The sequence below is a fragment of the Cibotium barometz genome, chromosome 3 (assembly GCF_041138505.1).
Source record: "Cibotium barometz isolate CiBa-2024 chromosome 3, ASM4113850v1, whole genome shotgun sequence".
In the NCBI taxonomy this organism is placed as follows: domain Eukaryota; kingdom Viridiplantae; phylum Streptophyta; class Polypodiopsida; order Cyatheales; family Cibotiaceae; genus Cibotium; species Cibotium barometz.
The window spans coordinates 12,360,348-12,432,436 of NC_141048.1; the positions used below are offsets into that span (position 1 = coordinate 12,360,348).

Genomic DNA, 72,089 nt, shown 5'->3' on the forward strand with positions numbered 1-72,089 from the left:
TAATGGTTGGTAGCTCATTCTTCGCTTTGTTGAATGCTTCCTGGCTCTTGGTCTTTGACAGGTCCTTTGATGCAGTCTAGATGCACCTTTTCCTTTGATGCAGTCTAGATGCACCTTTTCCTTTTATGGTTTGCACACATACGCTCGCATACTTATTTGGTTGTAGCGTTTTTACAAGGAATTTACTCTTCATTTTCACACTCACTCTAGCGTGCTCATATTGTCCTCTTTCATAATCTTTTTCACACTTGAGAGAATTGTGCCTGCTCATATTGGCGGCATGAACAATGGTTGCAATTTTTTGTGAATATTTCTGAATCGAGGATGATTTTGTTGTGAGTTTGGATGAAGACCTTGTTGAGATGACAATACAGTCGATGAAGATATAGTTACTGGTGAAGCCCAAGCGAATATTATCTTAGTGTAATGGCCCCCGGTGAAGCCCAAGCGAATATTATCTTAGTGTAATGGCCCCCATAAATAAACGCATGTGAACACCTCTTGTAGGAGGATAAGGTTTTTTTTTAATCTTAAGGTTCTTTTTCTTTCTTTTTTAATTATTTTTTTTTTTTTTGCATGTGAGCCAGGAAGACTTTCTTTGAGCGTGGTGCAGTCTGTCTTACTGCAACCAATAATAGTGCCTTGCTTGGCTTCTGGACGTCTCTCTGCCAGACAGCTGACTCCTGCCACCACCGCCTTGTCAACCCAAGCCATAGCTACCTCTCTCAATGCTTTGCTTGGCTCCTACCGGAGTGTTGTGATGACGGTCGCCCTTGCTGAGCCTCGACGGAGCTGCCAGTTCCCCATCTCATGGACAAGGGCACTGGCTGAGCAGCACTTAATGCCTGTGCTCTGAAGCTTCCTACTTCTCTTGATGGTTGCACGCTGCAATGCTTGTGATGGTAGCTTCCTCCATTAAGTGTAGAGCTTTTGCTTTCTCCCTCTTTTCTATGTGCACCGACTAGCACCTTGCTCCTCACACAAATCTACTTGAAGACTCTCTTCTCTTAACCTTGGAGACCTCTCTCTCTCTCTCTCTCTCTCATCTCAAAGACGGTAAAGAGAGGAAGCTACAATAAAAAGAGACGAGGACCCTAATTCGAAAAACTCTAATCACACTAAGAAATCTTAATGACAAAGATTAGTGCTAATAATGTGCATAAATGCTAAACTAAGCTAGGAGAGAGAAACCAAGGTCTGATACCATATTAAGAATTATGGATCAAGCTCTCCTAATGACAAGACATCTACCTAATCAAAAACTAATTCTACACTAATGACAATATTATTAACAGAATAATCCAAGATGGGTGATACCTAAGTGAACATATGATGATAAGTGTGTGCTAATTAAATTGTACTCAAGTTAATTAAACGTCAAGATGGATTAACTTGGATACAGAGAAACTTGAGATAAGTGCAAATGATATGATTCATTGCTTAAAATGGCCCCCTTTTATATGAGGAGGTACGTCCTTGGGCTTGTACATCAATGTGGAATAATTCCCTTTGCTCATGTGGCTTCATGCTAGACTTTTCTCTTGTTTGGCTTACTCAACTCACTCCCTATCTCTTCCTTGTGCTCTTTAACACCACATTTCTCAACAATTATTGGTGAAGCAATTAGTGTGGTAACTATGATAAAGTGCACGTGGGTTCTCTTCATACCTGGGCTAATAGGACCCACAAAGTCTAAGCCCCACTTGCTGTTTTAAAATTATGGAGCTTAGGGATATATGATCCTTCTCTTGGACCATGGCCAACCTTTGGCATTCACTGTCGTAGGGTTAGCTCCCACACATCCACTAGTAAGCATCAATATACAATTGGGGGATCTCAAGATGAGTGTGCCTGATACCTTCTTTAGCTTTTTGCATACCCATTAGCATTCATTTGTCCCATTCAAAGGATATAAACAACTTATATAAGGGTCTCACATAAATGACATATAAGAAGATGAATCTTCTATAATACCCTACGTGTTTCGCATATGTGGCATATAAGAAGATGAATCTATGCATCGCCTTGTAGTTGACGTGTGGTGGTAGCTCCAAGATTATATAGAATCTGATCTTGTTCTTATCTATGGAGATACCATTCTTGGAGACAATGTGTCTAAGAATGGCACCATGTTAACCAAGAATTAGCATTTGAGTGGGTTCAATGAGATGCAATAGAGACTGTACCTCTCAAAGAATAGTCTAAGACGAGGAAGATGCTCCTTCCACTTTGAGTGCACACAAAGGTTATCTTTGAGAGACTATATCTCTCAAATACTAGTCTAAGATGAACAAGATACTCCTTCCACTTTAAGTGCACACAAAGGCTATCTATGAATATCTCCAGGATCTTCCAAAGAGATCCTTAAAGGCTGTACACATCGAACATTGGAGAGTATAAGAAAAGGTTGTAAACTCCATAGCAAATGTTAGTCTTGTATTGACAAGCTGGATTGATTATCACACAAATGCACAATGCATTACACACCTCAACAAAATGGTGTTGGCGGAGAGGAAGAATAGATCTCTCATGGAAACATTGACCTTCTTCAGGTTCACGCATACATGGATCTTACCATTCCCCTTTGGTACACAATGACCACTAGTGACACCTAATCTATGGGCTCCATCTCATATATAAAACCTATAGGCATAAGTATATCAACTATTTTCTTAATAGTTCTAGAATAGGTTTCATTGTGGCCTCTGTTTGACTAGTCTTGCACTGTCCACAAGTGGAATTGTATGATGGCCTTCTCTCTAAGAAAACACATCTATTTGACTAGCCTTGCACCATCCACTACAAAAGGAATTGTATGTTAGCACAATTTTGGAGGGAATCCCTTCTCTCCAAGCAAACACATCTATGTATTCCTTGAGTAACTTTGTTAACTCGATTTCCACCTCAAGGGTCGAGTCTATAGAGATCCAAACCTTTTTAGGCTCTTCCCCATGTTGTGCCAGGCCAATTTGTTTGGCGTCCTCACGTCCACACATGGTTCCTTTGGCTCTCTCTTTTTGGTCTTAGTTCATATACCTTTTTGTTTTCAATCTTGTAGTTCTCTTCTTGGTCACTACCCTTAGAACTAACCTTTTGGGATTCTTCTTTGATTCGTTCCTCACGTATAGCTTTCTTTTATCTTCTCCATCCAGACTTGAATGTCTTTTTGGAGTAAACTTGGCTGAACCATGGGACTATCATCTACTAAGGTTTTATTAATCTTAGGATCTATTTTCAAGGCATCAAAGCTTGGCTTCTTCATGCAATCCTTCCAACTAGAATGGAACTCCTCTATGTCTCTCAAGGTATCGATGTATTACAAATAGTGCTCTTCATCTCATTGTCAAGGCTAGGTGGTTCTCTTGTCCTGATTTGGATTGGTGTTTTGGCTTTTTTAGAAGAGCTTCTCTTCTTTCAAGGAATTCTCTGAGGAGTGCCTAGTGTTCTACTAGCACTTCCTCATCCCTTATCATCATTGTCTACTTGGTCTAGAGTTATAGCTAGGCTTGAAGCTTGCACTAAAGCCTCTAAGTCGCATGCCTATTTCCTCCCCAAAAGACATTTCTTCTCCCTTCATATGTATCATCACTCCATGGTTTTTAGGTGATGTAATCCCCTAAGGTTCTGAGATTATGGTGGAAGATATGGCTCCCTTGCTCCCCTGTTTAGGGTCGCAATTATAATCACACCATCCAATTTGATTAGAATGATGGCATTCATGTCATCATCTTCAAAATATTTACCCCCACCGCATTAACATGTATGTCTTTGTATAACTTCAATGGGTTTTCCTCATTGTCCTGGTGGTCAATCTCATCTATGTACCCTAATGACGGATTGATTTCTCATCCATTGATAGACTTCTTTCTAGGCTTTTGGATTTCATGTTTAGTACTTTAGCCATGGTGATAAATCAAAGGGGCTGAGAAGATTTCTCTCAAAGCTCCCATTTCTTCCTTAATCTTTGGCCTTATCTAGGATTCTAGTTTTTGTGTTAAGTATTTACTAGCCATCGTGATAATCACACAAGGGCTAAGAGGATTTCTCAGCCCTATCTAGGATTCTAGTTTTTGTGTTAAGTATTTACTAGCCATCGTGATAATCACACAAGGGCTGAGAGTATTTACTAGCCATCGTGATAATCACACAAGGGCTGAGGATTTCCCTCAAAGCTCCTAATCTTTGGCCTTATCTAGGATTCTAGTTTTTGTGTTAAGTATTTACTAGCCATCGTGATAATCACACAAGGGCTGAGAGTATTTACTAGCCATCGTGATAATCACACAAGGGCTGAGGATTTCCCTCAAAGCTCCTATTTCTTCCTTAAGCTCGTCAAAGTCTATGGAGTCACACTAACTCATCGTCTAAGTTGATGTACGAAGGCATGGTCTGTAATGAGTTCTATTTTAAGTTTTGTGTTATGAGACTGACATGAAACACTAAGAGGTAAGACTAGAAAAGTTTATTTATATGTAAATGTTTTGTATATAAATAAGGTTCAGGGGATTTTAAGTTAGAAATACCTAAAGCAATGGTTAATACACATTAAGGTCAATGTAAAAGGAATGTAGATGGTGCATAAGGCAAGCCCAAAGGCCATAGAAGTAGGCACCCCCTTCTAGGGGGATTTGAGGAGGCATTGGATAGTGAAAGGGCCATGCCTAGCCATTGAAAGGTCAAGGGGTTGAAGTTGGAAGGTCATGCATCACGTAGGCCTATATAACCATGTATTTAGGGTCCATTTGGGATATGGTTGGGTGGAGAATCAAAGTTCTAGTCTTACAAGTCCTTGATCTATTGATGCAAGGATAATTACATTGGTATCAGAGCTAAGTTCTTTATTTATGTTTCCATTAAGCTACTCATTTGCTAACTCTAATCTCTAACAAGAACTTACTAGGAATGGTAATGATAAGCCTAAAAGGAATGCACACTTGAATTATTTTCATTGGGGAAAACACTTTTGAGAAGCTGTTTGCATAATACACTAACATTTGAGCATAAAGAAAAAATTATTACATTGCACAAGGAGAGCACAATGTATTGTTTTCTCCTTTGATATGTAATATTGAGCTCCGAAAGCTTCATCAAGATAATGGAATAGAACAAATGTTTTTCTGTTATGCACTATCTCAGTTTAAAAACGATTGTGAAAATTTGATTCAAGTATTTGTGAAGTAGTTAATTCTTCTTTAAATAATTTATTAGAAGAATTTAAAGATTTTTTTCCAAAAACACTACCAAAAGGTTTACCTTTGGATAGAGGAATAGATCATCCCATAGAAGTTTTAAAGAATTCAAAGCCAATTAGTAAGTCATCTTATAGAATAAGTTTGATAAAAACACAAGAAGTTGAAAAGAAGTTGGCTGAATATTTAGAACAAGGCTTTATTAGGCCAAGTAAGTCTCCCTAGACTTCACCAATATTATTGGTGAAGAAAAAATATGCATATATATGTGCTTGTGTATATATTATTGTGGATTAAATTCAATCACAATAAAAAATAAATTTTCTATTTATAGGATAGATGAGTTATTTGATCAATTTAAAGATGCTAAATATTTTAGTAAGATAGATTTAAAGTCTGGATATCATCAAGTAAAAGTTAGAATTGAACATGTGCCAAAAACAGCATTTAGGAAATTTTTTGGGCACTTTGAGTTTTTAGTTATGCCTTTTGGTCTAGCTAATGCTCTCGCTACTTCTATATTTAAGAAATTCTATGGTGGTTTTCATTAATGATATATTAGTCTTTAGTTAAAATGAACAAGAACATGTTGAGCACCTTAGAAAAGTATTTCAATTATAGAGAAAAAATAAATTATTTGTTAAAAAATCTAAATTATTTAAAAGTAAAAGTTGAACAAAGCTCAAATTAATTATTCAACTTATGAAAAAGAACTATTTGCAATTGTGCATGCTTTTTTAAAGTAGCATCATTATTTGTATAGTGCCAATTTGAAAGTATTGTCTGACCATGGAAGTCTTAAATGGTTAAGTACTCAAAAGGAGTTAAAAGGTAGGAAGGCTAGATGGGCTGAAATCCTACAAAGAGTTTGATTTTCAATTCAAATATAGAAAAAGAAAATCTAAGGTCGTGGGATAGATGCTCTAAGTCGAGCACCCATGATAAATGAGTCGAGTTTTATTCAACTAGAAAGTGAGTTACTCTCTCACTTAAAAGAAAAATGTGCTAATAATGACCCTAGCTATATCAAGTAGTTTGGAATTACTTGATTAAAAGAGATAACTCTCAAATAGGAAAAGGCAGCTGCTAGTAATAAAAGGGTATCAGCTAAAAAGATAGTAGGTTCAACGGAATCACTTAAGGGTCAAAAGTGGAAAAGATTGTTAATGCCTAGTAAAGATAGTTAATGCCTAGTAAAGATAGTTAATGCTTGCCTGGTAAAACCAGCATGTCTATCTATAAATAAGAGTCTAAATCCTTGGAAAAGAAGAAAGACTATAAATTCTCATGGTGGTGATATAATAAAGTGATGTTTGTTTTGGCCACATCGTAAAGTATGAGTATGTGATTGTAAAAGAAAGTAATGGCATGTACTCATTTGTGAAAAGAAAAGTTGACCGTATTAAAGAGAGGCATTATTACGAGTGGTTATGAATTCCATAATAGTAGTAGACATGGTACAAGGAACCTTATAATCATTTCTATATATGTATAAAACGTTATCAAACACAAATAAGTTGCTTGAAAAAGGTCTACCAATAAAAAGAAATGTCTATGTGGACATTGTTTTACTTATTAAAGTGTAACGAAAAAGTGGTTATTACCTAGATCCAAATTCAAGGACGTCCAAACTTTTAAAAAGGCAGGGTCTAGCGTTAATGACTAGTTACTCAAGGTACTTGGGAGCAACTAGGTGGAATGGGACACGTAGTGATGTATCTTCAACGAGGATTCCATCTTGATTTTTATAGGTGATTATCTGCCGGGTACTATGAGCTAGGAACTATAGAAAAGGCCCCTGAGTGAACAAGTGGTGAGCGTTCTGGTTGCCAATGATGCCATAGATACTCCGATGAAGGAATGATTGGAAATTAAGATTCAACCAGATACTTGGAAGTTTATGATCAGTAACACTATGATTTCATTAAATGACTGAATTAAATACATTTGAATCTAGGAAAAAGGCAATTTCATATTGGGTGTGTAAGTGGTGTGACTGGAGTTAAATTTGCTTGAAAATCCGACTAGGGGGCCTGGGAACTCTTTTCCCTGGTACCTGGGACAAAACCTAACCAAATTCCTAATTGGATCCCATCACTACAGTGGTTGGGCGGTTGGCTAACCCATGGGACTAGATGGGGTTAGGCTGGACTGGCCAGGGCATTCGTAAGACCAAACGGCATAACCAAAAACTCATAAAGTCCAAATGACATGCTGAATGCCGTTTTGCAATGCCACACGTACTTGGTGATACCCACTGTAAAGATCAATGCGGCTGAAACATGCAAACCCATCAAGTTTATCAAGGATGTCATCTATGCGCGGGATTGGAAACCGGTTCTTGATAGTAAGCTTATTTAAAGCCTGGTAATCCACACACATATAGAAGGAACCATCCTTCTTCTGCAAATGCAAAGACCGGTGAGCAATATGGCAAAGAGCTTGGCTGAACCAAACCTCGGTCCAAAAGCTCTGTCACCTATTTCATAATCTCCTCTTGTTGTGTTCCACTTATCCTATATGCAGGTCTATTTGGTGGGGAGCTTACCTAGCACCAAATTAATGCGATAATCCTCGGATATCTCAGGAGGTAGCTCTCCTGGTAATGCATCTACAAAGCAACATTTAAAAATTTCAGCCTTTCACTTGTGAGAGTATTTACACATACATCAATATATTCAACCTTATCTCACGAACAAAGACCAAGTAGGCGGAATCACTCTTTCTCATTGCCTTATTAATATGAACATGAGATACAACTGGGATGGAGTCTTCCTCTTGGCCAGCATCAATAACATGCATGCGGCCTCTATGCATAAAAGTAATCCAGTTGGTCTTGAACTCCTTGTGTGGCTCAATGTGGTGATACCACGGCTTTCCTAGCAATACATCACATCCCTCCAATGGTGCAACCAAGAAATTCTCATGATCATCAAAACTGCATTGCACAATGAAAGCCTAATCATCATGTGCATCGTTTGCAGATTCGTTGTTTTCTGAATTAGATGCTCACATATTAGCTATAGCCATACATGAGTCTATCTTTTTCTCCTTCTCTAGCCACTTCCTGCACTCATTAATGTAGTGACTACGTTTCCTGTAATATTTACATTTGCCCTTTTTCTTTGTCTTGTCGTCTTCCTTGTCTGCAGGCTTGCCCAATGACTCTGATTTCGACTTGTAACCACCTTGAGGAAAGGATTTACCTTTGTCCCTTTGTGGACTAATAACAAAAGCCTGATCTCCTGTACACACGACAAATCTATTTTTCTTGGATTGCTCTTCTTGCAAGAGCACAGAAACCAACTCCTCAAACTTCAAGGCATTTGGATTGCCTTTCGTCATCGTGAGTCTGATGGTAGAAGCAAAACTTTGATACGAGTCCGACAACACATTCAAGACAGTAGGCACCAATGAACTATCAGGATATACTTCATCAACACTGGCCAACTGCTCCTTAAAATCCTTGATTTTTGTAAGGAAATTGTCCATGCAATCTCCCTCATTCATATGACTCTAATTGCTTGCGTGGATAAGCAACACATGCTTCATTACCTACCTAGTACAATGATGCAAGTGCATCCCAAGCATGTTTAGCGGTCCTGCATAACCGAATGTGAGGAATGATACTCCTCTTGATTAACAAAGCAAGCAACGCATGTGCCTACACATCTCTTCCATCCCACTTTGTTTGTTCCTGTATAGGAGGTATACTATCCTATGGTAACGTACCATATGAAACTGAGTCCGTGTCTACAAATGTGCCGTCTGCAACATGTTCGTAAGAGACACCAAGATATTTCTCACAACATTCGATAGCCCTTTCACTACCAATACATGCCACATCATATAGGACCATAATGAGTAGTTGGTCTATCAAGCTTATCCTCAGCGAGATAACATTCAAAATACATCACTATCTGTTATTTCTGATAATAGCCAATCAAGTAATTACACAACTTGTGAGTGCTAAGTAATCCTATGATGCAACCAAGATGGTTGCTTATTATAAGGCCACTAACAATGGAAACCTGCAAGGTGTATGAAAGAAATGCAGAGTAAAGTGAGTAAAAATTTTACTCCTAAGATGTAGAGATCGATGTCGACAACATCCGATGTGGTGAGTGTTTGATGACGCTTTCACATGTATCTACACACCCATCTGTAGTAGATCTGACAATACTACTCCATAACCTAATGAAGAACAATGCAAGTCTGGTCCCCGAAATTGTCTGCAAAAAAACCAAAAACTACACGAACAGCCCCTAAAACACGCGCTTGGACTCCACACTACAAGGTCCTCTTTCTTTTCCCAGAAGGGCTCCTTGATCCGATTCAAGAAGACACGCGACTTGGAGTGAAGGGTAGGCAGTAACAAGCAGGGACGAGGAGCGTATGCACTGATACCAAATGTTGCAAACAACATTGCAAGAATGTGCGCACGCACACAATGGAGAAGCTCAAAGGAGCACACAATGAGATGATAGATATATAGATAATGAATGTGTGTTGTACAATAATGATAAGTATAACCCAAGATAGGTGTATACTAGCACGGAGAAAAAAACCTCCTAAAAAGGGAAAAAGTGCTCCGCTTGGCCCTAGTGTGTTCACAAACATCACTACCAAATATAACTACAAATAGCCCAATTTGCAAAAGGAAAACACAACGTGCACTAGTATAGGACTCAAGGCATCCAAGCCTCACAAAGTCGCCAAAGCGACTTGTCAGCAAATACCTTGTGCACACCCCACCAAGGTGACATTCTACCACTGGGTTCCCTACCTCACTATTCCTCCATCAAATCATTCAACAATAAGGGGTCCACAAAACCTGTTAGCCTCAGTGAGGCTTTTCCATCCCATAGACCAATTTGCACTATTACAAAGTGCTTATCAAGACTACGAAGTGCAGTTAAAGCCCAACTTGCTCAAACTCTTAACCCAAGGTATCCAAGCCGAATCAAATAGGTAGTGTGGACACCTATGGCTTGAAAGTGTGCATGATCTTCTAAGGTTTAAAGCCATTTAGGGCTTGCACAAACTCACCTAGCCATTAAAAAAAGCCATCGTATTTTTGTCATCCCCAAGGCTAACCTCAAAAACACCTTACCAAGACACCAAAGAGACACCACATCATCATCAATGGGGTCCTTGCTGAGTCAATAACTCCTAACCTTCCTCCACCTTGCTTAGTCATCAAACTCATGGTAATAATCACCTATGGCCCTGCTACAAATGATGGGTAATAAAGGTTGCCAACAAGGTAAACGTTGGCAAACTAAAAACACAGTTTCATAGACAGAGCACACATGTAGCATATTCTCAAAACAAAATGTACTCGTCTATTCTCAACCTCAAACAGCACCCTTTTAAAGCACCCTTTTTAGGTATAAACCAAATCACCTATGCCCCTGCTACAAATGATGAGTAATAAAGGTTGCCAACAAGGCAAACGTTGGCACACTAAAAACACAGTTTCATAACCGCCAAAGCTACAGAGCGCACACATCTGGCATAAACAAAATGCACTCACCTATTCTCGACCTCAAACAACACCCTTTTAAAGCACCCTTGTTAGGTATAAACCACTAACTAGGGATAAGCATCCAGATAACCCCTCTACAGATAACCCAGATAACCCCTCTACAGGTGTTAGAAGATGTCACATACAAAACCATGAACCAAAAACATCCAGATAACCCCTCTACAGGTCTTATTAACTAGGGATAAGCATCCAGATAACCCCTCTACAGGTGTTAGAAGATGTCACATACAGAACCATACACCAAAAACCCTGTCATAATGCCACTCAAAGGGCCATGTGTATGTGCAAGCATACGTGTTGGCCTGCATGTGTGCTTGGGTGCATGTACATGCACGCAGACGCACGTATGCAGAAAGAAATCACATACTCTTATACAATGAAAAGTATAATTTCAACAAAACTTATGTCTTCTCTTTAGAAAATGTATCACATAGCTTGAAAATCAGATGTACAAGAAGTAGCAATCATAATTGTTGGAAGCAGATAGTAAATTTTACTCACTCAATAAAGCATTTTGCAAGACTGTTATATAAAAATAAATAGAGTTCTTATGATCAAGCTCTTTGACAAGATCAGGTAGAACTTTGTAAAGTATTCAGAACCCTCTAGAATATACTGCAAAAGCTCCCAAGCACGCAAGGTGAGTACATCAAGCAATTGAGGTTTTCCCAAGGTCTACACAAGTGGCTCAAAAAGCTCTCCCATCTCTGCTGATGGCTGAGCTGTTGTGTTGCCTTGGAAAAACAGCGGTCTACCTCGAAACCATTGGTATGGCCAACACATGTTATATAGCCCGCTGGACATTCTCCCATCACCTACTCTCTCAAGTGCATCAAACTGCCTATTCAGTTCTTCAATCCTCTCCCTTAATTCTACAGCACGTTCATCTGCAATCCGAAGAGACCGTTCAGCTGCATTTCGTGCAGCGATAGCAGCCATGGTCATTTCCTCTTTAGATTGCAGTTTGCTGTTGGATTCTTCCAAGGACTGGCTCAATCGTTCAGTTTGTTTTCTTAAGGCAGCAATCTGCATTGCAAAATCAGTTAGAATAGGAAAACCTTGAAATAAGAGTGAAAATTTGTAAATTTATTAATAAGCTAAATTGTTTAGAAAGGCAAGAGAAACATCAATGATCTCACTCTCTCTCTCTCTCTCTCTCTCTCTCTCTCTCTCTCTCTCTCTCTTATTTTTAGTACCCATGATGATGTATTCCATGGTCATGATGTAATCTTTTGGTCTCATAGGTCATTTTGGCCTTTAATAGACATTAATATAACTCTCTCTCTCACACACACACACACAACCCCCCCTAGGTGGCATCCAGGCAGTGTTTCAAATATGTAACATTCATCCCACACCTGGATGTCGCGGACATACTACACCAACTAGTGCAAGGCCTTAAGGCCAAACACCAGGCATTTTGTGAACCCTTGTCAAAGGATGAGTTGCCACCCACGACAAGCAAAAAATTGGAAAAAATGGGAAAAACAGGAACATGATCAGGGAGTCCTCACACGGACGGGCACACCCACATCACAGGTCCTCACTCAGTATGGTACAGACAGGAGATGAATGCTAACAAAGATCTGCTCATTCAGATACTCACAACAAGTTGGAGCTTCCCCCCGTCTGCACACTTGCATTGCCTTGAGCCAGCAGTACTCGCCCTTAGCCACTGCCAGTCAGCATCGCCAGCGCTGCCTGCCAAGAGCTGCCCAGCCTGCGCAGCCCACCTACTATGCCCGCTGCGCATACATCTCACTATTGTTGCCTGAAGACCATATCCAAATCGTTATTCCAAGGGATAGGCTGATTCGACTTACATCCACGACCTTTCAACAAGTCCGTCCTACCTTTCATCGGTAGTGTGAGCTGAGAGAGACACCAAAACCAAGAAAAGAACGAAGTTGTCTCACTGTCTGTGGTATTGGCCAAGCCAAAACCTTATGGACTCGGTCATAGTCAATGCTCAACCCGTCTCTTGTGATCTTGTGTCCCAAGTAAATAATTTCCATCATAAAAAACTCACATTTACTTACTTTAGCATACAGTCAATTCTGTCTTAAAATAGTCGAGACAATCGTGAGTTGTCTAACATGATCCTCAAGAGTACAAACAACTATATACTAAAATATCATCCAGGAACACCACCACGAACTTCCCCAAATGTTCACGAAAAAGATCGTTCATCATTTGCTGGAAAGTGGCTAGAGCATTGGTCAACCCAAAAGGTAATACAAGAAACTCGTAATGGCCATACCTAGTCCGAAAGGCGGTTCTTTCTGTTAGAAGTCATCTCCTGTCTAGATTTATACACCAGGGCCTTTGTTGTGGGTGTGCCCACCCTTATGAGATGTTTTCCCATTTTTCCCCACTCTCCGCATTTTTCCCCTATTTTTTTCCATTTTTCTGAGGCTTGGGAGGGCTGCCAGAGGGTGCCAAGAGCAGTACAGTGCTGGCCGACTGGGTGTTTATCAGTCATGGACACTCTTGCTGCCGGCCGACTGGTTTTCATCAGTCGTGGGCACCAGATTGCTGGCCGACTGCATTTATGAAGTCGTGGACCTTTTTATCCGTCGTGGGCTTTTCTTTATGCTGGCCGACTGCCCTCTAGGGAGGTATATATAGGTCCTCAGCCCCCATACCTCATTTGTATCATTCCTCGGGATCTTCTTGTGTATATAGAGCAGAGTTACACGCCTACATCTCTCTTTCTTTTGTGCTGTTTTTCTGCCTGCGTTTTTGCTCTTGTGTTCCCAGATTTGGTCATCATCTCCGCTGCATATTCTGACATGGTATCAGAGCCTAGGCTCTAGATAGGTCTTGGGATTTGTGTGAGCAAGAGGGGGACTGTTTTGTGGCTGATTGGTGGACTGTTTTGGGCTGATCGGGAAGAGGAGAAGCAAGAGGAAGGGGGGCTGATTTGCTAGACAGCCACTTGCAGGTTTTTAGTTCTTCTTTGTTCCCACCCAGCCACCCTTTTCAAAGTACATCCCCGCTATGGCAGATCTGTTTGAGATGGCCGAGAGACATGTGAAGATCCCGACACTCCCCACGTTCCCGGTGGACCGTCAGTTGGACGGGAGCAACTACGGCATATGGAAGGTGATGATGGAATCCGTTCTGGAGTCTTACGACCTCGCCGATTTCGTCGTTGTTGGTGTTGCACGGCCGGAAGTAGAGGAAGGGGAGTTACCGTTGATCCGGAAGGACCGGGAGGCTCAGACACAGATGTGGGATCGTGTCAACGCCAGGGTCCGTTCGTTTATTTTCCTCAACTGCACACCACAGGTAATCAACCATGTAAAGCATATGATGCTAGCCAGAGGTATATGGCAGCATTTGGCCTCACTTTACAACAGGTATCGCCCATGAAGAGGATTTCCTTGGAAGTACAGATGCGGGTTATGAGCCCTGCAAAGTCGTGGACGATGCAAGAGCATATTAACAAGCTGCAGGCTCTTCAGCAGGAAGTTCTTCAGGTTGGGAAGGAGATATCGTCAGAGGACATGGCCATAACGTTGCTGTCACATTTGCCCTCTTCGTACTCAGAATTCTACTCGTCGTTGATTACCAGTGGGCAGGCTCAACACCATCGCGTGGGAGGAGCTTGTGCCCATGGTCCTGGACCAGGAGGAACGATTCACGAACCCTACTCAGAGTGGAGGTTCGGAGGCCTTTATTGGCCAACGGTCGAAAGGCCGTAACTCGAGCAAAGGGAAGGCTTCATCGGAGAAGTCTTCTGAGAAGAAGTCCGACGCTGACCGCGAGAAGCTGAAGGCAGTGAGGACCTGTAATGATTGTGGCGAGAAAGGCCACTATTGGAGGCAGTGTCCTAAGCGGAAGACCGAGAAGGGTGAAGATTCCTCAATAGCAATCATGAAGACTCCGGCTTTTGTGCACCTGGAGGTGATGGACACCGATGCTTCATTTTCTTCAGGCAGGGAGGAGATTGGAGGATTCTCCGCAACGGATACTCGAGAGTGGATTCTCGATAGTGGTGCTTCCAGGCACATGACTCCTTCCCGTTCCGGTTTACAGGATCTCTGCAGGCTTTCTGGTCATATTCTTACTGGGGATACGTCCACTATCCCAGTTCACAGTGAGGGCAGGATGGAGATAGTTCCCGATGGCAGAGGGGGGAAGCATTCCTCCCAGGTGTTGTATGTTCCGGCACTTGGTTTTCATCTGTTGTCAGTGCATCAGGTTTGCAAGACTGGCATACGGGTGGAGTTGTTGGAATATATGATCAATGTCATGGTCTAAGGTTAAGGCACACAATAAAATGTAAAAGGACCATGTAATATGAAGAGAATCCAGGTGAATGAAAGGGTCAAACCCCACTTGAAGTAGGCGAGTTTCTGAAGATTCTCTGGAGGCTATATTCTAGGGAGCCATGTGGGGGAAGATGGCCTTGGATGCTCTTGATGAGATGTAAGCAATGATGTCATTCAACCATGTACACTTTGGCTATAAAATGGTGGCCCTCCTAATGAGAAAAACACGAATTTATATGCTATGTGATGCTCCTTATTGTGCTGTCATTATGTTCTCTTAATCTTTGATTAAGTACTAGTTAATTACACTTTTGCTCATGTGACCACCATGGCTTATCTTGAACCACCATAGCTCTTTCATCACTCCATGCTCACATTAAGCTTGCATTATCACTCATTATGCTTTTCCCAACATGGTATCAGAGCCATGATTATCCCTAGGCATAGTAATTAACCACATTGATTAGTTTTTCATTTTTTCAAGCTTTCCATTAAAGCTTCAATGCACCCCCTGCTGGTCTTTTGCTTCATATGAGCTCTATAGTCCATCAAATCTCAAGCTTTTTGATTCAAAAGAGAGCTAACAGCCGGCGCAATCTACGGCTAGCTCCATTTGAGCTCCCACGAAGTACACGCGACGAAATCAGCTTTGCAACAACACGCTTCTGCGCAGCGAAATTCCTCAAATTGGCACCGTACGATGAATGGTTTGCTAATTCCTCTTGTGAGCATAACATTGATGCTATGAAGCTCCCACGTGTTGATTTTCATGAGCAATGGTCCACTGTAGCTGCTGTTTGAACTAATTTATCAGTGACAGTACATGCTGTGTTGCAGAGAAGATTTACAGAGATTGAAGCAACATCTTGACATGTTTGAGTGCTGAGCTTAAAGCCAATACCTTGGTTTTCACTTGGTTTAAAGCAGTTTATGTTTCTCATTTGGGAAGAGCTTCATTCAATTGCTCAAAGCTCACTCTATTTTTGGGGGCAGTTTTTCCTCTTTGAATTAATCATCTCCACTAATCATCATATAATTAATAGTAATTATCTATTGAGATGACATTCTAATATGCATATTGAGTTGAATATCTCTTTGTAGTCATGCATTCGGATGCTGAATCATCTAATGAAGATTATATCAAGAAATCATTGAAACCCAAAAGCAAAACTAGAAAACCTAGAATGAAAATCAAGTCTAGGCCCAGTTATTATCACTATGCAAAGGCTTATGGGTTTGGGGAATTCTTGAGTAATTTCATGCATCTATATGGTGATGGGGGATTCTAGCTTTTAATATTTTGCGTTGTTCAGTTCCAATCATGGAGTCAACTTACATATCATCCTCTTTCATCAAGAAATTCAACGGTCATGACTTCCATACTTGGCAAGTCAAAATGAGGTTTTTACTAATGAAAGAAGGAGTTTGGGGCATAGTCAATGGTACTATACCTAAACCTGCCACACGAGAAGGAGAAATCTCTTGGCAAACCAAGGATGAGAAAGCATTAGCTCTCATTGCCCTTGGAGTTGAAGATAGTTATATACATTACATTGGTAATGGAACATCTTCACAAATTGCTTGGAATTCACTGGATAAATCTTTTGGTGCTCAAGGCCTCCACAACAAAATCAGTCTCAAAGTAGACTTTTACAGTCTAGAGTACAAGATTGATAACACTTGCATCTCACATCAACACCATGAAGAGCTTGATGGCCCAGCTCGAAGCCATCAATGAACCAGTCAAGGAGAGTGATGCCATAGCCATCCTCCTAAAGTCAATGCCATCCGAGTATGATACACTCATGCCGACCTTAAAGTACATGCAGGATCCCACTTTGGAGGGAATAGAGTGTTCTCTTGGAAGAAGAGAAGAAGTTGAAAGGTAGAGCCATTGATCTTATCTCAAACCAGGCATACCTTGTTCAAAAGCAAACCGGCAAACCACTCCAATGTACACATTGTGGAAGGACAGGACATCTTGCCAAGAATTGCTACCACAAAGACAAGCCAAAGCGAATATGCACCAAATGTGGAAAGCTAGGTCACCTCGCCGACAAATGTTACACCAACCAGGCAAATATGGCAAGCACTTCGAATGAATCCGAAGAAGCAATTCAAGCATGCAACAATGTTACTACCTCTTTTGATGAAGCGGTAGATGCAGAATGGGCTTTCTAAAGCCAACAATGTTTATGCCCTCTCTTACCCAAATGTTTATGTACGGACACCTCTAACCACCGATGATGTAGGTTATGTGTTATTATGATGCCCACAATATCTCTCAGTAGGCCATGTAGCCCTCAAGGGGGGATTGATGGGGAGTTGAGTCTCCATGACCAACAAATGATGATGATGCCCATGGATATGATGATGATGATGCTACTATGATGATGGGGTATGGGAGAGGAATGTTTTCATGTAGGAATGTTTTCATGTCATGCTATTTTCTTTTCGCAATGTAGAAGCTATGCTCCCTATGAGCAATGCTAATTTCTTTTATGTACTGTAGAGCTATACTCCTTATGAGTTAAGCTTTTCTCTTTCATGTAATGTTTGGATCAAGGGAGGGCAATATACCATGCCATGATCAAGGGAGGGTGTTGGAATATATGATCAATGTCATGGTCTAAGGTTAAGGCACACAATAAAATGTAAAAAGACCATGTAATATGAAGAGAATCCAGGTGAATGAAAGGGTCAAACCCCACTTGAAGTAGGCGAGTTTCTGAAGATTCTCTGGAGGCTATATTCTAGGGAGCCATGTGGGGGGAGATGGCCTTGGATGCTCTTGATGATATGTAAGCAATGATGTCATTCAACCATGTACACTTTGGCTATAAAATGGTGGCCCTCCTAATGAGAAAAACACGAATTTATATGCTATGTGATGCTCCTTATTGTGCTGTCATTATGTTCTCTTAATCTTTGATTAAGTACTAGTTAATTACACTTTTGCTCATGTGACCATCATGGCTTATCTTGAACCACCATAGCTCTTTCATCACTCCATGCTCACATTAAGCTTGCATTATCACTCATTATGCTTTTTCCAACAGGAGTTTGATGAGCATTTTGTTGCTCTCCGGGACAAAGCAACAGGCCAAGTGGTTTGGGAAGGCGGAGTGGAGAATGGAGTTTACAGGCTTTCAGCACTCTCTCTCCCAGGTCCCCAGGATTGTGATGAGTGGCAGTCTAGTTATGGCTACTCAAGTGTGGATACGCTGCAGGTGCGGGCTTTCCGAGACCAGGTGGTGGATAGCTTGCCAGTAGATGGCAGCAATTGGCAGGAACTTTCCAGTACTGATGTTGGTAGTTCTTGTGTTCGTGAGTCAGAGGAAGCTGAACAGGTCACTTATGCTCTGATGTCTCGTCGTGTTCGGGACATAGAACTGTTAGAAGTCATCTCCTGTCTATTTGTATACACCAGGGCCTCTATGTGGGTGTGCCCGCCCGTATATCATTTTTCCACACTCCCCGTATTTTTTCCCTATTTTTCCCATTTTTTCCTAGTGGTTGGAGGACTGCCAGGTGATGCCAGGAGCACCCTATTGCTGGCCGACTGGATCTACATCAATCGTGGGCTTCAGGGTTGCTGGCCGACTTGTTTTGATCAGGCGTGGGCATCAGGATTGCTAGCCGACTGCATTTTATGCAGTCGTGGGATTTTCTCCAGTCGTGGGCACTATCTGCTGCTGGCCGACTGCCCTCATGGAGTTGTATATATTGCCCCTCAGCCCCCACCACTTCCTCATTCACTTTTTCGGGATCTTGTGTATAGAGAAGAGTTTTCACACCTATCTCTCTGTGTTTCTTGTGCTGATTATTTTCTGCAGTCTACTTGCTCTTGTCTACCCAAGTTTGGTTATCATTTCCGCTGCATATTTTGACATGGTATCAGAGCCCTAGGCTCTAGGAGATCTTGGGCGTTTTTCTGAGCAAGAGGGGGAGCAACAGGTTGCTGATCGGTGGACTGTTTCGGGCTGAACGGGAAGAGAAGGTGCAAGAGGAAGGCGGGCAAAGGGGCTGGACAGCCACTTGCATATTTTCAGATTTTCAGATTTTTCTCACCCACCCACCCTCCTTTCAGGTTACTCTCCGAGATGGCAGATTTGCTAGAGATGGCTGAGAAGCACGTGAAGATTCCGACTCTCCCCACGTTCCCAGTGGATCGTCAGTTGGACGGGTCCAATTACGGCATCTGGAAGGTCATGATGGAGTCAGTTCTGGAGTCATATGACCTTGCTGATTTTATTATCATAGGGGTGCCACGGCCGGAAGCTAAGGAAGGGGAGTTATTATCGACGAGGAAGGACAGAGAGGCACAGGCACACATGTGGGACCGTGTCAACGCCAGGGTCCTGTCGTTTATATTCCTCAATTGCACACCACAGGTGATCAACCATGTGAAGCACATGACGCTAGCGAGAGGCATCTGAGAGCACTTGGCTTCTTTGTACAACAGGGCGTCACCCATGAAGCGGATATCCTTGGAAGTGCAGATGCGGGTTATGAACCCTGCAAAGTCTTTGACGATGCGGGAACACATTAACAAGCTGCAGGCCCTTCAGCAGGAAGTCCTTCAAGCTGGGAAAGAGATATCATCCGAAGATATGGCCATCACGTTACTTTCCCACTTGCCTGGTCAGTATTCCGCTTTCTATTCCTCATTGATCACGAGTGGCAGGCTCAGCACCATTACTTGGGAGGAGCTTGTGCCAATGGTCTTGGACCAGGAGGAACGTTTCACGAACCCTCCTCATGGCGGAGGTTCAGAGGCCTTAACTGGCCAACGGTCGAAAGGTCGTAATACCAACAAGGGCAAAGGGAAGGCTTCACCGGAGAAGTCTTCTGAGAAGAAGCCTGATCCGGAACGAGAGAAGCTGAAGGCCGAAAGATCGTGTAATGATTGTGGCGAGAAAGGCCACTACTGGAGAAAGTGCCCTAAGCGGACAGGGAAGAGTGCTGATTCCTCAGCCTCAGCTGCGAAGACTCCGGCATTTGTGCACTTGGAGATGGTGGACTCCGATGCTTCATCATCTTCGAGCGAGGAGGCAGTTGGCTTCACCGCAAAGGATACCCGGGAATGGATTCTCGACAGTGGTGCTTCCAGGCACATGACTCCATCCCGTGACTTCTTCCTGGATCTGAAACGACAGTCAGGTCGTATTTTTATTGGCGATAACTCCACTATTCCGATACATAGTGAGGGCCGGATGGAGATTATTCCCGACGGCAAGGGGGGCAAGCATGCTTCCCGTGTTCTTTATGTCCCTGCTCTGGGCTTTCATCTTTTGTCAGTGCATGAGGTATGCAAGACTGGCTTTCGGGTGGAATTTGAGGAGCATTCAGTTGCTCTAAGGGACAGTGAGACAAGCAAAGTTGTTTGGGAAGGCGGTGTGGAGAATGGCATCTACAAGCTCTCTGCACTCTCCTCATTGACAGGCTCTCAGGTCGAAGATTTGTGGCACTTTCGTTTTGGCCACTTAAATGTGGATGCTTTGCGGCGCGCCTTCCGGGACCAAATGGTGGTTGGCTAGCCAGATGTTGGTAATAGGCAAGGACGCTGCAGTTCTTGCATACGTGGTAAGCAGCACAGGGAATCCTTTCCGAAGCAGGCTTCCAGGAGGGCTTCGAAACCATTGGAGTTGATTCACACTGACTTGTGTGGACCACAGCAGATACCATCCTTGGGAGGATCTCTCTACTTCATGCTGCTGCTTGATGATTGTACCAGATTCACGTGGGTCTACTTTCTTTCCCAGAAGGACCAGGCTTTTGTCCGGTTCAAGGATTGGCACGTGATGGTGGAGAAAGAGTCTGAATTTCAGGTCAAGACTCTCAGGGCTGACAAAGGAGGTGAATTCTCCTCGACTGTATTTTTCCGGTTTTGTGCAGATCATGGCATCAAGAGGGAATTGGCCAATACCGGATCGCCTTCGGAGAATGGAGTTGTTGAACGTAAGAACAGGACTGTGGTAGAGATGGCGAGGACCATGCTGGAGCATCGTGATCTTCCTCGTCCACTTTGGGGTGAGGCTGTGGCAACAGCTGTCCATACCATTAACCGCTCTCCGACGACTTCTGTACCCCATATGACTCCATTTGAGGCATATTTTGGCAGGAAACCCGATGTCTCGCACTTCCGTGTCTTTGGGAGTGACGCGTATGTACATATTCCGAAGAAGCAGAGGGGGAAGCTTGACTCCAAGTCCCGCAAGCTGGTATTTGTGGGGTATAACTCTCTTTCCAAGGGATACAGGTTGTATGATCCAGAGAGGAACGAGATTGTTGTCAGCCGGGATGTGGTCTTTGACGAGCATGTTCCAGCATCCACTGTCGAGGAGCCGCCACTTCTTGGAGATCCAGAGGAGTCTGATGATGATTCCCAGTCTACCACTCCAGTTGATCCACCTCAGTCATCACAGGAGGTCGAGCCCGCAGCTGGAGTTGAGCCCCCGCGATCACAGAAGGCTCCACGATCTGTTCGAGTACCTAGGTGGTTGTTAGACACCCTTCGGGAGTCAGGTGTCACGGAGTTACCCTCCGAGTGGACCACAGAGGACGGCCCTCGAAGATCACATCAAGTCCGAGATAAAAGCAACACGGCGGAGCTTCTTCAGGTGAACTATGCTCTGATGTCTCGTATCATGCGGGATAAAGAGCCCACTTCCGTAAAGGAAGCCCTTTCACAGGATACTTGGCGGGAAGCCATGCAGGTGGAACTTGATGCCATCGAGAAGAACAACACTTGGGAGTTGGTACCGAGGCCGTCGAAGCGGCCAGTCATTGGTGTCAAATGGGTCTTTAAGACCAAGTACGCGGCTGATGGGTCGGTGGACAAACACAAAGCCAGGCTCGTGGCTAAAGGTTATGCTCAGCGGCCAGGCATCGACTACGAGGATACCTTTGCACTGACAGCGCGGATGACCACGATTCGGACCGTTCTTGCCCTTGCTTCTTCTCAGAGGTGGCCCGTGTACCAGATGGATGTAAAATCCGCGTTCCTTAATGGTGACCTGCAGGAGGAGGTGTACGTTGAGCAGCCTCTAGGCTTTATTGTTCCAGGATCGGAAGGGATGGTTTACAGGTTATGTAAGGCCTTGTATGGTCTTAAGCAGGCTCCGAGGGCTTGGAATCAGAAGATTGATTCCTTCTTCATTCGGACTGGATTCCAGAGATCGGTTGCAGATCCGAACCTGTATCTCTTTCGGAAACGCGGCATGGTCACACTTATCATCCTTTATGTGGATGATCTCATTCTCACCGGCGGTCATGTGGAGCACATCGGAGTGACGAAGGCTGCCTTGTCAAAGGAGTTTGAGATGACCGACTTAGGCTTACTCCACTTCTTCTTGGGATTGGAGATCTGGCAGACCCAGAGGGGGTTTTTCGTCTCTCAGCAGCGGTATGTTCATGAGTTGCTTGAGGCCTTTGGGATGGAGAACTGCAAGCCTATTACTTCGCCGATGGATCCGAACACAAAGTTAACCGTTATAGATCCTTGTGAGCCAGTTGATGCCTCGCAGTACCGAAAGTTGGTTGGTTCATTGATCTGGCTGCTGAACACCAGATTGGACTTGAGCTTCTCCGTGGGGCTGTTGAGCTCTTTTATGCAGATGCCATTGAAGACTCATTGGGACGCAGGATTGCGGATCTTGCGGTATCTGCAGAGTACGAAGGATCTGGGACTCTTTTACACAGGAGGGAATGGAGTCAAGCTCCAAGGTTGGAGTGACTCAGATTGGGGAGGAGATCCAGACACGAGGAGATCTACTTCAGGATACACTTTTACCCTCGGCTCAGGAGCAGTTTCTTGGAGCAGCAAGAAGCAGCCAACTATTGCCCTTTCTTCGACAGAGGCAGAGTATCGGGCTGCTTGTGGTGCTGCTTGTGAGGTTGTATGGCTGCGGAGGCTGCTAGGCGAGACTGGGTTTCCACAGAGGGAGCCCACAGTCATCCAGTGTGATAACCAGAGTTGTATAGCTATTGCTCGGAACCCGGTTTCCATGCCCGGACCAAGCATATAGAGATACAGTATCACTTTGTACGTGAGAAGATCTTGGCGGGTGACATCTTGCTACTTTGTTGTTCGACGGAGGACAATGCGGCGGACCTCTTCACGAAGTCTCTACCTCAGGCTACGCTTAGGCGGCACTCCAGCTCCCTGGGGTTGGTTTCATAGCTAGGAGCTGAGAGGGGCTGTTAGAAGTCATCTCCTGTCTATTTGTATACACCAGGGCCTCTGTTGTGGGTGTGCCCGCCCATATATCATTTTTCCACACTCCCCGTATTTTTTCCCTATTTTTCCCATTTTTTCCTAGTGGTTGGAGGGCTGCCAGGTGATGCCAGGAGCACCCTATTGCTGGCCGACTGGATCTACATCAGTCGTGGGCTTCAGGGTTGCTGGCCGACTTGTTTTGATCAGGCGTGGGCATCAGGATTGCTGGCCGACTGCATTTTATGCAGTCGTGGGATTTTCTCCAATCGTGGGCACTATCTACTGCTGGCCGACTGCCCTCATGGAGTTGTATATATTGCCCCTCAGCCCCCACCACTTCCTCATTCACTTTTTCGGGATCTTGTGTATAGAGAAGAGTTTTCACACCTATCTCTCTGTGTTTCTTGTGCTGATTATTTTCTGCAGTCTACTTGCTCTTGTCTACCCAAGTTTGGTTATCATTTCCGCTTCATATTTTGACAAGAACTTCCAGTAGTTGAGGATGTTCTTTCCACGGGGACCTTTCAGAAAGCCAGGCAAGTGGCAGGTGCTTACTTGCAAAAGGAGGTGGTTTCTCCAGGCTTTGTGGTTCCGGATTCAGAGGGGGTGGTTGACAAGTTTCATCAGGTTTCCAGGACTTGTTTGTGCACCGTAACAGGTGTTGATCCTTGTGAGCAGTGTGATGTCTCTGTGACTCAGAAGCTGGCACTATCTACTGCTGGCCGACTGCCCTCATGGAGTTGTATATATTGCCCCTCAGCCCCCACCACTTCCTCATTCACTTTTTCGGGATCTTGTGTATAGAGAAGAGTTTTCACACCTATCTCTCTGTGTTTCTTGTGCTGATTATTTTCTGCAGTCTACTTGCTCTTGTCTACCCAAGTTTGGTTATCATTTCCGCTTCATATTTTGACAAGAACTTCCAGTAGTTGAGGATGTTCTTTCCACGGGGACCTTTCGGAAAGCCAGGCAAGTGGCAGGTGCTTACTTGCAAAAGGAGGTGGTTTCTCCAGGCTTTGTGGTTCCGGATTCAGAGGGGGTGGTTGACAAGTTTCATCAGGTTTCCAGGACTTGTTTGTGCACCGTAACAGGTGTTGATCCTTGTGAGCAGTGTGATGTCTCTGTGACTCAGAAGCTGTATGGTTCATTGATCTGGTTGATGGACACCAGATTGGACGGGAGCTTCCTAATGAGGCGGTTGAGCTCATGGTTGCAGATGTCTCTTTGTGAGGCAGGATTGCGTTTCCTGTGGTTTCTGCGGCATGCGAAGGATCATGGACTCTTGTACACAGGAGGGGAATTGTTGGATGGAGTCCGACTCCACGGTTGGAGTGACTCGGTTTGGGGAGGAGATTCGGACACGAGGGGATCTACTTATGGCCCAGGAGCAGTTTTATGGAGCAGGAGGAGGTTACATTGCAGGTTTGGGCTTCCACTGGAGGAACCCATGGTCATCCAGAGGCACTTTGTTCGTGAACAGATCGTTGCTGATGACATCTTGCTGGAGTTCTGTTCGACGGAGGACAGTACGGTGGACCTCTTCACGAAGTCACTCTCAGGATTTGCTCAGGTGGCACCCCAGCTCCCAGTGGTTGGTTACACAGCTAGGAGCTGAGAGGGGGTGTTAGAAGTCATCTCCTGTCTAGATTTATACACCAGGGCCTTTGTTGTGGGTGTGCCCGCCCTTATGAGGTGTTTTTCCTTTTTTCCCCACTCTCCGCATTTTTCCCCTATTTTTTTCCATTTTTCTGAGGCTTGGGAGGGCTGCCAGAGGGTGCCAAGAGCAGTACAGTGCTGGCCGACTGGGTGTTTATCAGTCGTGGACACTCTTGCTGCTGGCCGACTGGTTTTCATCAGTCGTGGGCACCAGATTGCTGGCCGACTGCATTTATGCAATCGTGGACCTTTTTATCAGTCGTGGGCTTTTCTTTATGCTGGCCGACTGCCCTCTAGGGAGGTATATATAGGTCCTCAGCCCCCATACCTCATTTGTATCATTCCTCGAGATCTTCTTGTGTATATAGAGCAGAGTTACACGCCTACATCTCTCTTTCTTTTGTGCTGTTTTTCTGCTTGCGTTTTTGCTCGTGTTCCCAGATTTGGTCATCATCTCCGCTGCGAATTCTGACACTTTCAACGTGCCTTTCATGAATACGTATCTGGTGGTAGCCAATACGTAAATCTATCTTTGTGAAATACTTCGCTCCCACTAAACGGTCAATCAGGTCATCTGATCTAGGGAGAGGATAGCGGTTCTTAATTGTCACTTTATTCAATCTCGTGTAATCTACACACATTCGCCAAGTGTTGTCCTTCTTTCTCCTAAGTAACACAGGCGCATCCCAAGGAGATTTACTTGGACGAATCTGACCCATCCTCAAATAATCTGCGAGTTGTTTAGCCAACATCTTCCTCAGCCTAGTTCATCCTGTAAGGGGAATGCTAACAGGTTGAGCACCATGGACTAGATCAATACGATGAACCACTGCCCTTTCGGGTGGTAAGCCCGATGGCAGCTCCTTAGAAAATACATCTTGAAACGAGTCAAGTAACTTCTTTAATTCTTTGCTTTCAAACACACTTAATTCATTGACATCCATAGTAGGTATGAGAAATGAAGCAAGGGGAATCAAAACACACTGGAAAGCAATATACAAAGAAGAATCCATTATATTTCCAAAATCAACAGTATTTACAAGAGGTCCCTAAGAGGGATGTATACAATCACCTAGGATACAATACTGGGTATTTCTATGTTCAAAAGAAAAAGTATGACTAGACCAATCAATCTGGACTTAACGGGTCTTAAACCACTCAATCCCTAATAGCAAGTCTACATGCTCTAGATGCATAACATAGCACTCCAGAATATCTTCGAACTCCTGAATCCGGATCAGTAGCTTCTCCACCGTTCGATCCCACACTTGCCAACCTGCAGGTAGGCGTACCTCATAGGGATGTATACAATCACCTAGGATACAATACTGGGTGTTTCTATGTTCAAAAGAAAAAGTATGACTAGACCAATCAATCTGGACTTGACGGGTCTTAAATCACTCAACCCCTAATAGCAAGTCTACATGCTCTAGGTGCATAACATAGCACTGCAGAATATCTTCGTAGTCCTGAATCCGGATCAGTAGCTTCTCCACCTTTCGATCCCCCACTTGCCGACCTGCAGGTAGGCATACCTCGTAGTAGGTATGATCGCTAGGCGTTGTATCCAGACCCAATTTCTGCACAAGTTTGTAATTAACAAAGTTGTGTGAGCTTCCGGGGTCCAGAAGAATGTGGATTCTATGGTCATTCACTTCTCCATAAACTCAAAGAAGATCGTGCAAGCCAAAAACTTTAGAGTTAAATAGACATCATACCATGAACTAGGGCGAAAAAGTACAGTGACTAAAGTACCTATCTGTCATGTGCACAGTGTGTGCTACACGCACACAAGACTAGCTTCGAGGTTGGGGAAGCTTGGAGCTAGGCAGGCTGATTGACGAGCTGAGTTAGGGATAGACTAACGGGCAGGCGGCGAGCGCCCAAGCGTGGACGCCCGATGACCGGCCAAGAGCCTATAAAAGGGTGGCCAAGGTTAGTCATTAGTGATATAGAGTCTCACGTGACTTTGTGAGAGCTCTATGGTCAGGAGCTTGGATCTAGTGCAGACGTGCACCTGCTTCATGTAGCCAAGGCCGACAGCAGTCTCGAGGCCAGCTTCGTGGCGGTATGGGACATCACGAGGTAGAGCTTGGTCAGTACGTCCATCTAGTTAGCTCAGCTCATGGCTCGGTGGGGACAGCCAAGTCTTGTGAGCTTGCCCACGGCTGTCAAGGTTGGGAGGCGAGTCAGGCCTGCACCCCCGTCATGTTTGTTTCGTTTGTTTGTAGGTTTCGAGCCTTGTTCCAGGAGCGTTCTACGAGGAGATCCTATGGGGATTTGACAGTGGTATCAGAGCAAGCCTTGTGAACGAGCAAGTCGGTAGGTAGAGAAAAAGAGGTCGAAGAAAAGGTATGAGTTTGAGAAGCTTGCTGTTTTTTCTGTGCATACTACTGTTTTTTCAGATTCAGTATGTTGCTTTTTCATCGTGGGAACCCGTGTGTGATGGGAGAAACTGAATTACGGTTTAGAGTTCATTCATGGGAGACATACACAGAGAAGCAAGGGAGAGAGAGAGAGAGAGAGTTGTGGGGATAAGTCAACTCATGAGGCATGAGTGTGTGACTCCCCTATCACACATGTATATTGCACTAGTACACATAGTGCACTTAGTACATTAAAAGTACTAAGTGTACTATGTACTATAACTTATGGGCTTGTACACACTATAAGGGTGGGCATAACGCCTTTACCCCAACAACCTCCCACTTAAAGGCAAAGTGCCCTTAAGTAAAGGAAAAGAAAAAAAATCAGCATGTACATGATAATATACAAGGCCATATCAAGGCTGAAACTGGCCTCATCCAATGCCCATCAAGTGTCTGCAATGAGCAAACCGCTCCGGAGGCAAACTCTTCGTCAACAGATCAGCCGGGTTGTCATCCGTATGAATCTTAACAAGCTGAATTTGCTTGTTCTCTATCACCTCTCTGATGAAGTGATACTTCACATCCACATGCTTCGTCTTTGCATGAAAAACAGGGTTCTTTGCCAACTGAATGGCACTCTGACTGTCACAATGCAACAATGGAATATCCCCTGTATAGCCCAAATCAACCACTAACCGAGATAGCCATAATGCCTCCTTGCAAGCCTCTGTGGCTGCAATATACTCGGCCTCTGTAGTAGATAAGGCAGTGCACTTCTGCATCCTGGATATCCATGACACAGCACCTCCTGTGAATGTAAATACATAACCGGTAGTAGACTTCCGGTTATCTGGATGACCGGCATAATCCGAATCCGTGTAACCATGCACTAATGCATCCTGTTTGCCAAAGCAAATGCACAAATCCTGTGTGCCCTTCAGGTATCTCATGACACCTTTCACTGCTTCCCAATGCTTCTTGCCAGGGTTGGCCATGTATCTAGAAACCACTCCCACTGCAAATGCAATGTCCGGCCTAGTAGCAACCATGGCATACATGAGACTGCCACAAGCTGAAGCATACGGAATCTTGGCCATATCAGCCCTGTCACTATCCGACTGTGGGCTGTCCATAGCACTGAGTTTCACATATGGAGGCAAAGGAGTACTAGCTTTCTTCCCCCCGTCCATATTGAACCTCTGCAAGACTTTGCCAATGTATTCCTTCTGAGACAAATACAACACATGCTGATTTCTGTCCCGAAGTATCCGCATACCCAAGATGTGATTTGCATCACCCAAATCCTTCATATCAAAGGTCTCATGCAGCCTCTTCTTCAAGGCATCCATCTCTTTACGAGATTTCCCGGCAATCAACATATCATCAACATACAAAATGAGAATCAATAGACTGCCATCCAAAGCTTTCTTGGTGTACAAGCAGTGATCTATGTCACTTCTCCTGAATTTCTGAGATTTCATGAATGTATCAAATTTATGATACCATTCCCTTGGTGCCTGTTTGAGCCCATAAAGACTCTTTTTCAGCTTGCATACAAGCTTCTCCTTTCCACTTACTGCATAACCCTCTGGCTGCTGCATATATATCTCCTCATGGAGATCACCGTGAAGAAAAGCAGTCTTCACATCCATCTGAATCAAGTCCAGATCATCATGCGCAACCAAAGCCAACACAGCTCTAAGTGTGGTCATTTTGACCACTGGAGAGAAGATCTCATCAAAGTCCACACCATATTCCTGCTTAAAGCCCTTAGCCACTAACCTGGCTTTGTATCTTGGCTTTGCATCTGGTGCAACTTTGAGCCTGTATACCCACTTGCATGGCAAAACCTTCTTGCCTGCAGGCAAATGCACCAACTTCCATGTTTCATTTTTATGCAGAGAATCCATCTCTGACTTCATGGCACGCTCCCATAGAGCTTTGTCTGCCCTCTGTAAAGCCTCTTTATAACATGAGGGCTCCCCACAGTCAGTAAGCATCAAATAGTCAACCCCTGGAACAAACCTGTCAGGGGCTCTGGAGGGTCTTGTGGACCTCCGTACCCAATGACCATCATTTGCAGGTTGCTGTCCAGCCTGCATATCACCCATTGGTGGCTCCTGTTCCATGCCATAAGGCTGAAATATCATGCCCGGTATCTCCTCCAACTGTGGTATATCCATAGGGATATCTTCTGCCATCTCTGGCTGTCCATTTGGACCATTTTCAGCACCATTTAAGGGCTGGTTTTCTTGCTGTAATGGCTGATTTACAGCCCTTTGTTGTTGTCCATGATGTCCATCATCATCAAAGATGACTCTGCCAGGCTCCTGTTGCCTTGCAGGCTCCTTATACATGCATGTTTCATCAAAAATGACATCATTGCTGCGTATGATCTTTCTATTCATGGGATCCCAAAGTCTATACCCCATTTCACCTCTGTCACCATATCCTAGGAATATGCATTTGTGAGACTTGGGATCAAGTTTGGTGCGCATTTCCCTGCGTATGTGCACGTACGCAACGCAACCAAACACTCTCAAGTGCTTGTATGACGGAGGCTTCCCTGTCCATACTTCTTCTGGCACTTTCCCACCAAGCCTCGTGTTAGGTGACCTGTTTATAAGGTGAACGGCTGTCATAACAGCTTCAGCCCAAAAACCATGAGGTAATGCAGCATGTGACAACATAGAACGGACCTTCTCCTGTATGGTCCTGTTCATCCTCTCTGCTGTCCCGTTTTGTGGAGGATCATAAGGAGTAGAGAGCTCCCTCTTGATGCCTTTAGCATCACAAAAGTCCTGAAACTGTTTGGACGTATACTCTCCACCATTGTCGGAACGCAAAGCCTTCAGTGTTTTGCCAGTTTGATTCTCAACATGAGCAACAAACTTCTGAAACACTGAGAATGTATCACTCTTCAAACGAAGAGGATAAACCCACACCTTGCGTGTGGCATCATCTATAAAAGACACAAAATATTTTGCCCCTCCCAAAGAAAGCTGAGGCATCTCACATACATCTGTATGCACAAGCTCTAACTGAGCATCTTTCTGTCCAAGAGCTTTCTTGTGGGGGCACTGCAGTTGCCTGCCATATATACAATGCTCACAAAACTGAAAACTTGAAAACTTTAGAGAAGGCAAGTAACCCAAACGAGACAATTGCTCCATTCCTTTGACACTCATGTGTCCCAACCGGCTATGCCACATAGAAATTTCCGGCAGCTCGGTTGCATTTACATTAGCATGGTGACAAACACCTGCATGCATAAAGTAAAGAGTGTCCACCTTAGAGCCTCTGGCAACAACCAGTGAGCCCTTACTAATCTTCCACTTTCCACTACCAAATGTGGTAACATAATCAGCATCATCAAGCTGTCCAGTAGAAAGCAGATTCTTCTTGATCTCAGGCACATGCCTGACATCATGGAGCATAAGCTGTGAGCCATCTGAAAATACAAGCCTCACATCACCTCTGCCAAGTATCTTGCATGCATGGTTATCACCCAAATAAACCACTCCTTCATTGCCAGCAGTATCTCATGACACCTTTCACTGCTTCCCAATGCTTCTTGCCAGGGTTGGCCATGTATCTAGAAACCACTCCCACTGCAAATGCAATGTCCGGCCTAGTAGCAACCATGGCATACATGAGACTGCCACAAGCTGAAGCATACGGAATCTTGGCCATATCAGCCCTGTCACTATCCGACTGTGGGCTGTCCATAGCACTGAGTTTCACATATGGAGGCAAAGGAGTACTAGAGTTCATTCATGGGAGACATACACAGAGAAGCAAGGGAGAGAGAGAGAGAGAGAGTTGTGGGGATAAGTCAACTCATGAAAAGCATGAGTGTGTGACTCCCCTATCACACATGTATATTGCACTAGTACACATAGTGCACTTAGTACATTAAAAGTACTAAGTGTACTATGTACTATAACTTATGGGCTTGTACACACTATAAGGGTGGGCATAACGCCTTTACCCCAACAGTGTGAAGAAGGGTTGGTCTTGTATGGGTTGGTTTGCTTAGCAAGAAGAAGGACTGGATGTGGTTTTTGAACAGTTTGAGGAGAGAGAGAAAGAAAAGCCAATCGGCTGTATGCAAGAGAGAGAGAGAGAGAGAGAGAGAGAGAGAGAGAGAAGAAGAGAGAGACAGAGAGAGAGAGAGAGAGAGAGAGAGAGAGGTAGCGCCTGTGAGGTTGTAGCGCAGCCTTATGTGCAAAGAAGCCAGCCTGTATACGCAGCTAGGCAAGTAAAGCATGCGCACGTGAGCTGCTATGCACAGCCAGGCGCGCAGGCGGTCACTAGTATGCGCAGGCTACACAGTCGACCAACCGTACTCGCATGCAGTCAATGGGACAAGCGCACGTCGGCAGGGCTGGTACACGCAAGTAGGTGCAGTCGGCCAGGTACGCCAAGAGGGCGACTGCGCAGCCAAGTGGTACACAAGCTGCCTGCGAAGGCACAAGCACAGGCGGCCAACCACGTGCACAGGGGACAGTCGGTTGGTACGCGCAGGCGACAGTCGGTTGGTACACACAGGCGACGTGCGCAGAGCGTCCACGCAGGCCGACGGGTGTCAGATGGGCAGTGGATGACAGAAAAAAAGCGAAAAGCATATTCGTGTAAGTTTTTTTTTTTTAAGCTTTCGTTTTATATATATATAAAAACCTATGCTACCTTGCTTTTTGTTTTTTTTTGCTGAACCTTAGAAAGGGTTTAACAAACCCACTTATTGCTTTATAAGTGTTTTTTTTTTCTTTTTTAAAGAAAACAGAATATATATATATATATATATATATATATATATATATATATATATATATATATATATATATATATATATATATATATATATTGCAAAAAAAAAATACAAAAGCAAAAGCTAAGTAAGCTTTTGGGAATGCTCTCGAAGCTTCTTTCTCGGAACATCAAGCACAAATCGCCGTGCAGATGCAGGCTTTACAGAACTCCATCTCTTTGTTGACCACTACCCTATCTACTCTTTCGGGTATGGATACCTTGGCATCTACTTTGGGTCCCAATATTACTCCAGAACAGTTTGGGAGCGAGCAAAAGCAACGTACCAAGGAGATAGTGGACACTTAGCTACATAAGTGGAAAGTCCATTTTCAGTTCCATCCATATGACGATGTGAAAAAGATCCAATTAGCAGCAGGTTTCCTCTCGAGCAAAGCATTGCTTTGGTGGAAGGACCCTAAACCAACGACTTGGGCATAGTTCGAAGACATCTTCAAGAAAGAATTCCTCAAGAAAGAGGATGACTATGATGTTGTTGCCCGGTTTACTACTTTGACCATGACCTCGCAGAACCTCACTTATGAGGTCTATCTCCAAAAATTTAGGGACTTGCAGATGAAAGCTACGAAGATGGATCCCACAACTCTTTTGGGTTTCTTCGTAGCCGGTTTACCCGACTCATACCGTTTACAGGTTAAAAACAACATATGCAAAACTTTGGACGAAGCCATTCATTCCGCTCGTATCTATGATGATATGATGGTCTCTTCCAAGTCTAAACCCGTTACCGAGCAGGGAAACAAGCACAAAAGGAAGTTCTCCGCACCAATGGCTAGCGCGACTAAAGGAAAGTCTTCGGACCAACCTTCGAAGAATTCAACTTCGACACCAGTGAAGAAGAAACGTCTCCTTAAGGCTTTGAAGCTCAAGAAGGAGAGACCTTGCTTCATCTGCGAAGAAAAAGGACACATGCGTAATGAGTACCCGAAGCAAAAGGGTGCAAAGACTAATGCAAGACCCAAGCCAAAGGCAGCTAACCAGTTGTCTTTGACAAGTACGTCAGTTACTGTACTTTCTCGCCCTAGTACATGTTCTGATTGTCTGTTCAACTCTAAAGTTTTTGGCTTGCATGATCTTCTCCGAGTTTATGGAGAAGTGAATGGCCATAGAATCTACATTCTTCTAGACCCTAGCAGCTCACACAATTTTGTTAATTACAAACTTGTGCAGAAATTGGATCTTGACACAACACCCAGCGATCATACCTATGAGGTACGCCTACCTGCGGGTCGGCAAGTATGGGATCGAAAGGTGGAGATGCTACCGATCCGGATTCAGGACTACAAAGATACTCTGGAATGCTATATTATGCACCTAGAACATGTAGACTTGTTATTAGGGATTGAGTGGTTTAAGACTCTTCAAGTCCAGATAGATTGGTCTAGTCATATTTTTTCTTTTGAACATAGGAGCACCCAGTATAGTATCTTAGGTGATTGTATACATCCCTCTCAGGGACCTCTTGTAAATACAGTTGATTTTGGTAATATAATGGATTCTTCCTTGTATACTGCTTTCCATTGTGTATTGATTCCACTTTCTTCATTTCTCATACCTTCTATGGATGTCAATGAATTAAGTGTATTTGAAAGCAACAGAAGATACTTGATTTGTTTCAAGATGTATTTCCTAAGGAACTGCCATCGGGCTTACCACCTGAAAGGGCAGTAGATCATCGTATTGAACTAATCCCTGGTGCTCACCCTGTTAGTGTTTCACCTTACAGGATGAGCCAAGCTGAGAAAGATGAGTTGGCTAAACAACTCCAAGATTATTTGAGGATGGGCGAGATCCGTCCAAGTAAATCACCTTGGGGTGCACCTCTGTTGCTTAGGAGAAAGAAGGACAACACCTGGAGAATGTGTATAGATTACAAGAGATTGAACAAGCTGACAATTAAGAACCGTTATCTTCTCCCTAGATCAGATGACCTGATTGACCGGTTAGCCGGAGCGAAATATTTCACGAAGATAGATTTACGTACTGGCTCTATCACCAGATACGTATTCATGAAAGGCATGTCGAAAGAACTGCCTTTCGGCCTAGGTATGGCCATTACGAGTTTCTCGTATTACCTTTTGGGTTAACCAATGCTCCAGCCACTTTCCAACAAATGATGAACGATCTTTTTCGTGAACATTTGGAAAAATTTATGGTTGTGTTCCTGGATGATATTTTGATATATAGTCGTACTCTTGAGGATCACGTTAGACACCTCACGATTGTCTTAACTATTTTAAGACAAAATCGACTATATGCTAAATTAAGTAAATGTAAGTTTTCCATGACAGACATCATTTACTTGGAACACAAGATCACTAGAGATGGATTGAGCATTGACTATGACCGAGTTCAGAAGGTTCTAGCTTGGCCTATACCGCGAACACTGAAACAACTTTGTTCTTTTCTCCGTTTTGTTGTTTTTCTTCGGAAATTTGTGCGGGAGTACTCTCAGCTCACACTACCGATAACCAACTTGTTGAAAGGTCGTGGACGTAAGTCAAATCAGCCTATCACTTGGAATAACGATCTGGATATGGCCTTCAGACTTTTGAAAGATAAAGTCAAGGAAGCACCTATCTTAGCATTACCCGATCCTAGTCGGCCTTATGTTCTTGAAATTGATGCCGATGACGATACCATTGGGGCTCCTCTATTTCAAGATGGTAGACCTGTTGCTTTTGAAAGCAAAAAGCTTGACGACACTTAATTTCGTTGGCCAACCCTTGAGAAGGAACTTTATGCTGTGATTCACGCTCTCAAGGTTTGGAGACATTATCAAGTTTGTGGTATTGACTGATCATCAATCAATCAAGTATGTGTGTGATGCGGACGATTTGAGAGGAAGAAAAGCTCGATGGACTGAATTAATGCAAGATTTTGATTTTGAGATTCGTTATAGAAAAGAGTCCATGAATAGTGTTACAGATACACTTAGTCGAATTAGAGAGGTGAATATTTTGTCGTTCACCGAGATTTCTACCAACTTATTTCAGTCATTGAGAGGGCTTTGCAAGACTCATAGTTATTTTGGTCCATTTTCGCAGAAGATCCAGGATGGGAGCTCATTGATTGACCAAGACTCGATGACTGAGCAGCCTACCATTCAGGCTGCAGGAGGCCAGTGGATGATTCGGAATGGTTTGCAATATATTCCGTAATGACAAAATTTGTGTACCACAGATCCCGGACATTAGGTCCAAGATTTTTAAGGAGTGTCACGATGCCCCTTCTACTGGACACCCTGGGGTACACAGGACATTATCGTTTGTGAAACATACTTTTTATTGGCCAAAGATGAAAGGGTATGTAGAAGATTATGTTCTGGCGTGTCAAGTTTGTCAAGCAAATAAAGCTGAACGCTTTAGACATGCTGGGTTGTTGCATCCTTTGCAAATCCCAAGTAATAAATGGGAAAGTATTTCCATGGAACCGGATTGCCAAGAACACATCAAGGCCACGATTCTATTTGGGTTGTGGTAGATCGCTTGACAAAAATGGCTAGATTTTTACCGACCCGGGAGACCATTACAGCTACACTATTAGCAAGGCAGTTTATCGAGCAATTGTTTAGACTGTACAGGTTACTGTGCAGGACATAGTCAGTGATAGAGACTCTAAGTTTACGAGTGATTTTTAGAAACTTGTTTTTGAGAAGTTGGAAACAACTTGAATTTGAGTTCCTCACATCATCCTCAATCTGATGGCCAGACTGAAAGAGTGAATCAGATTTTGGAGGATATGCTTCGAGCATATGTATCCGAAAGACAGAGTTTATGGAAGGATTATCTTCCTATGTTAGAATTTGCATATAACAGTACTAAGCATACGAGTACAGGTTTTAGTCCTTTCATGCTTATGTATGGTTTTCAACCTAGATCACCTGTTACAGTGGGATTCTCAAGACTTCAGCATGAAGCAGCACGTAATTTTTTGCAAGATATGCAAGAAATGTTACAAGTTGCGAAGGAATCTATTAGAAGCACTCAAGACCGAGACAAATTTTATTCTAATAGACATCGTTCACCCAGAGAGTTCTCTGAAGGAACAATGGTGTATTTGCAAGTTCCGAAAGATTCAGAGACTTTACGGACAAGTCGATCTCCAAAATTATCCCCTAGATACTGTGGACCAATTCGTATTATACGACGGATTGGTTCAATCGCATATGAATTGGATTTGCCTTCTCATGTGAAAAAAATACACCATCCGTGGTGGGGGCCCTACAGAGGGTAATTGGGACCCAATACTGTGTCCTTCTCCATCTCCCCCTTCTCTCTCTATTTTCTGCACATCGTCTTTCAGTTTTGTGCGTTAATTCCGTCGCAAAAAGAGTGCTGTTTTCTGAGTTTTGAAGTACCGATCCTTCTCCGAAGCTTCCGCATATTACAGTGGTATCAGAGCCTACTTCAAGGACGAAGATTCAGCAAAGAAAACCAGAAAATTTTTCGCTCGTGTGGTTGGTTTTTAGACGCCGGTGGACTACCCTTTTCGGAGTGACTCTTGTCCCTCGAAGGACGGTTGGTTTTTAGCCTCCGGAAGCCTCCGGAAGTCTCCCACACAGATAGTGGATGGTCAGATTGCGTTCCGGAAAGGAACTGCATTTTCCCGCTATGGCGAACTTCGGCGACGAGAGAGAACCAGAACCATGGGACCAGAGTGCACCAGGCAGCCCAGCTAGGGCACCCGGCTTGAGTGTACAAGACATGTTCCAGCAGATGATGCGAGCAATCGCAGACCAGACAACCAAGTTGGACGAGCAGAAGGCGCGGATTTTGGCTCTGGAGGAGCGTTCTCGCTCTCCAGCGTCGCGTTTTCCATCTCCTCCTCCCTCTCCTTCCGTACCCCAGATACCAGATCCTCGTCACAGGGACCCTCTCGAGGGGTCACAGCCGCAGTCAAGCTCCTTGCTTGAGATGCAGATACGGGCATTGGAGATTCGACAACGAGAAGACGAAGCCATGCGATGAGTGGAACACGAGCGTTACCTCCGAGCTTTGGACGCCAGATTGACACCGGCGGCGCCCTCGAATCATTTTCCCGAGAAAATGAACTTCAGTAAGTATAATGGTAAACTCGATCCCACTACTCTGTATTCATGGTTACATCAATTTGAAGCTTACTTTGCCGCAGTTAGGAAATCAGATATTGACAAAGTGATCTTAGCCAGTTGGTATTTGGAAGGTGAGGCCATTCCTTGGTGGACTCAGTGGGCTCATGCCCACACCAGATCAGGTATGGCAGCTTATGGGTGGGACGAGTTCGTCCGTGACCTTAAGCAGCGGTTTTTACCGCCCCACTACCTTGAGCGACTCGAAGACGAGTTCAAGGGAGCGCGTCAGAACGCGCAACCAGTCCTTCAGTTTGCCAATAGAATTTCGACCTTGTGTCTACAATTAGGCTTATCTGATGCGGACAAGAAAGGGCAGTTTTTGTATGGCCTGGACACGCACATCCAATGGGAGGTGCGTATGTTTAGACCAGCCACCTTTGAGGACGCACTCTCGCTTGCGCAGAGTGCAGAAATGAAACACAATGGTGGCAAGCCCAAGACTTCCCAGCCGGCTTCTCCCAAGGCTAACACCTCGGGGGGCAAAAGCCAGAACCAGACGGGGTCTTCCCCAGGACAGAGCCCGGGAGCCTCTGGCTCCAAGAACTCGAACAATGCGTCTAAGCTTACTCCAGACCAGAAAGCGGAGGCAGGCAAGACAGGTGGCAAGTTGAGTGCTGAGGAGCTTGCTCAGTACAGGAAGGAGGGTAGATGTTACTTTTGTCACACAAAAGGACATACTTCTCGGGATTGTCCGAAGAAGCCTCCAAAGCCCGCCGCCGCCTCCACAGCTTCCGTGGTGAGCTCAGCTCCCACACAGACCCCAGCGGCTACCCCTAGTTCTTCAACCCCCGGTGCTTCAGTTGGAGCAATTATTAGCCGGGAGCTCGAAGATAAGCAGAAGGGCGCCCATGACCAGGAGTATGAGCGCAACGAATTGCTCAAGTCCTTTGGCTACATAGGTGGCCAGAGAGTCATTGTCTTGTTTGACAGCGGCAGCACGGAGGATGTGATCACGGAAGAGGCCGCTAGGCGTGCCCGTTTCGAGCTAACTCCGGTGGACAAACAAGTGGAGGGTTTTAGCACAGGTATGACAACGAGCGTCAAGTATGAAGCTCTAGGTGCTAAGTTAGTAATTCAGGGCATAGAGTTTGTGCGTGACTTTATGGTTGCCCCTCTTGTAGGAGCAGACATAATTTTGGGGATCCAGTGGTTTCACAAGTTTCTCCCTGATGTCAAGTGGGACAAGCACACGTTCCAGATTGATCGGAATGTGTCAAACACCCCTGTGACCATTAAGTGTGAGCCAGGTATTCCAAACATTCCGCTTATAAGCCACTTGCAGGCTAAGCGAGCAGTCAGGAAAGGCGCACAGTGTGCGATGATTTACATCCAGACAGCCCAGACGGTGGCCAGTGCTTCCGAGAAGTACTCGGTTCTCCATGAAAAGTTCCAGCAAATTTTTCTTCGGGACAGTCTCCCTCCCCAGCTTCCCCCGTCCAGACCGGAGGATCACAAGATTGACCTCCTCCCAAGCTCGGAACCCCCGAGCAAGTTTCCGTATCGCCTTTCTAAGGCAATGGAATCGGAGTTGGACCGCCAACTCCAAGAATTGTTGCAAGCTGGCTTCATCCGCCCCAGCGTGTCGCCGTTTGCAGCACCGATCTTATTTGTCAAGAAGAAAGATGGGTCTTCTCGGTTGTGTGTCGATTATCGTGCACTCAACAAGCTGACTATCAAAAGCAGATTCCCGATGCCTCGAATTGACTATATTCTCGAGAGGCTGAATGGAGCTAAGGTGTTCTCTAAATTGGATTTAAAGAGTGGGTACCACCAGGTTCGGATTGTTGAGGGGGACATCCCCAAGACAGCTTTCCGTACAGAACGGGCCCACTATGAATTTGTGGTCATGCCATTTGGTTTGACGAACGCCCCAGCCACATTTAACCGCATGATGATGCGTATTTTCCGGGAGTTGATTGGAGTGTGTGTGTTCATATTTCTGGACGACATACTCATATTTTCAGCTACAGTTGAGCAGCATGACATTGATGTGGAGAAAGTCCTTAAGTTGCTGGAAAGCAACGAGCTCTATGTAAATGAAAAGAAGTCAGAATTTTATCTGTTCCAGGTACATTACTTGGGATATATAATCAGTGCCGAAGGCATTCGACTTGATCCGGCTAAAGTGGCCGAGATTGTTAACTGGGAAGTACCTCAGACTGCTTATGACATTAGATCATTTGTGGGTATATGCCAGGCATATTCCACCCACATTGACAAGTTTTCTGATCTCTCGGCAGACCTCACCGATCTGCTAAAGGGAGTGAAAACAAGGAGGCAAAAGATTCGAATGACTCCACGAGCGTTGGAGGCATTCCAGAACCTCAAGGTGGCTTTGTCAGAAGCACCTTGTTTAGCCCTTGCCTCATGGGACGAACCATTTCAGGTGATCACCGATGCGAGTAACATCGCAATTGGAGGTGTATTGCAACAGAATGGTCATCCAGTAGCTTACATGTCTCGTAAGTTACTGCCCGCGGAAAAGAATTACTCAGTCTACGATCGTGAACTCCTAGCAGTCATTCAGGCCTTGAAACATTGGAAACATTTCCTGTATGGCCGTGACTTCGAGGTCCGCACTGACCATCAGGCATTGCGCTGGATTCAGACAATGCCAAGTGCACAGTGGAGTGATCGACAACACCGCTGGAGTCAGATATTCCAGCAGTTTGGTGGCATGATTGAGTACCTTCCAGGAAAGGCCAATCCAGTGGCCGATGCTTTGAGCAGGAAGGGACAAGTATCTACGATTCAGACCACTAGACTAGACCTTGTTGGTACAGGACTAGAAGACATGAAGCACACGTACGCGGATTCCGAGGAATTCGGTACACAGTGGGAACAGGCATTGGATGCCACAGGACCATGCCATTTTCTGATACGCGATGGTTGGCTTTACTACAAAGGCCGACTGTGTGTCATGAAATCATTCCGGGCAGCTCTTCTCCATGATGCCCATGACGCCATTACAGGTGGTCATAGGGGCATGAATTCAACTCTGGAGAAATTAGAACGGCAATACTATTGGCCAAAGATGAGGCGTGATGTGTTTACATATGTACAACGTTGTGACATTTGTCAAAAGGTGAAAGCTCCTCGTGGAAAGAAGATAGGGTTGTTACAGCCTTTGCCAATTCTTGAGGGTCCTTTCCAAGACATTTCGATGGACTTTGTCACAATACTGCCTCCCAGTCCGAGTAAGCGTAATACACAGTGTTTGACTATTGTTGACAGGTTCAGCAAATTTGTGATGCTTATTCCTTGCAGGGCCAATGTGACCGCCGAGGATGTTGCCCAGCTATTCATTCGGCATTGGTACCCGATTGGTGGGATTCCTAGGACCATAGTGTCAGACCGAGATGCCAAGTTTACCAGTCATTTTTGGAGGGCATTGTTTGATAATTTTGGTACTAAGTTGAATTTTTCCAGTGCATTCCACCCACAGACAGATGGCCAGACAGAGATATACAACCAGTTGGCCTTTGATGTGCTGAAGTGTTATGTCCACGATCAGCAAGGTAAGTGGGAATCGTTTCTGCCTTTAGTTCAAGCTGTTTTGAATGACTCTTTTTCTTCAGCTATTGGCAGGACTCCATATGAGGCAGCGTTTGGAAGGCCTTTCCAGTCGTTGTTAACCAGGACGTCGTCTTCAGTACCGGAGGCGAACAGAGTGACGGAGTCTTACCAAGAGATCCTAGAGTCCGTTAAAGACAGATTGGCTAAAGCGCAAGAGGCCTACACTCGACAGGCCAATAAAGACCGAAGGGACATGAAGTTTTCGGAAGGAGATTGGGTATACCTTCGGATTATGAAGCAAAGATTGAAGCAGGTGGGCAAGAGATGCCCAAAGTTGTCTTTCAGGAGCTTCGGACCTTTCCCCATCCGGAAAAAGATTAATGAGGTGTCGATGCAGTTAAAGCTACCTCCGAGTTGGACTATGCACGATGTATTTCATGTCAGTTGGTTAAAGCCATATGCAGGTCCACCCCCTTCAGAGGTCAAAGACGAAGCGGTACCAGACATCATTGATGAAGCAGAAGTAATGGTTCCAGAACAGATCCTTCTGCACCGTTTCAAGCATGGCTCAGGCCGAAGACTACGACAGTTCCTCACGAAGTTTCAAGACCGAGGAACTCATGAAGCGGTATGGCTCGACAAAGAATTTTTCGAAGATTATCCGGCTTTATTGACGGATTATTTGGAGGCTATGCAGCTTCCGTCAAGCTAAGCAGAAGGGGATGTCACGTGCATCCCGCACTTGGATGCCACGTAGACATTTCTGTAAAGAAGGTGCAGGACCTGGGATGGTGAACTGGTCCCATGTGAGCCCAGTCCGGGACGAGTCAGCCAGGGATCCATCTCAGTCGTCCGAGGTCAGGTGTGCATTGTCCTGCACATGAGTCCAAGGTCAGGTGTGCACTGTCCTGCACATGAAGCAGTGCCAGTCCGCGCTGTGAGTCTCCCTCTGGAATGATGTCAGATGTTCTGTGTATCTGGTTTGCAACTGGATGCCAGGCCTCTGTAGGCATGTAGGTTTGCATGTAGAGATGGGGCCAGCCCATAGGGCTACCCCAGGGCAAGGTTTTGCATTGGCATATTTAGCATGGGCATGGGGGAGGTATAGAACCACCCCCAAGGGGCCAGGAGGGCCCAAGATATTGCCCACCAGCCAAGGCAAGCTCTGGAGGGGCTGTCGGCCAGCTCCAGAGCTTCTGGACAGGCAGCCGACAGAGATTAAAACCCTAGAACAGCAGGCGGCCAGGTGTGGGGGGCAGTCCCACACCTCTGCGCAGCATGTCCAGCAGCCAGGGTGCTGCCCAGAGTCATGCGCAGGCTGGACAGCCATCAAACAAGTGTGAAAACACTTTATTAAGTGTGTGGGTATTTTAATAAAAATACTCAGTCGTGGGCTGTCCTGAAGCCAGCCGACTGCATGAAGGGAGGGGTATAAATACCCCAGCCCATAATCCCATCATTTATCTCATAATTCACCAAGAGCATCAAGCATTCAAGGGCCAGGACAGCCAAGGGTTTGCTAAAGCTAAGGGGTGAAGGACTGAAGGTCAAGGGCAGGTTTTCCAGCCAAGAAAAGGTCAAGTACTTTGTATTTGTTTCAGATTTACATCATTCTAATAAAGCAAATACACCATCCGTGGTGGGGGCCCTACAAAGGGTAATTGGAACCCAATACTGTGTCCTTCTCCATCTCCCCCTTCTCTCTCTATTTTCTGCACATCGTCTTTCAGTTTTGTGCGTTAATTCCGTCGCGAAAAGAGTGCTGTTTTCTGAGTTTTGAAGTACCGATCCTTCTCCGAAGCTTCCGCATATTACACTATATCGTAGTCATCCTCCTTCTTGAGGAATTCTTTCTTCAAGACTTCTTCGAACTGTGTCCAAGTTGTTGGTTTAGGTTTGAGTTCTTTCCACCAGAGCAAAGCTTTGCCCAAGAGGAAGCCTGCTGCCAACTAAATCTTTTCGTCATTGCCATATGGATGAAACTGGAAGTGGACCTGCCACTTATGTAGCCACGTGTCCACAATCTCCTTGGTACGTTGCTTTTGCTCGCCCCCAAACTGCTCCGGAGTAATGTTGGGGCCTAAAGCAGGCGCCAAGGTATCCATGCCTGAGAGAGTAGACAGGATAGTGGTCAATAAAGAGATGGAATTCCGCAAGGCCTGCATCTGCGCGGCGACCTGTGCCTGACGCTTTGTGACAGAAGCCTCGAAAGTAACTTTAAACTCTTGAAAATCAGATTTAGTTACAAAATCTTTGAAAAATCGCCATCAACAGCCTCGGTAGTCGACAGTGTCACGTGCATCCCGCACTTGGATGCCACGTAGACATTTCTGTACAGAAGGTGCAGGACCTGGGATGGTGAACTGGTCCCATGTGAGCCCAGTCCGGGACGAGTCAGCCAGGGATCCATCTCAGTCGTCCGAGGTCAGGTGTGCATTGTCCTGCACATGAGTCCAAGGTCAGGTGTGCACTGTCCTGCACATGAAGCAGTGCCAGTCCGCGCTGTGAGTCTCCCTCTAGAATGATGTCAGATGTTCTGTGTATCTGGTTTGCAACTGGATGCCAGGCCTCTGTAGGCATGTAGGTTTGCATGTAGAGATGGGGCCAGCCCATAGGGCTACCCCAGTGAGAAGAACTTGCACTTGCACTTGTAGTATGGGCATGGGGGAGGTGTAGAACCACCCCCAAGGGGCCAGGAGAGCCCAAGATTTGCCCACCAGCCAAGGCATGGGCTGGAGGGGCTGTCGGCCAGCTGTACTGCTGCTGGACAGGCAGCCGACTGGGTCTAATACACCCTACCCAGCTAGTCGGCCAGGTGTAGGGAGCAGTCCCACACCCATGCGTTGATTGCCCAGCAGCCAGGATGCTGCCCCAGAAGCATGCGCAGGCTGGACAGCAGGGTGGCATAGTGTGAAAGCATTTATTATTAGTGTGCAAGCATTTTATTGGAAAATACCCAGTCGTGGGGCTTCATGAAACAGGCCCACTGGATGCTGAAGGGGGTATAAAAGCCCAGCCAAGAACTCAATGATCTCATCTCATAATTCACCAAGTGCTCCAAGCAAACAAGGGCCAGGACAGCCAAGAACATTGCTAAAGCAAAGGGGTGAAGGACTGAAGGTCAAGGGCAGGTTTTCCAGCCAAGAAAAGGTCAAGTACTTTGTATTTGTTTTCAGATTTACATCATTCTAATAAAGCAAATACACCATCCGTGGTGGGGGCCCTACAGAGGGTAATTGGGACCCAATACTGTGTCCTCTCCATCTTCCCCTTCTCTCTCTATTTTTCTGCACATCGTCTTTCAGTTTGTGCGTTAATTCCGTCGCGAAAAGAGTGCTGATTTCTGAGTTTTGAAGTACCGATCCTTCTCCGAAGCTTCCGCATATTACAGTGGTATCAGAGCTCACTTCAAGGACGAAGATTAAGCAAAGAAAACCAGAAAATTTTTTCGCTCGTGTGGTTGGTTTTTAGACACCGGTGGACTACCCCTTTCGGAGTGACTCCTGTCCCTCGAAGGACGGTTGGTTTTTAGCCTCCGGAAGCCTCCGGAAGTCTCCCACACAGATAGTGGATGGTCAGATTGCGTTCCGGAAAGGAATTGCATTTTCCCGCTATGGCGAACTTTGGCGACGAGAGAGAACCAGAACCATGGGACCAGAGTGCACCAGGCAGCCCAGCTAGGGCACCCGGCTTGAGTGTAACAGACATGTTCCAGCAGATGATGCGAGCAATCGCAAACCAGACAACCAAGTTGGATGAGCAGAAGGCGCGGATTTTGGCTCTGGAGGAGCGTTCTCGCTCTCCAGCGTCGCGTTTTCCATCTCCTCCTCCCTCTCCTTCCGTATCCCAGATACCAGATCCTCGTCACAGGGACCCTCTCGCGGGGTCACAGCCGCAGCCAAGCTCCTTGCTTGAGATGCAGATGCGTGCATTGGAGATTCGACAACGAGAAGACGACGCCATGCGACGAGTGGAACACGAGCGTTACCTCCGAGCTTTGGACGCCAGATTGACACCGGCGGCGCCCTCGAATCATTTTCCCAAGAAAATGAACTTCAGTAAGTATAATGGTAAACTCGATCCCACTACTCTGTATTCATGGTTACATCAATTTGAAGCTTACTTTGCCGCAGTTAGGAAAACAGATACTGACAAAGTGATCTTAGCCAGTTGGTATTTGGAAGGTGAGGCCATTCCTTGGTGGACTCAGTGGGCTCATGCCCACACCAGATCAGGTATGGCAGCTTATGTGTGGGACGAGTTCGTCCGTGACCTTAAGCAGCGGTTTTTACCGCCCCACTACCTTGAGCAACTCGAAGACGAGTTCAGGGGTGCGCGTCAGAACGCGCAACCAGTCCTTCAGTTTGCCAATAAAATTTCGACCTTGTGTCTGCAATTAGGCTTATCTGATACGGACAAGAAAGGGCAGTTTTTGTATGGCCTGGACACGCACATCCAATGGGAGGTGCGTATGTTTAGACCAGCCACCTTTGAGGACGCACTCTCGCTTGCGCAGAGTGCAGAAATGAAACACAATGGTGGCAAGCCCAAGACTTCCCAGCCGGCTTCTCCCAAGGCTAACGCCTCGGGGGGCAAAAGCCAGAACCAGACGGGGTCCTCCCCAGGACAGAGCCCGGGAGCCTCTGGCTCCAAGAACTCGAACAATGCGTCTAAGCTTACTCCAGACCAGAAAGCGGAGGCAGGCAAGACAGGTGGCAAGTTGAGTGCTGAGGAGCTTTCTCAGTACAGGAAGGAGGGTAGATGTTACTTTTGTCACACAAAAGGACATACTTCTCGGGATTGTCCGAAGAAGCCTCCAAAGGCCGCCGCCGCCTCCACAGCTTCCGTGGTGAGCACAGCTCCCACACAGACCCCAGCGGCGGCTACCCCTAGTTCTTCAACCCCCGGTGCTTCAGTTGGAGCAATTATTAGCCGGGAGCTCGAAGATAAGCAGAAGGGCGCCCATGACCAGGAGTATGAGCGCAACGAATTGCTCAAGTCCTTTGGCTACATAGGTGGCCAGAGAGTCGTTGTCTTGTTTGACAGCGGCAGCACGGAGGATGTGATCACGGAAGAGGCCGCTAGGCGTGCCCGTTTCGAGCTGACTCCGGTGGACAAACAAGTTGAGGGTTTTAGCACAGGTATGACAACGAGCATCAAGTATGAAGCTCTAGGTGCTAAGTTAGTGATTCAGGGCATAGAGTTTGTGCGTGACTTTATGGTTGCCCCTCTTGTAGGAGCAGACATAATTTTGGGTATCCAGTGGTTTCACAAGTTTCTTCCTGATGTCAAGTGGGACAAGCACACGTTCCAAATCGATCGGAATGTGTCAAACACCCCGGTGACCATTAAGTGTGAGCCAGGTATTCCAAACTTTCCGCTCATAAGCCACTTGCAGGCTAAGCGAGCAGTTAGGAAAGGCGCACAGTGTGCGATGATTTACATCCAGACAGCCCAGACGGTGGCCAGTGCTTCCGAGAAGTACTCGGTTCTCCATGAAAAGTTCCAGAAGATTTTTCATCGGGACAGTCTCCCTCCCCAGCTTCCCCCGTCCAGACCGGAGGATCACAAGATTGACCTCCTCCCAAGCTCGGAACCCCCGAGCAAGTTTCCGTATCGCCTTTCTAAGGCAATGGAATCGGAGTTGGACCGCCAACTCCAAGAATTGTTGCAAGCTGGCTTCATCCGCCCCAGCGTGTCGCCATTTGCAGCACCGATCTTGTTTGTCAAGAAGAAAGATGGGTCTTCTCGGTTGTGTGTCGATTATCGTGCACTCAACAAGCTGACTATCAAGAGCAGATTCCCGATGCCTCGAATTGACTATATTCTCGAGAGGCTGAATGGAGCTAAGGTGTTCTCCAAACTGGATTTAAAGAGTGGGTACCACCAGGTTCGGATTGTTGAGGGGGACATCCCCAAGACAGCTTTCCGTACAGAACGGGCCCACTATGAATTTGTGGTTATGCCATTTGAATTGACGAACGCCCCAGCTACATTTAACCGCATGATGATGCGTATTTTCCGGGAGTTGATTGGAGTGTGTGTGTTCATATTTCTGGACGACATACTCATATTTTCAGCTACGGTTGAGCAGCATGACATTGATGTGGAGAAAGTCCTGAAGTTGCTGGAAAGCAACGAGCTCTATGTCAATGAAAAGAAGTCAGAATTTTATCTGTTCCAGGTACATTACTTGGGATATATAATCAGTGCCGAAGGCATTCGACTTGATCCGGCTAAAGTGGCCGAGATTGTTAACTGGGAAGTACCTCAGACCGCTTATGACATTAGATCATTTGTGGGTATATGCCAGGCATATTCCACCCACATTGACAAGTTTTCTGATCTCTCGGCAGACCTCACAGATCTGCTAAAGGGAGTGAAAACAAGGAGGCAAAAGATTCGAATGACTCCACGAGCGTTGGAGGCATTCCAGAACCTCAAGGTGGCTTTGTCTAAAGCGCCTTGTTTAGTCCTTGCCTCGTGGGACGAACCATTTCAGGTGATCACCGATGCGAGTAACATCGCAATTGGAGGTGTATTGCAACAGAATGGTCATCCAGTAGCTTACATGTCTCGTAAGTTACTGCCCGCCGAAAAGAACTACTCAGTCTATGATCGTGAACTCCTAGCAGTTATACAGGCCTTGAAACATTGGAAACATTTCTTGTATGGCCGTGACTTCGAGGTCCGCACGGACCATCAGGCATTGCGCTGGATTCAGACGATGCCAAGTGCACAGTGGAGTGATCGACAACACCGCTGGAGTCAGATTTCCAGCAGTTCGGTGGCATGATTGAGTACCTTCCAGGAAAGGCCAATCCAGTGGCCGATGCTTTAAGCAGGAAGGAACAAGTATCTGCGATTCAGACCACTAGACTTGACCTTGTTGGTACAGGACTAGAAGACATGAAGCACACGTACGCGGATTCCGAGGAATTCGGTACACAGTGGGAACAGGCATTTGATGCCACAGGACCATGCCATTTTCTGATACGCGATGGTTGGCTTTTCTACAAAGGCCGACTGTGTGTCATGAAATCATTCCGGGCAGCTCTTCTCCATGATGCCCATGACGCCATTACAGGTGGTCATAGGGGCATGAATTCGACCCTGGAGAAATTAGAACGGCAATACTATTGGCCAAAGATGAGGCGTGATGTGTTTACATATGTACAACGCTGTGACATTTGTCAAAAGGTGAAAGCTCCTCGTGGAAAGAAGATAGGGTTGTTACAGCCTTTGCCGATTCCTGAGGGTCCTTTCCAGGACATTTCGATGGACTTTGTGACAAATCTGCCTCCCAGTCCGAGTAAGCGTAATACACAGTGTTTAACTATTGTTGACAGGTTCAGCAAATTTGTTATGCTTATTCCTTGCAGGGCCAATGTGACCGCCGAGGATGTTGCCCAGCTATTCATTCGGCATTGGTACCGATTGGTGGGATTCCTAGGACCATAGTGTCAAACCGAGATGCCAAGTTTACCAGTCATTTTTGGAGGGCATTGTTTGATAATTTTGGTACTAAGTTGAATTTTTCCAGTGCATTCCACCCACAGACAGATGGCCAGATAGAGATATACAACCAGTTGGCCTTTGATGTGCTGAAGTGTTATGTCCACGATCAGCAAGGTAAGTGGGAATCGTTTCTGCCTTTAGTTCAAGCTGTTTTGAATGACTCTTTTTCTTCAGCTATTGGCAGGACTCCATATGAGGCAGCGTTTGGAAGGCCTTTCCAGTCGTTGTTAACCAGGACTTCGTCTTCAGTACCACAGGCGAACAGAGTGACGGAGTCTTACCAGGAGATCCTAGAGTCCGTTAAAGACAGATTGGCTAAAGCGCAAGAGGCCTACACTCGACAGGCCAATAAAGACCGAAGGGACATGAAGTTTTCGGAAGGGGATTGGGTGTATCTTCGGATTATGAAGCAAAGATTGAAGCAGGTGGGCAAGCGATGCCCAAAGTTGTCTTTCAGGAGCTTCGGACCATTTCCCACCCGGAAAAAGATTAATGAGGTGTCTATGCAGTTAAAGCTACCTCCGAGTTGGACTATGCACGATGTATTTCATGTCAGTTGGTTAAAGCCATATGCAGGTCCACCCCCTTCAGAGGTCAAAGACGAAGCGGAACCAGACATCATTGATGAAGCTGAAGTAATGGTTCCAGAACAGATCCTTCTGCACCGTTTCAAGCATGGCTCCGGCCGAAGACTACGACAGTTCCTCACGAAGTTTCAGGACCGAGGAACTCATGAAGCGGTATGGCTCGACAAAGAATTTTTCGAAGACTATCCGGCATTATTGACGGATTATTTGAAGGCTATGCAGCTTCCGTCAAGTTAAGCAGAAGGGGATGTCACGTGCATCCCGCACTTGGATGCCACGTAGACATTTCTGTAAAGAAGGTGCAGGACCTAGGATGGTGAACTGGTCCCATGTGAGCCCAGTCCGGGACGAGTCAGCCAGGGATCCATCTCAGTCGTCCGAGGTCAGGTGTGCATTGTCCTGCACATGAGTCCAAGGTCAGGTGTGCACTGTCCTGCACATGAAGCAGTGCCAGTCCGCGCTGTGAGTCTCCCTCTGGAATGATGTCAGATGTTCTGTGTATCTGGTTTGCAACTGGATGCCAGGCCTCTGTAGGCATGTAGGTTTGCCTATTATTGGGCATTTTATGTATTTTTCTCTTCTTTTATGAGTCATGGACAGTCAGCTTGTCCCTAGAGGCAGTCGGCCAGTTCACTCATGCACTATATCTCTTATTATTCACTAAATCATCCAATCCCTTGCACAAGTTCAACATTCTCTTGCTGGCCAATTGCCATTGTAAAGCTTCAAGCTAATATAAAAGGTGATCTTGTCCACAAGCTCTCTCTACTCTCTCTTGTCTTGTTTATGCTTCCGCCTGTGCATTCTCCAACATGATCTTGGTACAACACGGCACCAATGCCTCTTCCACATGCATCCACTCTTATAGTGAAAGGCTTGGAGAAATCCCGGCATACCAAAATAGGAGCCAAAGGAAGCATCTTTTTAAACTCTTCCAAGCTCTTATGGGCTTTAGCATCCCAAAAGAATGCCTCTTTCTTCAACTTGTCTATCAATGGAGCCACCATGTGAGCATATTTCTCAATGAACCTCTCATAGAAAGTTGAAAGACCTAAGAATCCCCTCAACTGAGTGATATTGGTGGAAGTAGGCCAATTCCTTACACATTCCACCTTCTTGGGATCCACCCTTATGCCATCTTTGCCCACAATGTGACCAAGGTACCTCACTTCATTTGCCATGAACGTACACTTGCTCTCTTTGGCATACAAATGGCTGGCTCTCAATGTATCCAAGACTTTACGCACATGAACCAAGTGCTCCTCTTCACTCTTGCTATACACCAATATGTCATCAAAGAAAACCAATACAAACTTGAAGAGGAATGGTTGAAGCACTTTGTTCATCAAGGCTTGAAAAGTGGCAGGTGCATTGCATGATCCAATCAGCATCACCATGAAGTGATAGAGACCCCTCATTCATTCATCATCCATTGATTAGTCAAGCATCATTGAGTCATGGAGAGCTCAAGAGTTGTGCTACCATTGAGAAACTCTAGTTCATCATTGTAATTATTTCATGATAAGTAATACACGGTAGATTATGTCATCTTCTCTACTCTGTAGAGAGCATGAAGAAGAAGCAATTTGTTGCATGGGTTCAAGTCTCTTATTAAACGCTAATCGCTATCAATCAATCATAAACACGCTTCTACAAGCACCCATGTTACACCGAATCCACTTCATTCGACCACGTGGTCTCACCTGCACAGAATGCAGAAATGAAGTACAATCAGGGGTAGCCCAAGACCATCCCACTGCACCCTCTCAAAGCACAGAATATTGGGAATAAGGGGCAGACATGGGGGGCAACCCCTAGGCAGACACTGGAAGTTTCCACTTCCACCCCTGCCACACCTGTACCTAGACTTGCCATAGTTGAGAAAGCCACACAGGGCATAACAGATGGACATTTGAACCAAACAGAAAGGGCTCAGTATCAGCGTGAGAACTGTTGTTTCGGATACAATGACGCAAACTGTGTGATAATGCCCCAAGAACCCAGTCCTTCCACCAAAGTGTCAACCCTGGTAGTTGTTGCCATGTTTGAACCCGTCAAGTCTCCCCCACCCGAACCAGTTGTCGATTCTGTCATTTGTACAGTAGAGGTTCAGCCTTTGGGGCTTACACCTAATCTTGAAACTCAGCAGCAGGGAACTCCCATCAAGGAAAAACAACCCTTAAGTGCCGTGGCACTATAGCAAGACACCCCATTATAATCTCTTTGACTATGGCAGTATAGCAAGACACCCCATTATAATCTCTTTCTATGGCAGTACAGAGGATGTCATTTCTGAGCGACTTGCTCACCGAGCTACCTTCAATTTGACTCCAATAGACAGGATAGTCACTGGATTTAGCAATGGAATGCATCTACAGGTTACGTGCATTGCCCAAAAGGCAGCACTAGTATTCCCACAGGTAGAGTTTATAGACAATTTCTTGGTTACACCATTGCTTGGTGCAGACATGACTTTGGGTGTAAAATGATTCAGATAATTCAGCCATCCATTTTATGGTCATCGTGTACAGATCTGCTCCCTGTACACAGTCCTACTCACATTTTAGGCCCTGCCAGATCACAGAGGCGATAGAGGGCACTCAGATGCACCGTTCCCAAATTCTCTGCTGCATATGGATGGATATTATTCATAATTTCATGGCCACCTGGTCCAGGATCCAAGGATCTTCCAGATCAACTAGGGCAAAGAAGAGGAGTTTCCTGTCTGAGTGGAAAGATTGTCCTTTCTTCTCAGAGACCTCTTCTGCTTTCAACTGCCAAAGCTTTATGATCCGGTAGTTTTTTCATGCCTAATAAGTTCCTCTTCCCCCCCCCCACCCCCAAAAAAAAAAAAAAAAACAGTTCATGAATTTCTCATAACTAGATTTGCACGACAACAAGATGCTGTCACATGCCTCTTTTTCTTTAGCAAAAGAACTTCAGTGTGAGCTGTAAACCCTTGTCAAGGCTTAACTTAGCACTTAACTATCAAACAGAACCCTGCTCTGTGGACTTTAAATCTAGGTAGAAAGATACAAGATCTCTTGTTTCAGGTTCTCCTCTACTCGAGAAACATTTACCTCTTCTTGGCATCTCTCCACCTCCTCGAGCACAGCACCCCCAGCTTCCGCTTCTTTCGTAGCAGCTTGCTTCCAGCGAAGAATCTCCTCCTGTGCTGCTGCCAAATCCATGTTGAGGCCCTCGATCTACAAGTAACAAAGAAACCTTATGTTTCACAAACCCAAAATCCTGAGCTTTTAAAATCTGATGAAGTGTAGCTAGCTATACCTGGTCTTGAGCAAGAGACTGCTTTTCGTCGAGCTCTTGTATTTTGGAGGTTTTTTGTGTAAGTTCTTTCGCTTGACGTTCTGAGGCCACTCTTAGACACTCCACTTCCCCCCTAAAAGGAAAAACATGACAAATTAATATAAAACAAAATCCTGAGTAATGATTTCACAATTGCAAAGGTTGCACTCTTAATCAAGTTTGTTCTATCAACAGAAACCTTGCAACAGCTAGAGATTGTTGCAGCTCAAAGATCTCCTGTCTCAGGTTTTTAACCTCGTTCTCTAATGCAGAAGCCTGTTCAGGTACAACAGCAATCCAATTTTATTGAGTGTTGGCCCTTACAACTTAACCATAGGAATGTGTTTTTTTTTAAAAAACACTTCTATAGATAGTACACACCATGTTGATGGCTTCCCCTGTCTTTAATTCATCAATAGAAGGTTTCTCCTTTCTGTCACCCGATAGTCTACTGTTGGAGACGGCATCTGACACCTCTTGCTTGTTTGCAAGAGCACTTCTAAGAAAACTAGTGATTTGTTCTTTTTCTGTTATAAGCCGGGTTATTGTGCCCTCTAAATTGTCCATTTCCTTCTTCTTGATCTCTCTATGCTCTCTCAAAGTAACCCCTAGTTTTGAACAACTCTCAACAAACTCTTTCAACCTCGTTACACAATCTTGAAGGCCTTCCTCAGGCTCAGCACGGATAGATGAAGGGGATAGCCTATTATTGGCTGACAAGGTGGATGGTGAGTCAGCAAGATTTGCAACTGCCTCGTTGCTTTTGGAAAGAAGATTTGACAATTGCAAAATGGCATCTTTCATTTTGTCAATCTTACGGTTTGCATCCTGGGCTTCGATTTTGAACACCTCAGCTTGCTCTGCGGCTTGGGATAGTTTATTGGACATCTCTTGCTCAACCTCAGAGACTCTACCTTCTTTCTCAGAAGCCAGCTTTTTCCATCTCTCCAGCTCCAAGGACTTTTGAGATACTTCATCTTTCAGGCTCTGGATGGACGCCTCCATTTCCGAAACTTCTATCGCCATCTGGTAGTTGTGCTGCTCCATCTGCTCACGCAACTCTGATCTGTTTTTGAGTGCAATCTCATGCTGTCTTGCTAGCTCTTCCACTATGTCTTCTGCTCTCTTTGTGTAGCCATAGGCGATCGCAGCAACACCTGTATGTGATGATGATCTTGGAAGGTTTCCTGGCAGGTTTTTGATGGAGCTCATCCTAGTTGTGATCTTTTCAGCACCTTCAACAAGTAATCTGGCAGCTACTTCAATCTCCGATCTTGAGGAATCCCTAGCTTTGTTTGCCTCGTCTCTCTGTCTGCAGAGACCATCTTTCACCTTGAGGGCCTCATCTCTTTGCTGAGCAAACTCATCTCTCTGTCTAATGGCTTCATTGAGCTGTTTCGCAAGCTCTTCTTTCGATCTCTGTGCTTCTTCTTTCTGCTTGATGGCTTCTTCTTTCTGCCTGGAAGCATCCTGTGTGTAGTTTTTAAAACGCATCACCAATTCTGCTTTTGCGGCCTCTGCTGCTTTCTTTGCCTGTCTCTCTGTCTCAAGCTCTGCAAGCACCGATTTCAAGCTGCCCGCAGCAGATGGTAAAATGATGGGAGATGCATCATCTTCCAGATCACTCAGAGCTTCCTCTTCGCCACTTCCCATGGATGGTCAGCCAGAGACTATGATACAAGAAGACGGTGACGATGATCCAGAACCTTATATTCACATGCTCAGAATACCAATTTTTGTAGCCCTGATGTTCCTGCAAACATTACCAGTTTCTGTAGCCCTAAGATTACCGCAGCTATAGTGAAAGAAAGTTTCAGAATACCAGCTTCTAAAACCCTAATGTTGCTGACGCAGGTTTCCCAGTGCCAACCTCTGTTTCAGAATGCCAACCCCTGTAACCCTCATGAGCTACATCTACAGTCTTCAAATACTAGTTTCTGTAAGCCTCAGCTATGGTGGAAGCAGAGTTTGTGTAACCTAATATTTCGACAGCTATGGCGAAATCAGGCTTTCCGTAAACCTGACATCAGAACCCTAAACCCGTGCTAATATTTCTTGGAAGAAATCAAACGAAAATTCTACTGCTAATCCAGAGAATTCAGATGAAGCAAACCGACCTGGACCCGAGTCTTTGATGTTAAAATCGACGACTCGATGGCTCAAAAACGACGATTGCAAGCAAAAGGGCTAGCACATGCCACGCTGTACAGACAGGTTAGCCTTGAACCGGGGCTTTATCCAGCGTGTCAATGCCACGTGGTATGTAACACCACGGTCAATGTCGATCAAAGAATACTTGCTATAACTTGAACTACCCTTGGATTTGAAAAGTTTTATTAACGGTTTATCAAAGCCCCTAGAGAGGAGATTGAAGGTTGAAGGTCCAAGAAACCTTAAAGCAACTCTAGCTCAAGCACTCTAATGGAAGAGGGTGTTGGAAGATGATGGGGAATCTCCTTTAGTAGTGAAACCTACTCCACCTTTGGTTCCTCCTACAAGGACTACTACTTTAGGTATCTACTTCTCTCCCTTCCCACAACATTTCCTCCACCAATGCTTAGTTCTAGCAAGTAGCCACCATCTTAGCTTCAACTATCTGTTTACGGCTCTTAGACACCCAATCAAGAGGAGGGGGAAAGGAGATGTGCACCAATGAAAGATCAAACACTACTTGTTACCAATGTGGGGAAAAGGGACACTATAGGGACCCACATGTAAACATCTTGGGTTTAGATGATTCCTTGTAAAACCTAGAATTATTTGGGGCTAAGAGGACAAGGGGTAGTGAAACCTCACCACCTAGAAGGAGGGGAAGGCTAAAGAAGTTAGAAAGGAATGAGCCTAGCAAAAGAGATTTAAGGATAAGGGGGACAAAGAAATTGGAAGTTAGAAAGGAATGAGTCTAGCAAGGGAGATTGAAAGATAAGGGAGAAGGGAGAAAGTAGTAAAAGGAGATTGAAATGAAAGATAAGGAAGGGGGGGGAATATTGAGAAGGGAGAAAGCAGTAAAAGGTCTAGAAAACCTAGGAAGCACATTCATCCTCCTAAGGATTTGGTGATTGGAGAGAGGGAAACAAACTAGTCCAATGTGAAAGATCCATGGTACCCATAACTCTATTAGCCCTCAACCCACAAATCAGGAAGGAAATTCCTCAATGTGTGTGTCACTCAAGCCACACAAGAAAAACAAAGCCATGCATGGCTTGAAAAGTTAAGATGCTTTCATCAAATGTTGACCGTTTTGCTCACACAATAGACGATGAAATTCAAGGGATAAGGGTTCTTGTGTGGATGGTGGTGGAGCTTCATATGCAATAATGTGGTAACTACATATATGTATGATAAAATGCACTAGGAAACACTGGTAAGAAGAATCAAAGTGCTTGATGATTGTCAAATTCCTCCAAGTGGAGTGGTTGAAGAAGTTTAAGTAATACTATTTGGTGTAACACTTGTGGATTTTCATGTTATGGATCTAGGAGACGTTACAGAGGACTATCCGTTGATCTTGGGAAGAAGAAGTTCAAGTAATACTATTCAATGTAACACGTGGATTTTCATGTTATGGATCTAGGAGAGGCTGTAGAGAACTATTTGGAGAACTATTTGTTGATCTTGGGAAAACCGTGGGTATGAAAGATCAATGTCGTAAGTTACTGGGGAACTAGGCATGGACCTAGGTGATTCCCAAGTAAAAAATCCATTGATTTTCATGTTATGGATCTAGGAGGCATTGTAGAGAACTATCCATTGATCTTGGGAAGCCCGTGGGTATGAAAGATCAATGCCGTAAGTTACCGGGGAACTAAGCATGGACTTAGGTGATAGTAAAAAATCTAGTGCACGAGGAGTTAGAGAAATAATGAAAGCAGCCATGACTTCTTTAGGTGAGGAGAAAGATTCTAAGGACACGTCTCAAGTTTCTAAGGACATGTCTCAAGAAGACATTGATGCAAAGGTATACACAATTGGTATAGAGGATCCAATTAGTCATGAAAAGTCAAATCATTCTCCACCTTCACTAACAACCTCATCTCTTAAAGAGGCCAAGAATACACCATCATTAGCATTAGCCACTAATTTGGCTCCATACTCATGCTTAATTAAGCTCCCACACTAAGGGCCACCTCCCCCCACTTTTAGGTGCATTAAATGCTAATTATTACTACAAACCATCCACTTTTGCATTAAATGCTACTAGCCCACTTGAAGGAGGCGCCTACTTTTAAACAAGTTTGGGGTTGATTCTTATTCACATTACACTTCTTTTTATGCATACAAGCTACATCAAATCCCCCTACATTATATCCTAAGGTTTCATGCCCCTCCCTTATCACACCTTTTATCAATTCTATTTTTTAACATTTACTAGGAAGAACATTCATTGTATTGCTAAAAAATGGTGCTTTGAAGAGGAGAATCCTAGGGGGGTTTCCTTGTGGAAGGTCTGTTAAATGGAGCCAATTCTTTATAGAGTTCGATTTTGATGTCAAAGCAGTAAAAGGTGGAGCTATTGCCTTAAAGAATGAATTATTATACTTTGAGGAGGAAGAGTTATATAGTGTCTTGCCTATGCTTGCCTTTGGTTTGGATGAGGAAGAGTGTTTTGCCTATGCTTACCTTTGGTTTGGATGAGGAAGAGTGTTTTGTCTATGCTTGTCTTTCGTTTGGATGAGGATGCATATGTAGAAGTGAGGACTTATTTTTATCCCTTGAATACCATAGCTAGAGAGAAAATAAAAATCTGCCTAGATACTAGGTGCTTCCCCCTCTTGGACAATGTGCTATATGGCTGTTAATTAACTCGGTCTCTTCCCTCCCTTTCCCTCTCTCACTCTCTCTAGGAGAGAGAGTGTGGTGTGGGCTATATCCATCTCTATATCCTCCTCTCTCATTCTCCCATCCTCTCTCTCTCTCTCTCCCTTTCACTCTCCCACCCTCCCTCTCTCTCCTCTCTCTCTCTCCCTCCCTTTCACTCTCCCACCCTCCCTCTCTTTCTCTCCTTGTCCCACCACCGCCCAGTCGACACCACCCTCTCTCTCCTTCTCCCGCCCTCTTCCCTCCCCCTCTTTCTTCCCTCCCTTTCACTCTCCCACCCTCCCTCTCTCTCCCTCTCTCTCCATCCCTTTCACTCTCCCTCCCTCTCTATCCTTCTCTTACCTCCTATCCTCCTTCCCTCTCTTGCTCTCTATGTCCTCCTCTCCCTCTCTATCCTTCTCTTACCTCTTATGCCCTTTCCCTCTCTTGCTCTCTATATCCTCCTCTATCTCTCTATCCATCTCTTTTCTCACTCTCTCTATCCTTCTCTCTCTCTCTCTCTCTCTCTCTCTCTCTCTCTCTCTATTCTCCCCCCTCTCTCTCTCTATCCTTCTCTTGGCTCTCTCTCTCTCTCTCTCTCTCTCTCTCTCTCTCTCTCTCCTTCTCTTACCTCCTATCCTTCTCTTGGCTCTCTCTCTCTCTCTCTCTCTCTCTCTCTCTCTCTCTCTCTCTCTCTCTCTCTCTCTCTCTCTCTCTCTCTCTCTCCTTTTTTTTGCTCACTCTCTCTATATTTCCTCTCTACCCTTCTCTCTCACTCTTTCAGTCCCTTTCTTTGCTCACTCTCTTTATCCTCCCTCTCCCTCTTTCCTTCTCTTTGCTCTCGCTCCCTCTCTCGCTTTCTCTCTCACTCACTCTTTCTGTCCTTCTCTTTGCTCACTCTCTCTATATTTCTTTCTCATTTCTCAACAAAGCTTACTTAACTCATGTTTTGCATACAGATCCTCAAGTCTACAAATGCTTCACTACCTTATTCATCCACACATTGTAGAAAATGTCGATTCTTTATTGGTTCATCACACAATCATAAACAATTGCTACAAATAAGATCATGACCCAGTCACTTGAATATTCACAAATAAATATATTTACTGCACTACAATGAAATCTTCATCAAGACACCCTCCACTGCATCCTCTTCGCGACGATTAATACAAACAATGTTCATGCCTAATTTTTGTGCTACCATAGCATAATCTCCACATCCAGCATAAAGCTCTACTAATACTTGCCCTTGCTTACATGAAGGCTTAACAAGCTATCCCAAAAGTCATATCCACGCTGAGATCCACCTGTAAAGAAAACATCTCTCTTAATTCCACCAAAAAATGTAAGGCCCTTATTTAGGAGCGCGTGAAGAGTTAACTCCATACCTCGCCATGCCGTCCCATCTGGGCGTTTGCCCCAGTGCATCATGTTGCAAGGATCAATGATATAATTAGGTGAGAAAGGTTGTGTATAGTTTTGTCCAACTTATGCTCATGAAGGTAGTAGCGAGACGAGGGTATGTATCTGCACAAGAGTATGAGATGGTTTTTTGTGGCAAAAGTGATGCTCAATGGAAACCTCTATGGTTAGTATTTCTTACCTCTTGTCCAAAGGCCCTTCCAATTTGCATTGTACATCGCACATTCACCAAGGTGTCCAAGGAGAAGCCAGAACGCTCAGCGTGAGCTATAAACTATTGTTGTCTAAGATGGTCTCACAAATCTGAAGCAATGCATGCTCCTCTCCATCTACATGGCATTAATTAGAATGACATACACAAAAAATGTAAGCATAACACGCGCACACGCAACATATGCACAATAACACACAAGGTCTTAAAGAAGGGAAAATAATCTCATCACTCACATGTGCAAAGATTCCATGGTGGGACAATGTCATCGGGGTAACCATAAATAGAACCTCCTGTGGGAAACCTCACTACAATACAATCACATGCTGTGTTTGTATTGACAACTTTAATAGTAAAGGTTATGTCCCCACGTTGGCCTTCAACAACATATCAAAGACATTCTCTAGCTCTGGTGGACATTGATGGTTCAGAAGTGCACGGCCTATCTTCAAAGGATCCCCAATACATGCCATCATCTTTGTACAATGATGTCCTGCCACAACATGTTGGGTAGAGTTATACATCAATTGTTATTATAGGATATAAAAGGCACACCTTTCACATGTAGTCACAATTGATTATTACACTTGTTAACGCTGAGGTTTCTATAACGATAGAGGAATTAGTACTTTGATGTTCGTTTAGGAGCACTGAGGACTACTATCGTGGTACAACGATACACTCCTACAAAGTGTATATTTTGTAAGTGCATACACCACACAAATACTTTACATTATCATTACCAATGAGCAAAATCATACCTGGCAAATTCATTTGGATTGGAGTCAGGTCACCCAGGCTAGATGGATTAATTGGTCGCAATGGTGCATTTGGCGCTTCACCTCTTGCCAAGCTTATCTGAATCCATAACTTAATCTATGTTAGTATGCAAACAATGTAACAATAATACCCATGAACCACAAGTAAAAGAGTACCCTGCCTGTGTTGCTGCATGACCAACTTCTTCAACTTTTGGGATTGCCTCAATCTTGCATCGTGTGCTATTATTAGAATCGCTTTTGTCATATTTTGATGGAGAGGTATTAGAGTCGTCCTCTTCCTGTAGTGACTTTCCTTTTCCCTTTCCCTTTGTTACATCCTTTTTTGGCACTTTTTCCCCTTCATCATTATCATCCTCTTCATCATCATCATCCTCTTCATCTTCATCATCCCCTTTATCTTTCATAAGACCTTTACCTTTGCCTTGAACATGTGATTTGTCATGTAGACTTCTAGGCTTCACAATGGAATTCACCATTCGAAAAGATATAAGAAATAATATTTAAATTAAAGTGAAATATATAATTGTATAGTTCATACTATGGTTGATTGCTTTGCTTTACAAGCTCGAGTATATATCTCCTTCTCGCTCTTGGGAAATTTACCACTTGGAAAGTCAAGGAACAATGGGCATCTCTTGTATATCTCTGCATCCCAAATGAAGTTGCTGTTGTGTATACATAGTGCTTTTATGTTTTGGATTGCGCCATTCTTTTAAGATTATAGATACATCTGCAATAGATCTCTCCACATGGCACTTACAAATCCATCTACACATTATTATATCCGTTTAGTTTACAAATATAAGAGTACAACCAAGTAATAAGTACGCTTTATGGAATGTTACGCACATGACACATCACGCTTGGTAGCCTTGACGACAGCAGGGTTCAAAGCTCCCACACCTTGTTTCTTTAGTAGGGATCCCACCATTTCCTCGAATTGCTTTCCAAAATACATTCTCTTAAGATCGGCGAGGTCATCCAAGAATGTATCTAGAAAAATTACCTTGCCTGCAATGCATACACACACGTTATGCTTGGTAATCTAAAAGATACCTTATGTAAGATTTGATAAAAAGTGGTTAACAGTTACCTTCACTCTATTAAGACTGTCTTGTAGGAGTTCTAATCGCAAGCGAGTTGCATGAGTCACCATGAAACCCTCTTCATTATTGCCTTCTTTTTCAATTCCCTCGTCCACCTCTCCTACTTCCTTAGTTTCTTTAATTGAAGAAGCATCTTTCTGCAAAGATTTAGCAACTCCACTTGGATTCCTTTGAGGAGGACTCCAATCATTATCTTCCTCTTGCACTTTCTTCCTCTTCTTGGTACTTGTCACTTCTTGGCTTGCTTGCCTGGCAGGTGTGATCTTTACAGATTGCTCTAAAAAAAATCACTAAAGAAGAGCATAATTGGATAGGTGGAGAGAGATAAAATAAGACTTACACAATCTTTGTCTGGCCACATAATGATGTATCCTTTGGTTTGATTTAACTTGTCGATATCACCATCTTTAAGGGGGAAAGGAAGAGGAACTTCTCCCACTTCAACATCTATCAACATGCCAACATGACCAAGCGGCAAAGAAATTCCATGGACAGTATCCACAGTGGGGTCTACATGCACAACGGTCCTAGTAGCTACCTTGGTATCACTGAACATCAAGGATACTTGTGTCTGGCCACACAATGATGTAGCCTTTGGTTTGATTTAACTTGTCAATATCACCATCTTCAAGGGGAAAAGGAAGAGGAACTTCTCCCACTTCAACATCTTCTATCAACATGCCAACATGACCAAGCGGCAAAGCAATTCCATGGACAGTATCCACGGTGGGGTCTACATGTAGAATGGTCCCAGTAGCTACCTTGGTATCACTGAACATCAAGGATACTTGTGTCCCTATTTGGAAAATTGGGGAGATTTCATGAGGAGTAACACAAGAAGAAGGAGAATGAACAAAGAAGAAAGAGTCCTAAAAGATATAAGAAAGCAAAAGATAAAAATAGAGCAAAAAAGTAATAGATATAAATAGAGAAAAAAAGGATTAAATTAAAAAAAATTAGGGTTTTGAAAGAAGATAAAGAAGGAACAAACAAAGAAGAAGAGAGGAAACAATGAAGAAAAGAGAGGAGAGGAAAAGGTATAGAGAGAGAGAGAGGAAAAAAGAGAGTGAAGGAAGGGTTGATGAGAGAGAAGGGGAGTTCTGTGTGTGTGTGTGTGTGTGTGTGTGTGTGAGAGAGAGAGAGAGAGAGAGAGAGAGAGAGAGGGCTATCCTTTTAGGATTTAGAGAGGGAGAGAGTTTGTTAGAGAGAGATGGCAAGAATCTATGAGAGTTTTGCTTTTGAAGAGGGGAGGGGGCATTTTGTTGTTAGGAGGGAGGGGGGAGGGAGAGGGCGTTTTGTTGTTAGGAGGGAGGGAGAGGGCATTTTGCTTTTAGGGGGGGGGGGGGAGATGGACTGCTGCGTTGCTTTAGGGGGGGGGGGGAGAGGGCTGTTGCGTTGCAAAGGGAGGGGGGCGCGTTTTGTTTAGGGAGGGAGAGAGGAATGTCGTGTTGTTTTTAAGGGGGGGCTGCCGCATTGCAGAGGGGGAGGGGCGCATTTTGTTTGGGGGGGGAGATCCTTCAAGCATTTAATGTGGAGGGGGGAGGCGTGTGCGTCCCCCACTTAATCACCCTCGTCGCCCTTAGTAGGGCGACACAGGGGTGACTAAGGGCGATGGTCACCCTTAGTCCACCCCCCTAAGGGCAACGTCGCCCTTAGTGGGGGGTAGCGACCGTCGCCCTTAGTCACCCCCATTAAGGGCGACTATCACCCTTAGTGGGGGGTGGGGGTTCCTAACTAGGGGCACCCACCCACTGGGGGGGCCACCCTTAGTCACCCCCACCCATACTTCTAAGTTATGGTATTTTGAAAATGGGGGGGTCACCCTTATATTTCTAAGTTATGGTATTTTGAAAATGGGGGGGTCACCCTTAGTCACCCCTCCCATTCTTCTAAGTTATGGTATTTTGAAAATGCTTGATGTTTTTCATTCTTACACAAACATGCTAAGAATGACATGTATTGTTGTAATTATGCGTGTACACGTGTGTTACATTCCTCCACAATGTGGTGATGCTGCATTGTGTTACACACTTAAGGACCTTCGAAGAATGGAGGAGTATGATGGAACCGTCAAGCTTCTTTATCTCTTTATGTCGAAAATAAGTGAATGCCTTTATAAGTTTATACGTTGTAAGCATTAAAAACGTTTGGAAGGCTACTAACCCTCCCAAGCTACATAAAAACTATGGCAAAACCTAAAGGAGAGACCCTTATTATGATGATGATGACAATGACCATGATAATGATAGACATGCCCAAATGTTGCATTTTGAATCTTTTCAAATTCTCCCATGCATTGTTGGGCAATACAAGGATGTACTCTTTATCTAAAATAAAAATGGATGGAATCATAAAAGAGATGACAAAAAGGTTATAGCTTAAATTGGGATCACCAACAGAGATATAAAGGCTATACAATCATTACATGAGAGTTAGTTATGGAATAATCATTATATAAAGGCTATACAATCATTACATGAGAGTTAGTTATGGAATAATCATTATATAAAGGCTATACAATCATTACATGAGAGTTAGTTATGGAATAATCATTATATAGTAGTTATGGAATAATCATTATATAGTAGTTATTTATGGAATAATCATTATATAAGAGTTAGCTATGGAATAATCATTAAATGAGAGGTAGTTATGCAGGCCTTTATTGTATATTATAATTATTGAAAATGAATTTTAGATTTTGTGTATTAAGGACATTATTTATACGATCATTTTAAAAAATGAGTATAATTTTTAAAATTTTTCTAATATGTATAGAATTCGTGTTTATACTTTGAATTTGTTATCATTAGTTTGCTGTATGTTTGTGAGATGGTTTTTTGAGAGTTTGTGTGTTTCTGAGCTGGTTTTCTGGGAGCTTTTCTTGCCATGGAGAGCACTTCTTTTCACATTTTTGTGGAGGTTTAGAGAGTGTTACTATTGTTAAAATTATACAGGGTCATTCTTATATTACTAAAGCTGATGATTTTGATGGAATATTATGTCCTCACTTTGGATTGAAAGTTTTTGCAATCAAATCACAAGATGATGGTGTAGATCATCTTATACCTATCCAATCAGCTAGAGGAACCATGTTATATATTTGATAAAGATATAACAACATAATACCTTGTTATTCCAATAATAGGAGAGCCAAGCAACACTACAGCAAGCATCCCAGTGTGGTCAAATACTCATTGTCTGACGAATCTCATGCTGGTGTTCTTCTTGATTGTTATTTTCAAGCACACATATTGAGAAAGTAAAAGATATTCCTCAAATCTATAACGGTAATGTGGCTTTTAAGTTGCCGAATGTATGTGATCCGTCAGCCTCTCCAATGCAAGAAATGGAGCAAGCACATGATGGCCATTGTTGGGTAAAACCTGTAGAGAGTCATGTGAAGTTTCTTGGAGTTGTTTGAAAGAGTTCTTGTGGAGTTTCTTGGAGTTGTATGAAAGAGTTCTTGTGGAGCCTTATTTGAGTGCACTTATGCCTTGTGTGGAGGCAAAACTATGAACGGCACACCAAATACAACATCATGGATTGGTAAGCTTATTGTCTTGGCTTAATTTCAGTAAAGAGTTTTTAGTGGAGCTTTGTAATTTCAGTAAACTTTGATTTATAAGAGTATTTAGTGGAGCTTTGTAATTTTTCACATAATAGGCAAGCTCACACAGAAACTTCTCTCTTGGCTTAACAAACGGATGGATATGGATCACTAGTTTGTTTCTACTACAAGAACAAACCTGTATATAGAAGAATGCATAGTGCTACGGTGTGCTATTGTATGCCTGTTGATCCACATATGTCGAGATTGATGCTACATCAAAGGGAACATTTGCATGAGGTGCAAAGGGGCACATCAAGGCAGGCATTGCAAAAGATAAGAGAACTTGTGCAAGAGGCAGTTTCAGAGGTTGCTACAAGTGGTCCAAGGAAGGTACAAATGGATACCACTAAACAACTCGTATTGGATGCAGTTGTTAGGAAGCATATGAAGAATGAATCAAATATTAGCAACATGGAGTTGTCACTATTATTGGAACACATGCATCCCCTAATTCAATGTCAAAGGTAATGTTCTTTCCATATTGATTTTAATTGTTTGGTAATTCTTGTGTATGAACGTTTACATAGTTTGTTAAGTTGATTTTAATTGTTTGGTAATTCTTGTGTATGAACGTTTACATAGTTTGTTAAGTTGATTTTAATTGTTTGGTAATTCTTGTGTATGAACGTTTACATAGTTTGTTAAGTTGTCCAATTCTCTTGTAGATTTAGAAGGATGGTATGTGCTTCTAGGATCAACAGTTCAGTGGTGCAAGGAGTAGAGACAAGTATCCTAGAATTGAAGAGACAATGTGCTTTTGATTTCTTCCATGGTAGTCATTTTCCTGGGCAAGCTTTAGATGAGTCAGACCAATGTTATGTGTTTAAAATGTCAACCATAGGGCATGTATTGGGTTTAGATCTGGTGAACTGTATGTGCCAAATAGGAGACGGGGATTTGAGGAAGGCTTGGGTTTATTTTGATCATGTCAGGCGTGTGCAAGGATGGACAACAATGGCTGCACATGTATATGATCCAAGGTAGAGTTTGGTCTTGTGAAGTTCTTGAAAAAAATTGATCTTGTTTTTAGTAATATTCCAACTGTCATATGGTGGCATGCAACTTGCAAGAGCTCTTGATAGTTGCAACTTGTGAACTGAAAGAGGAGGACACAGTGGCACAAGTGATTTTCTAGGAGATGATTAACAATGTTGTGGTCCAAAAAGGCTTCTCCAAGCCATATTTTTTAGGCTTCATGGTGGCTGATGAGGTTGGAGCCAACTGTAGGTCATTTAGGATAGTCTATAATAATGGACTAGAGAATATATTGGAAGGTCGTGAGTGTTCGTGTCTTTTTCATTGGGAACAAAGCTTGAACATCCATTAAGTACAATATGTAGTTAGGAAATTTCAGGAAGAGCACAAGCGACTATGTCGTCTCAGTGGCGTTGTGTATTGAGTGAAGAAGAGGCACTTTTAAAATACAGATACATTAGATCATGGTGGATGAATGGTAAAGTTGCTGATGCAAACTTACCAATGATGGATTGTTGGCTTAGTTGGTGGCATACTAGATATCCCCATTAGAGGAAACATCTTGTAGGAGTAAGTATTATTTTCTTGGTTCTCGAAAAGAATAGCTTGTATTTTGAATCTAAATTGTCAACTTAACTATATGGTTATAGAATGCAGTTGGAGCTTGCAATTAACTTAATTTCCTGTTGTAGGATGTCGACGATGCTTGTGTGCCGCACATGCCGACCCACCAATCTAGCAGAAACAAAGCATGCAAGTTGTTTAGCAGGAGAGGGTTTCAAGGGAGCCATCTCTTTATATGATGCAGTTATTTCAGACCTTGATAATGCCCTCTTGCAATCCACAAAGAAGCATGCATTCATGCAAGGTAAATATCATGGAGTAGGCCCTAAAATAACAAAGTTGATGGAGAAGGCAAAACATTAAAAGCTCCAAGTCCATTAAGCACTAGAAGATTGGTGGGGAAAGAAGTGAGTGGCACACCAATGCATGTGCAACCAAACTTTTTTGCGTCAAAAACCCATAGTTATAAATCTTGAGAAGATAACTCATCACATCGTCCAGAGTATGTTATAGAAAACCAGCCACCCAAGAAACAAGGTAGAAGATTAAGCTTTCCACCCACTATTCCTTTAATACAGGTGGTCAAAAAAATGTAGAGGGAGAGACAATTGAAGCAGAGGTGTAGGATAATGTGGAGAATAATATACATGATTCAATGTGGGCTATACATCAAACATCTCTACATAGCAAGGTAACTTGCCAAGGATGGTTAGGCGGCCAAGATGGTAAGTGCAAAAAGAGCATCAAGAACTACGAGCAAGGTGTTCCAGCTCCTTGTTTTTGTGGTATGAGAGAATGGTCTGGGGGGACAAAGGCATCAGTTCATGTGGTTTTGTAACAAGAGCGTGGATCATACTTGGAGAGTATGTAACACCATTTGTCAATCACCTGCTAGACTCCTGGTTGTTTGGCTAGTGGGACGAGGTACAAACCTGCTGACTGTGGATGAGATTCAAGAATTGGAGAGGAGGCTGGTGGGTTTGTGTTGCAAAAGGGACAATGTTAGGAAGCAAATGATGTAGGCCAACGGTCAACAAGGTACAGAAGTGGCATATCAGATATGGCAGCAAAGAGAATAGATTTGGCAATTTCAAGTACAGTTACAGTCTTTAAGCATTTGGTCATTAAGATCGGGAAGATGGAAGTGTTTGTAATTGAGATTTAGGAATCATTAGTACGCAATGAAAAATACCGGGTGACTATGGGAAAGAGTCCATCATGCACATGTTTCAATTTTCAAATCAGGGTAGGTGCTGGACGACCATATTGTGCATGCAAGCACCTTTACTTTGTATATTTGCATATCTTTGTATATTTGCGTATCTTTGGGTTATATGCGAACCATAATATGTTTATATATCAACCCACTCTAAAAAAGGAGGACTTAACGAGCAAGAGACCAATGTAAAGGACCCAATACTGTTGATGACATTGTACTGTAGTTTTGAAAAGATCCTTCATGTTGCAAAATAATAAAATGTCCATGTTTGAATTCTCTAGCAAGGACTATTTACTTTTCATTTTTTTAATGTTTGAGTAGGACAATTAATATGGTTATATGTCAATGGCTTGAATATGTTCATTCCATTCATCTACTTTTAAAAAAAAAAGTGGATAGACATGCACATCTACTTTTCTAAATTTAGGAAAAAGCCATGCATGTACTTTTCTACATTTAGGAAAAATCCATGTATCTACTTTTCTAAATTTAGTGGGAGTAACCATGAAAAGTAGCTTTTTTCTTTGTGTATCTATAAATTTGACCCCTGCCTCTTACTCTAATCCTCACTTCCAAATCTTGTTGCCTCCCTCTCCCTCTCATTGTATTTCTCTCCCTCACTATCGTTCTCTTCCTTACAACCCTCACGACCATCAACTACCTTTGTTCATCTCTAATGGCTTCTTCTAATGGCCCTAGCTATACTTTGAAGGAAACATTGAAAAGGGTTTGCAAATATTTATGCAACAAAACGGGTGGAGATGCAACAAAATATCTCAGAATCATGAAGACCGAGGCCTGCAATCTTTGGACAAAGATACTAGTGGATGAGCCTATTGATTCTGGAGATTTGTTCGTGTGGAACATGAAGATTGGAAGTGCATCGATACTTGGCAAAGTTTCAGATATATTGCTGAAGAGACAGAGGAGCCCCTACAGGAGGAGTTAAAGAATAGAGTAGCTGAAAAAAGTGTATAGGTGTAGAATCTGTAGAGAGTTATAGTATGCTTTCAATTTTAAACAATGTTAGATTGCAGTAGCCCATGTAATAACCTTTTCTGGAATAAAGTGGTTTCAATTATAGATCGCCTTGTCTTTTGTATTAATTGCCTTGGCAAATTTTGGATTTGTTGTTGTTTTGATTAATTATGTCAAATTCTTGGTTTATTGTATGTTTTGAATAGCAACGTCATGTTCTTATCTCTCTCACTCCTCTCTCTCTCTCTCTCTCTCTCTCTCTCTCTCTCCCTCTTCCTCTCAAATAATTAGGCCATGATCTCAATCATAATTAAAAAATTATTGACCTTAATAAATTTACATTCTTCATTGCTTCTTACACAAGGCATACTAGATATCTTGTATGTATAAATCTTGAAATTATTCACCTTGTTAATTGTTCTCACATGTAATGATATGCCGTCACATGCAAAGGATTAAAATGATATGAAATCACGTGCAAAGGGTATGGAGTACCATGCAATCACGTGTACATATAATAACATCCAGATGCAATAATATCCACATGTAATAACATCTGGATGAAGAGATTATGTATAGGGAGGGTGGGACAAGGAGAGAGAGAGGGAGGGTGGAGGAGCGAAAGGGAGGGAGAGAGAGGAGAGAGAGGGAGGGTGGGAGAGTGAAAGGGAGGGAGAGGGAGGCAAGGTGAGAGAAGGAGAAATCATAATTCTCCATCACCTACATATTGTAGCAATAATGTTGGATTATTAAATCTTGGATAGGATCTTTAAATTTGGTCATGGGAATAGAGACAACCATTACACCAAAGAGAGACCAAAGAAATAAGAATTTAGATCCCTCATATCTAAGTTCTATCACCTCTTCTGATTCTAATCAACCTTCTACATTTTTGTGTTAATTTAACACGAAAAATATATTGTGAGGATGAATCAATAGTTAGTTGTGCTATTTTATGCTTCTATATTGAGATAGTATGAGTTTTTTTTGTTTGTGATGCTTCTATGTATTTCTCCCTTCATAAAAAGGGAGCAGTGGGATAAGTGGGAGGTTTAAGAGAAATTAATTCATTACTAAGACATTGCATTTATGATTTCAAATTTCTATTTGTATGAGAATATTCATGATAAAACGATTTCAATAAAGTGTTATTAATATAGAATTTTAACCATAAACTACTTACTACCAAGATATGCCAGGCCTACTTTTTGTGTCAAATAACCTACTTGAAATTTCCACATTGGCATCAAAAGATAAATATACGAGTTTTTGTAGGAGGCCCTTTTGAGGACCTCTAAGGCCCCTTACTAATGGTCTTACTCTTTTCATGATTAAGGTCTTAATAAGTGTGTGAACAATTAGCTAATAACATACATTATTGATTAGGCTCTTTAATCTAGGTTGATTTATCCTCGATAAATTGGAAATCTCATAAGTTATTTGATTTCACATAATCTTTAATATTTAAACCTCTACCCCAAGGGCTTTCTTTAACCCTATCCTACCATAAGTTATTTGATTTCACATAATCTTTAATATTTAAACCTCTACCCCAAGGGCTTTCTTTAACCCTATCCTACCTTAAATTCACCTATCCTACCTTAAATTCACCCCACTAGAGAATGAAGTCTTATGGACGCTAATTTTTACACTTCTAAGAGATTGCCAAAAACTTAGGGACAAACTAAGCAAAGCCTACATGTGTCTAAAAAACTTTAAAGCTTATATTGATGAGGGATTTACTCAAGTGCATGCCAACATGGATACATTAATATACAAATATAATAAATTTTATGATGGATTGGTGGTATCATCATTGTTGGCTCACACACACAATGGAGAGCCAGATTCACACACACAATGCTCAAAGACAAGAACATAAGGGTGTACAGTGTGAGGGAAAATGGCAAGCTCAAAGGAGAGAGATGGAAGCTCTCTACAAGTACAAATAAGCAGCAACCCTAAACTATGGATAAGGTTTCTTATATACTAGCTGACCTTCATTCACACCTAGATGGCCATGGGGTAAAACCCAGTGGGATAAAAGTTCCCATGGCATAAGTGCATTACCTCACGATGTAATACTACCAAATATCTAAGAAACCCTCTTGTAGTACAAATGTGAGGTTTATAGAGATTATAGATTAGTCTCTGAAAGGGAAGATGCCCAAAGCTTTATGGAAGGCCTCAAACTTTCCACATAATAAGGCTTTATTGAAAAGATTTGCCACATTATCATGTGTACTACAATAGATTAGATTAATCTCTCCTACATAGAGTCTCTCCTCAGACATAGTGGTAATGCACTTCATTGTGCTTAGTCATGGCATGAAAGATAACCATACACATTCACAATGAATGTTGCTCTATATTCAACTTCACATAACAATGTTAAGATAGTTGGTTGTTTCTTTCTTAGCCAAGATATACAGGAATTGCCAAGAAAGAAATAGTTTCCAGAAGTGGATTGTCGTGTATCATAATCCTTTTCCCAATTGGAATCACTAAAGTCTTACAGTTGTAAACCACCCCCATCGTTGGCATAGAACAATCCAAGATCTTGAGTGTCTTGCAAGTATCAAAAGATACATTTAGCTGTGTGCCAATGCTTAATGCTTGGGCAATGGCTTTCCTCCCTTCTCATTGGGTGTTTCCCAAAGTTTTTATGTTTTGCTGCTATCTAACCGCTTCTTTCCTCAATTTTTTGAGGGGGCTGATTGGTCCTCGTGCTCTTATCTCTTGGATGTGCTTGAGAGAAGTCTTGTAGTGTTGAGATTCGACATTTTCAAGAAGCTTTCTTGCAGTAGTGGTGTTTCTTTTGCTATGGATATGGCTCCCACGTGTACAACACAAGAGGACAAGCTTGATGGGACACATATAGTTGCCAAAGCTTTACGATACTAGGTCACTACCAACACTTTAGATTTTGATGACCTAAGTTCCCTCCTATTGGAGGAGAAACTAGTCCTCATGACACAAGGTTAAGTTAAAAGTTTTGTCTCTTGATCCAGATCATGCCTTAGCCTCAATGTAGAAGAATGTTCGGAGTTGTTACTACTTGTGTGGGAGGAAAGGACATTTATCTAAGGAGTGCTTGTCCAAGAAGCAGGACAAGGGCACGTGAAAGGGCAAGGGCAAGGGCAAGTCTTCATCCTAGAAGTAGGGCAAAGATAGGACACATGATAGTGATTTAGATGTTTCTATTGACTCATTTGGAGCTCCCAGGGTGCTTTTGACTTAGGAGGACCAGAATGGTGTTCTTCTCTAGTTATACAAATAGTTTCCCCCCTGTGTGCTTCTAGCCAGAGGAGTCTTGTGGGAGGGAGAGGGGGTTGTCTCAGTAGCTCTGGTGCATGGGACAGGTGTTGGAGTCCCAAGCATGGAAAATCTGGTAGGTAAATGTCAATTTTGATAGCTATGGATTGATTTTGTTTGAGATTCATTTCTTAGTGTAGCAGAAGCTATAAATTGGATGTGTTCCAAGCTCATTGTTCGAGGTTTTGGGACATGATGTGTTCACCGTCCATTGTTGGGGAGAATGAAGTTCACTACACATTGGCATGGGAAATAGGAGCCAAGCATATTTCTTTGTTGTTAAGGGTGGCATTGTGTTTTAAAGAGAAAGGTTGGCAGGTGCATGTTCCACGGTGTATTCAGTATATAGGGTGTCCATGGTAGTATCTTCTTCATCAGTTTTCTTCTTCAAAAGTTTGCACACTATAAGCTATAGGGGGGGTACTAAAAAATTTGTGTATATCAGTGTGTAGGACCTGGACCTTTTATTGAAGGATTATATATTTTTCCTCATTTATACTAGTCGTGGGCTAGTCAGTCAACTCCATGGTGGTAGTCGGCCACCTTCTTGCCTTCCTATATAAAGGGTCTCTCTCCCACTTGCTGTAATCAACTAATCCCAATGCATATGTACTGTCACTCGTCTGTTGGCTGTACTACCCCTTGTAAATCTCTTTGCTATGATAATAGAACTTGATCATTACCTACTCTCTCTCTCTCTCTCTCTCTCTCTCTCTCTCTCTGTGACTCTTTCTACTTTGTCTCTTATGATCACTTCTGCCTGTGCATACTTTCACAATTCCTCCTATAACAATAAGTTAACAAGCTCTTGATAAGTAAGAGGGGCTACATTTCCTCTTGTAACAGTAAGCTAATAAGATCTTGATAAGTAAGAGGGGTTGCATTGCTTCTCAAAAAAAGTTGGAGGAGGGAAGTATTGAAACCTAGATAAGATTCGGGAAAAGAGTAAGGGTGGTGTTAATCATGTCCTTTTC

The 72,089-nt window shown here is 43.8% G+C and overlaps 1 protein-coding gene across 2 annotated transcripts; it reads right to left on the minus strand.

Moving 5' to 3' along the window:
- Window positions 1–11,126: 11,126 nt before the first annotated feature.
- On the minus strand, window positions 11,127–54,494 carry LOC147639723 (paramyosin). Of its 2 annotated transcripts, XM_086773208.1 has the most exons (6): window positions 54,248–54,374; window positions 52,512–53,883; window positions 52,330–52,406; window positions 52,113–52,224; window positions 51,905–52,030; window positions 11,127–11,763 (listed from the first exon to the last, which is right to left on the minus strand). In XM_086773208.1, exons 2-6 carry the CDS (start codon window positions 53,781–53,783, stop codon window positions 11,413–11,415), a joined length of 1,938 nt encoding a protein of 645 aa, XP_086629334.1. In that variant the 5' UTR covers window positions 53,784–53,883; window positions 54,248–54,374; the 3' UTR covers window positions 11,127–11,412. The 2 variants fall into 2 exon arrangements, with proteins under 2 accessions (XP_086629334.1, XP_086629325.1); XM_086773199.1 differs by having other exon boundaries at window positions 52,512–54,494.
- Between the last annotated feature and the right edge of the window lie 17,595 nt (window positions 54,495–72,089).

Bases quoted from the DNA above. Each gene is read 5' to 3' on its own strand.
- LOC147639723 (XM_086773199.1), bottom strand. From the start codon at position 53,783: ATGGGAAGTGGCGAAGAGGAAGCTCTGAGTGATCTGGAAGATGATGCA. The intron at 52,225-52,329 runs GTTTCTGTTGAT...TTTTCCTTTTAG, and splicing joins CAATCTCTAGCTGTTGCAAG to GGGGGAAGTGGAGTGTCTAA. The intron at 11,764-51,904 runs GTAAATGTTTCT...TTTGCAATGCAG, and splicing joins TGGAGAGATGCCAAGAAGAG to ATTGCTGCCTTAAGAAAACA.